The following is a 69,767-nucleotide window of genomic DNA, read 5'->3' as shown; positions in this document are numbered from 1 at the left end:
CCCAATAGTTTCCAGCCTTCTGATCTTATAGTAAAGTTCTGGATCCGTCCCTCTCTTATCTGACCCACTACAAGAAAACAAAAGATTTACGAGGGTGTTTTTCCTCGTGAATTCGTTGTAAAAGCAAGTTTACGAGGAATTACCGAGGAAACCCGTTTCGTTGTGTACCGTTCAGTATTTGCTTACGAGCCACCCACATTGACTTTGGTTCACACAAAATGAGATATATAAACTTGACTTTGAAAGTTACGTTCTTACTTGCAACAATGGAACATGTTCAAGTTGTGATTAATGTCTTCTATGTTTATGGTTAGTCCAGGTAGATGGTGTTTTGAAGGATGAGTTAGTGTTGTGCGGTTGTGTTGGGAAACTGAGTCCGGTTCCATCAGGCGTTTTGCTTTCATACTCAGCTTTTCAGGTGTTTATGCGTGGATCCTTAAAACCTGAGTATGAAAGAAACTTTTTGGGAAGGTTTAGAAACTAGAGCAAATTGGTGGCAGCATCATTGGTGGTACTTTTAAGGCAATTCAGGAGAGGAAAAACGCTTCAAAGGCAGATAAGACCCGTGAGTAACTTAACCCTTTCAGTTGCTTTAAGACTTTTGTCTCTTGGTGATATATATTCGTAAACCAAATTCAACCCGCTACTTCAAGAAGGGACTTAGAATTTTGCCATAAGCAATATCTGCAAGGTATCCACTACTTGTTTCTTTCTATTTGGAGAAGAAAAGGGTAAAAAGAAAAAGATCAAGTATTTCCTGAGGTCTTTTGCTATTGACAGGTTAGGTATCAAAGTTGAGTTGTCTTGCACGCTTTCAGGTATTACTAAGCTGGACAACGGAGGAATCATTTTTAGGCAGGTGTAGAAGGCACATATGAAACGGCGACTGAGGTTAACAACTTCTTGTCACGGTACGCTTTAAAAAAAACATTTATATCTCTCACTCTCAGCTTAAGGAGTTTTATTGTTATGATTTTAAACTTCAGTTTCATTGGTACATGGATTGTATTAGTTTATAGAAAAACTAAAAGAGAGTTGCAATGATAGTCTTCTAGGAGAAGGGCCTCTGGTTCTCGCAGTCTAAGAAAGGTCCTGTGTTGACATTAAACAGCTTAGCGTATCTTTGGAAATACCCGACCCGGTCATTGACTCGTCCATCTCCTGGAATCCCGCATTCTAACCCGCCGTTTATGATGTTGGTGGTTAAACCGAAACCACTTGTCCGGTTTGCTGCTATATCTGCTTTGGTCGGTCTGTACCGGTTCACCATGACGTCATGGCAAGACGGTTTAGGAGTCTGTTCGGTCATCCAAAACCAAAGAGCTGTCTTGAAAGCTAAAACGGAGTTGTTGGCTACACTTTCCGGGTTACGTAAACCGTCAAAACCCAATGCTCGACCCGCCTGACCGTAATTGTAATTCCTATAAAATAGAGTATAATAAACCCAAATCTAAGACTAATATACGGATAACAAAATTGTAAGAAAGCAAAATACGGAAAACATAAATTTTGCTAGAAAGGTTATAACTGGTAATTTTCAAATGATAGGACCTGTAACATGTTCTACCAGTTGCGTGGACTTTCATCAATTGCATTTTTACAAAATTAGAAACTTATTTTTTTATTCTGCAAGATTAATAATGTAAAAGGATTTTGTGGTGTTTAGATCCAAAATTTGTTTCAGAAAAGACCTCTAAATTTAACTAAAAGATGTGAAATAATAAAAAAAAAATATATATATATATAAACTAATTCAGAGTATCAATGACTGGGTAACACACATGGGTTTTCAGAATCATTTGATTAATTACTTCATAGGTTGAGTACCTACCAGAACTATACTATTTAAAATTATTTCACAAAATCATATAATTTGTACAAGTCGTTGCGTATTATGCGTCAACAATCTTACTGAAATAATAAATTATAATGTTTATTGGTTAGTAATTAATATTTTAGACGTACCAAGAAAGTTGAATGGGACCTCTTCCTTTATAAGATTTGCCAGGGAAGCAAGGCCACTCCGTATTTGAAGCATCACAATAATTACTCTGTGGACTCACTTCCTCTTTAAAACACAGCCCCCACGCGTACGGTCCATCCGGTGCCGTGGCCCAACCACCTGTTGTCTCGTGAGATATCTGCGCCAAAAACGCAGCCACTTCACGACGCCTTGTCGTAATGCCTCCTACGCTCCCGAACCTCGGGAACCACCTTGTAGCCTCCAAGAATGCTTCGTAAGGGTAGAAACCTTTTGCAGGGCATGCGTTGTTTTCCTTGTGGATGAAGATTGAGTCGTAGAGAGATCTTGAGACTAGCCTCGTGATCGGTGCACGTCTATAGGAGTATTTCCGAGCTTCAGTTTCTTGGAGAAAAGATGATATTGAGAGGATGAAGAGGAAGAGACATAGCGATAGAGAAATTTGTTTCTCCATGTTTGTTCTTTATGTATGTGTGAGAAGAGAAGGTTTGGTTTTGCTGTGATATATAGTCATAGAGATCATGTAGTGGAAGAAGACTTGGTTACATGTTTGCGTGGGTCAACGTTTTGACACTTTTAGTGGAGTTTATTGTTTTTATTTCATTATAGTCTTACTTATTCTTGGGTCTACTTTATTTTTCAATGTTAGAAGACCCATTCTTGATTTGGAAAATTTAGTTTTTGTAGAGATATATTTCTTCGTTAAATTTAGTTTAAACCTTATAGTTCAGCCCTTTCAGTCTGAATTGTTTTTTTCTCTAAAAGAACTAAAACAAAATTCGTGCCTAAACTTAGAAATTTAAAATACAATTGAATCTAAATCTAAATATATACACATATATAATTGCTGTGAACTTCTGTTCCATTTTCATTATTATTCCATATAACAAAAAAGTATGTTGAAGCTCTTATTGAAGTCTTGGTTGGTTTATAAAACTATCAAAGAATCTTTACGAAATAAAAAAAAATACAGAGTTCTAGATCGGTGGCTAACTAACACCAAATGCGCCGAGCAACTTGTGAATTGACTTTGGACCAAGTCGTGACAATTTTTAATAAGAAGATACAGTCCAATTGTTTGATTATAGGAAAAACACCACACCGTCACACATATGTCAAAAATCAAAACTAACGATCTGAATTCACAGTTCTACAAATTGTTAGAAAGTATAGCTGTTTACTTGCTTTTTATGATGAAACATTTGGGTTAATTTTTTACTAATTAACGTTCTGTTTATTCGTGCGGCTGTTATTTTATATTCTGATTAATTGCTAAAATGCTTAAACCATTAATTCGACCACGTGATTGCACAAAAGAGAAGTGAAAATTCCACCACCACATTGGTGCGATGTGAAGCGATTCACATTGCTTTAGTTTAAATGTCCATTTGCCTATAATAAAACGTTATTTATGTTTTTATATATTATTATCAAGTTGTCTTATATTAAATTTGGTCAATTGATAGTTTTTTTCTTTGAAAAAGGCTTGCAAAAATAAAAGGTCAATTGATAGTTGAGAAACTATATCCATCCGCATAATTCGAAACTATATCCATTCGCATAATTCAATTGATACATAATAAATTAATAAGAAAAAGACTAACAGTATCATACGTACAAGAACCTTTATAGGAGAATGCATAATACAAAATTGGAGATATGGTAAAGCAGTCGTGTGTTTTTACATCATACTTTTCATTTTATTATTTACTAAAGCTATGGTAGTTAATCTAACAGACACATAAAATATATACGCATTACCAGAAATTCATTGAACTTTTTATAAAAACAATACAATACTCAACAAATATATTATAAGGAAATACTGTTGATTTATATGTAAGTATTAAATTTGGTTAGATCAAAATATATAATTTACTGGTGTGTACTAGTGTTCTTATTTTGTTGCCATCCAAATATAAACCAACATAATGCATACTGTTTGAAAAAAATCATTTAAACTATCCGTAATCATCAGCGAAAAGGTTTTCATAATTTTTACAAAAATTCTTCGTCTTTACAAACATATTACGATTCGGCCTTGGGCTGCACTGAAGTGGCCATTTTATAAACCAAATCAGTGGCTATACTTGGGCCAACATAAGGCCGATGATGTAATATCAACCATTGTTATTACGTCTACATACTTGGAATGGCACACGTACGTACTCTAGGTCATTTTGTTGTTACTCATTGATTTAGACAACCCTCTTTAGGTTTGTAAAATTTGTCGGATAAACCAGGATGATTTCATCAAATTTCAAAGAACGGTAAATAAAAAGCCATACATTTTGCGAAATTAAAGCAAAGAAAACCGAATTTCTTTTTACCTTTTACGGACCTTTTTGACCTAAATGATTACATTTGAAACTTTCGTACGAGGCCAAATGAGTGCTTGAGTAGTATAGTAACTAACGGGATCTCCAAAAGAGAGTTATTTTCACATGAAAAATAAAACTGGAGGACGCAGATAAATTTAAAATTTAAAATTTTAGTTTTTAATACCGATCTGTATTAAAATATAATTCAAACAACTAGTCAAAAATACATTTACAAATAATTTTGACAATAATAAATATTACATAGTTTTTTCAGTTATAAACTACTGTGAAAATTTTACATTTTATAGTTATCTTATTAGTTTAATATTTTTATTAATGGTGATACATACAAGTTATTGTTATCTATTAAATTTTTTTACCAAAAATATACAATTTCAAAAACGAAATTTGACATATCATAATAATAACTGAGATATGTCATAATTTCAGTAAGGGGTGTGTAAACTGAAAGTTTTAGGTGATTTGTGTCAAAATAAAAAATGAGTAAATTAGCTCAATATACAAAAAGAAGTGGGATACCATAGAGTTGAGGGAAAATGGTGATGATGGGGGGAAAAAAATTGGGGGGAAATAGGGTATGGAGTGCAAATAGGGTATATGTTGTGTGTAGGGAGTACAAATTCTCATAAAAAATCCACGGTTATTGAAACATGAATTTTAAAAATTCATTTAAAACATAGTGTTATAAAATACTATGAAATCTACTGTTATTGAAAATATTTTAAGTTGTGGAATTTTAAAGTTTTCAAGTGATTTTAGAGTGTTTGGGTAGAATTTCTTAGTTAAAAAAATTAAAACTCTAATCACATGGTTTTAAGTGATATTCTAGAATGGTTTAACAAAAATCATTTTATTCTTTGCAATTTCTTAAAATCATCTAAAACATCATTAAAAATCAAATCACCTCAAATTTTAGATCGAATACACCTCCCTAAGTGTTGTCTTTTCTTTTAAAATGAATATGTAATCACATATAAGCAATTTAAAAAAAATATTTAAAAAATGTCTAGGAAATAGTTAATTCGTCTGTATTGTTAAAGATAAATTAAGTGTAGTATGAATTCATTAAACAATTAACTTGATTGTGAGAACGAACCTTTTCCTACAGGTCATACACTTATACATGTCGAATTAAATTATGAATGATGGCCATGAATTCTGATCACAAAAAACAAAGTCTTTGTAACAGTATATTAATCAGCGAATTCCTAGCTAACCCTAGTTAGCTACATAAATATTCACTATTTTTATTTATTTTATTGGGTAAAGAAAGTCGATCAATTAATCAGTGACTTAGTAATTGTTAATGCTTTCGTTTTCGCTCACCAAACCCTAATCGTCAAGGATTTGATCATTTGAAAAGTATTTAATCTTGATGGTAGACCATATACTATACTTATTCTGTATATCGTCGAGATAAATATCTCTGTCACTTATATTCATTTATGCTCTAGCTTTTTGGTACACACTGGCAAAAATTCTAAGGCGTTGAATAGTGGTAACGATTCATTCATATATAGATGTGTTGAACCTTCCAATTTTAAAAGTAATTAGACTGTTGACCTAGGCTTGCTGCAAGCCCGCGATATATTACTCATCAGAAAAAATAAAAAACCCGCGATATATAAAACGTCCAGACCATATTCTATAATCTATAAGTGCGGTATTTGGTCCTAAAACTATATTATTTCTTAAAATATTATTTAGATCAATATTTTGAAAATTTTGAAACTACTATTGATTATTAATTTTTTTCTCTGAGATTTTACATCATATATTTAAAACTGGTTGTTTAATCTTTCCGAGTATTTCCGCAGGTGATAAAACTCTATTACACTATTTTCCACCAGCCAGATCATATAAATTATATGAACTAAATTCTTAATAGACAAATGTTCCACTTACATAGAATAATCTTATTCCAAACTATAGCAAATTCACGTCTTTGGCACCAAAGTTGTTCATACTAGGTTCTAAAATTTGACCATCTTTAACCGAGAGGTATTGGCCTACTAGTAAACGGGTTCCAGCTAGAGTTTTCGTCTTGGGTTCGATTTTTTTTGGTCACATATAAACGCTTTAAGTGGTATTTCTATGGGCCTTTTGGTGATTAGTCATTAGAGCATATTTATCCCTAAAATCTCATTTGGAGTTATTATTATTATTATTTTTTTTTATGATTTAAAAAAACAAAAAAAAAATAAAATCGAACCAATTGTGGACCGCCACGTGTCAGTGGTTCCAAGATCCACACCGACTTTTTGTTAAAAACCTTCCCTAAAAATCCTTTATAAAAATGCTCTTAGGTTTAAAAAGCTTTTGAGATCACATCAAAATTATGTAAAAAAAAAAAATTGACCATCAAACACTTACAGAACTTTAACGGAAAGATATTTCTGTGATGACAACGCTAGAAGTCAACGTCAGGTTCATCAAACAAGCGTGACCTATGTATACATTTAATGAAAACTAAAAATCCATCTACAAACTGGCCAAAAGATGGTAACAGAAATCTTTGTTAATTTAAACTCCGCTTTTTGTATAAATTTAAACGTTAAATTAAGGCTTGTTCTTTCTCTCAAGACAGCTTTTTTTTTTTTTTTTTTTTGAAACACCCTCTCTCAAGACAGCTATAATTACTTTTAGATGAAAAAAGGAGAGCATGCTGTGGGAAATGGTACATGTGCATTTATGTACTAAATAAATGAAGCAGCTTATAAAAAAGTATATCACGAAGAGTGGTTAACTGAGAGATTAATTTTTTAGCTGCTTATATTAAAACGTAAAGTATTTTTTTCTTAAAGTTTGGTTCTAGAAGAAAAGGAAGTTGGATCCGGAAAATTAAGTACACTAACCACGATGGTTGGAAGCTCAAACCAGAACGAAATAGTTTACAAAAATGAAAATTTAACATTTTTACCAATGTGTAGAAAAAGTATAGTAATTACAACTTACGAGTCAAAAAGTCGGCTTAAAAATTAAACTCTATTTTGAGATGTAAGAAATCCTACAAGTGCGTCGTGTGAGCTGGTCAATGAGAGAGAGTTGTTATCATTGTCACCAACTCTAAGCAATTTCTCTAAAAGGCGATACGATTCTTACGACAGTATTCCATCAACGAAATATATTCCAAATGAATGTTTCAAACTTTTTTTTTTTGAACAATCCATTATTCAAACTCTAAATAAATGAGTAAAAGGCTTCGTTGTTGGTATTTATCTCCTTACAATCAACACTCCATTATTCTGCAAACGATTCCACCTAAACCTTATGCAACTCAAAGTTCTTCCGGAGTACTCATCGATCATATGACAAGTGATGCCCTTTAACTCATGTATAGGTATATATTAGATTACTTTCAAGCAAGTTATGGCGCTGGCTGAGCGTTTTGCGAGGCTAGTTCCTTACTTCTGACATCATTTCAATTTTTATTACCATTCTATTTTCTTATGTAGGACGCCTGTATGGATGAGCGGTAGAACAAATCTAAATTCACAGAGGACAGAAAGAATAAATTATAAGAATCCAAGAGGTCTATTTCCGTAATATATGATTAAACATAATATATGCCAATGATAATTAGATGGATCCTGGTGTTCATAAAAAAAAATTAGATGGATCCTTTGACTTTCTTAGACCATGTGGGACGGATACACACACATACATGCATGTATATCAATATCTTTTCTCCTATTTCTCCTTTAACTGGACGTGTATATCGGTAGCTATTTAGTTAAATAGAGGACGACAAATAAACTATAATATTCGCTCACAATTCACAAAAAAACGTAAGACTCTTGTTAGGAAGAAGAAAACTAATAAGATATTATATACGTTAATGCATCTACAAGCGATTTGATTACAAAAAAAGAGAAAGAACGGTGGTGCGTTGCTAAGTCTATATAATGTGCGTGCTTGAAAACGAGCAGATATGCGCAGGGCCGGATAACCCTGTAAAATATTGGCTTTGTTTCCCAACATTTTTGGAGGTTTTTTTTATAGTTATAGGTTCCCAAATATTTTTTTAAATTTCATTTACAAAAATTCTTAAAAATGTTTCATACCCCTAAAATTTCAGATCCGACTCTGGATATGCATCGTGATGTGCACAATCAACCCAAATAATAATGATAAAAACAAAGATAAATCAACCAAATATTTTATTCGGGAGTGAGTGTGAACGAATTACGGATGTGAATTTAAAGAGGTCGCACCCTTTTCAAAGTTGCCAAGGAAAAGATTGGCAATTTGATGGATGATCCCCCTACACGTTGGTCCCATTTAGTTTTGGACCTCATTGCTTTTACATAATTTTGAGAATAAATACAAAAATATGTATCCATATACTTTTTTTGGGGTGTAAATGTATGCATATACTTCAAGAATCCAATCCGTATTCTATACATTATATCACAATTGTTTGGCTTCGTTATATCCACAACTTTAACGCTTAATATATCGCGACAATTTTAAATTTTAAGTTATAATGAGTATTAAGAATACTTTATACTATATTTAAAATTCAGAACTTTATATAGTTATTAGAGTTATGCAACTACATTATAAAAAGGTATATGAACTTTTCATTGAAATTGTAAGACACTATATATGTTTAATAGATGGATCGATTTGTTTTTTTTTTTTACTAAAATAATATAGTGACATTGGTGTTAAGTAATAGACAGTCTTTTTAAAAAATATTAATATATATATATATATATATAAGTTGATAAAAAAAAAAAAATATATATATATATATATATAAATATTCATTAATCTTCCCTAATCAGGTGTCGGAGTCTTACATCGCCTGTTAACCGGAAACGACCATTCTAGGTTACAGTTGCAGAAACAACTAAGAATCTACCACAGATATACACTAGTTTAATTAAACGATGCAAAATTTTGTAAACTTAAAGGTACATCCATATATCTTCGGTGGTATTGGTGCTATACTGCTATCACGCTCTCTCAATATATATGGTAGATGGTTACTTAAAATCAGTTGAGCCAGATCATAATTCACACTGGTAATCTAGTTTTCTGGAGAGAATTAATACTACTGTATATTTGCATGTGAGGAGAGTAGATATAAGTAGCTAGGAGGTCAAACTTAATTAATAAATCTAGCTAGAGTTTCACGATCCCTCCTAGTTAACAACTACGAGAAGATAGCAGCTGGGCCATATTGCACGAGAAAATCCTCTAATAATTAATACTGTATATTTGCATGTGAAGATAGTAGATTTACATAACACACATATTCATATAATCGTATATTTTACGTTATACATTGCAAAAGTAAAATAATGAATTGCACCAAAAAAAAAAAGTAAAATAATGAAAAGGAATGAAGAAAAAATTGGACCATTTTTGGCCTCTTGAATTCCCTTTTCCCAAACGTGTGGGCGAAGTGTGGGACTATTTTGTACCTTTGTAGACTTTTTATTCTATGCTTCTTTATTGCTTGTTTTGGCTTTACCTAAACGCCGTTTTTGTTTACTCGATTTCTACCATATTTCCAGTTTTAGTTGATTTTTTGGTTTGTAAGATAGTAGTAGTAAATATTTGTGAAAACATCATTTTGGAATAATTATTTATATATAATATAGAATTAACATAGATATTGAAAACATGTATCAGACAACAAAAACAAAATAAACAAATATTCGTTTAAAAACCCAAAAAAAAAACTCTAGATCTTTGGCATATATGCAATTCTTTCAGTTTTTGAAGTTGAAATATAAAGAGAGAGTTTAGATGGTAAAAACTCTGTAAAGTATTAAAATCTTCGTTATGATTAAAATTATAAATTCATTGGTGATCCGCACTTCAAACAGAATTTTGTATACGTATCCAATCATCTAATATTCTACAACTAAACACCACGTAATCCAAAAATTGTCTGAGAAGATTTCCTTCGTTTGTGTGTTGTCTTTAAGATTATCTTGAACATTGTCTTTAAGATTGTCTTTTGCCTCAAAGTCGAATCACTCATCTATGAGTTCGTTGAAATCAAGTACACTTTTGTTTTTTAAGTAAACTTCTTTTGTTCTAACGAACACAACCCACATAAACTAACCGTCCGATAGATCCAAATTCATCCTAAGAAACAATCAAATTAATAATTTTTTTGCTTCAAACTAATTAATATTGAGTTACATTATTTTTAGTAGATATTTTTTTCTCAGATATGTAGTTAGGAAAATATCGGGCCTAAATGCATATACATCAAGCCATCATTTAAACTAGTAGTCGCTTTCGTTAATATCGTCTAGAGGATTTTACTAGTTAGTTAATGTATTCATGTTAGAGATTCAAAAGACTCATAACTTAATTTTTCGGAAATCTATACTATACTAAAAGGGGCATATAAGCCATGGAGAGGGTGTCCACATAGGATAGAAAAATCAACCAATCAGAGAATCCAAAATTGCCATGTCATCTCATTTATTTTTCGTAAAAAATAAAAAAACAATGCGAATGTGAGAATCGAACCCGGGTTAGTATGATATATATATAGGACAGTTACCACTAAGCCATTGAAACTTTCTTGGACACATATACAAGAACCACTAAGTATATAATCACAAACTCTTATGTACATTTACAATAATATGAATTCAACTTTCAAGACTCCGATACTTTGTTTTTAAAAAAAATATAAGTAAGTGACTAAGCTAATATATTCTTAGAAAGTGTGAGAACGTTGACAAATATGAAAAAGCATAGATTTTTGTTTTCGTGACAAAGTTAAGAATTTTGTAAAATTAAGTTTAACATATAAATTTTTGTGACAAATATGAAAAAACATAGATTTTTGTAAAATTTTGACAAAACAACTCATAACATACTTCTCTAATGTCTTAATAAAATATTATTTAAGGGTGCAATAATTAAATATATTAATTCAATAAATTTTGTAATTTATAGACAAAACAATAACACAACAAATTTTGAAACATTTGTTTAACCTATCGATTTTTTTTCATGAGAATCCAACTAAACAAGATAAAAAAATAATTAGATTTACAAATATTTAATTACCATTTTATTCAATTTTGATTAATTTTAAATTATCATAATGTATCTTTTTGAAGTTACAAATATGAAAAAACATAGATTTTTGTACAATTTGACAAAACAACTCAAAACATATTTTTCTAATGTCTTAATAAAATATTATTTAAGGATGCAATAATTAAATATATTAATTCAATAAATTTTATAATTTATAGACAAAACAATACCACAACAAATTTTGAAACATTTGTTTAACCAATCGATTTTTTTTCATGAGAATCCAACTAAACAATTAGATTTACAAATATTTAATTATCATTTTATTCAATTTTGATTCATTTTAAATTGTAATAATGTATCTTTTTGAATTTACAAAAAATAATGTTCTTTATTTATTACACTAGCATTATATATAGATTCTATATACACAAAATAAATATAATATAACAACATAAGCTTGCTTTCCCCGATTCATATGAAAACTTTTTATGTTATCCAGCAAAGCAAATTAATTAAATCAATGAAATTGTTAAAATACAGCAAATTAGTATATAATTTTATTTTAAATTAAATTATTTAAAAAGTGTATTTTCGTTAAAACAAAATAATAAATAAGTAAAACTGATTTGATGGTAATTTTTATGATATATATATATATATATCAATTCTGTGAAAGAAATAGAAGCTTAATATGGAAAAAAATCTTAAATACAAAAACCTCTAAAAATTAACAAAAAAACTAATAAATTAAACTATGATATCACTTAAAAGCTTCTTAGACCATATTAATAAAATATTTAGGCGATAATTAGACAAATTTGATTTTTTTCCAGCAAAAAGTTTATTATTAATTAGCATCAGTTATTTCAAGATGTTTAAGAAATGGTGGACAAAATAATAGGATGGACATTAGTGATATATGAACTATGAATAGTACTTTGTGAAGCAGACTTAGATAACATATCTGCACATCCATTTTCAGTCCTTTTTGATGCTTAAATTCAATTTCTTCAGAGTAGTTATTCCACAAATAGATCATATGAGATATTGTTTTGATATGTAGATTTGTTTTTTCAATGTTAAGAAGATTGATAACTGTAAAAATGTCTCCTTCGTATATGATATGTCTATAACCGATTCTCCAACATGAGACAAGTCTGTTTAAAAAGTAAATAATTTTATTTTTCTTATATTATATAATCAATATATATTATTTACTGATAATAAAAATATAGTTATTCATCTATCACAAATATCTATGCAAATATGTGAATCAAGTACAACAATCAAACAACATAATGATTTCCACAAAGAAAATTTAAAAAATATATTTATGTTATGTAGTCATATTTTATATATTTTTAAATAATGTAATACAATATTATACATTATTTTTTAGAATTGAGAAATACATATATCAGTTAGACAAATTAAGCGATAATTAGACAAATTTGATTTTTATTTTGTGAGCAAAAAGTTTATTATTAATTAGCATTACTTATTTCAAGATGTTTAAGAAATGATGGACAAAAAAATAGGATGGACATAAATGATATATGAACTATAAATAGTTTTTTGTAAAGCTCACTTAGATAACACATATGCACATCCATTTGCAGTCCTTTTTGATGCATAAATTCAATTTCTTCAGAGCAGTTATTCCACAAAGAGATCGTATGAGATATTGTTTTGATATTCAGATTTGTTTCTTATTGTTAAGAAGATTGATAAGTGTAAAAATGTTTCATTCGAATATGATATGTCTATAACCGAGTCCCCAACATGAGACAAGTTTGTTAAAAAGTAAATAATTTCATTTTTCTTATATTATATAATAAATATATATTATTTACTGATAATAAAAATATAGTTATTCATCTATCACAAATATCTATGCAAATATGTGAATTAAGTACAACAATCAAACAACATAATGATTTCTACAAAGAAAATATAAAAAATATATTTATGTTATGTAGTCTTATTTTCTATTTTTTAAATAATATAATATAATATTATACATTATTTTTTAGAATTGAGAAATATATATAATATCTTATCCGCGCGTAGCGCGGTTAAAAAATCTAGTATTAGATAAACAAGCTTGATATTTTCTTATTAGTTAACTCTTTTAATAAATGAATACAAAAAAGATGTTCATATTGAATTTTAATAGATACATCACAAAGATATTACTTTAATAAATTTACATTATAAATTTAAACGAATTATTGTAAAATTCAAAAGTAAACTGACATTATATCATAATTTGAAGCTATGAGTTGAATGATATATTATTATAACTAGTATAAAAAGAGAAAATTCTACTTTATATATTTATAGTTTATACATTTAAATTTATAAGTTATGAAATGTGGTTTCTCGTTTTCTTGGATTTAATAGTCTAAGTAAAATTATTTTCATATATAAATAAATATAACCCTAAGGAAAAGGACCTTCCAGCTGTCGGTTTCAGAGTCAACTGGAAACATGGCATCTTCTACTACTTCATTGACCAAAGTTCTTTCCACATCTTCATTAAATTATTTCTGCTTATATTTTGATAGACAGAGTCGACACTGAAATTAAGAAACCTCATAAGAAAATTATTTTCTAATCACAAGAAATATGTAACGAAATGTTGACAAAAAAAAAGTGTAACGAATGACAACAGCCGGTTAGATGTAATTTTTGAAAATTAAATACAGTTGTAAGATGTTTCAAAAAAAAACAAGAAAAAACTTAATTAGGATGATGATTTTGAAGAAAAAAAATTGTGGGAATAATTAACAAGAAATGATTATATAAGGTGTAAGATATTTCCTTCATTTTGATAATTTTATGCATAGTACTAAAGGAACAATTAAATTTAAAAGAATAAAAAATATATACAAAACAAATAACAATGGTGGAAACTCCTTATTCCACTGTTCTAGTTAAGAGTTAATTAATTATTTTGTGCCAGAAGAAGATATTTAAGTTTCATCTGTTCTTTGAATTATAATACTGTAGATAAGAGTTTTATGAACATTTACAATATACACAGAAGTTATGAAGAAAACATCAATGCGTGCGTGTAATACGTAATTCATTTACTCAATATTAGTATATACATTTTATGTAATAATGTCACGTAATAACATTTAAAGAATATAATTGGATTGGTACAATTACCTGAATTGTGAAACTCTGTATATACTAAAAAAATAGAAACGAATCAATACAGTTATACAGATATCAAATCTGAATCTCAATTAATTTACCAAATCGTAATGTACATATAAATATAATAACCTAATGACCTTGCACGACGGTCTTCTCTGAGCTCGTTGACGATGACAGATATTAAAAAACTGAATTGTATTTGATTATTATCATATTCCTATAATAAAACTATGCATTAAAATGTAAATTAGTATAAAAAAGAAGAAGGAAAAAGGCAAAATAAATGACGGGTTTAGACTTGGTAGTTAGCTCCGGCTTCAATGAATGGTCAAGTGGGATTAGGTTCTTTTTCTTCGGGGTCCCACTCCTCTTTATCGTTTCCTCACCGTCCGATAGTGCCACCGTTATGCCGTGCCGTCAACACCGTTGACTTCAAAGACAACGCTTCTCGTCTTTTACTGAGACTCACGTCGTCCTTCTCCGTCAACTTTCTCCTAACGGCTACTTAACGGATATCCGTCCACTGTTACGATTAATCTACGCTCTAGATGTTTATCTCCACGTCACTGACTCGATCCTACCCCTTTATCTTATGACACGTGTCTCATCTGGCGTCAGCGGTGGATGCATTTTCTTAATTACATTTTATTTTACACGGTTTTTAGGCTGCATCTAAATTTGTTTATTTATTAATCTAGGAGTATCCTGGTTCAGACTAATTTCCAAAAAAATGTGTCAATCTATGAATTGACTCTTTTTCCAATATGCAAATGAATTGTTAAGCAGAGAGGTTCATATCTGTATAAACAGGGGCGGAGGGAGTGTATGGGGAGTGGGGTCAGCTGACCCCACTATTTTTTAATTTTTTTTTGTTTTTGTTAAAGAAAAATTATTTTGACCCCATTTAATAATAAATTTTGACCCCATAAAATTATTTTAACTCCAGTGTAAATTGATCCTGGCTCCGCCACTGTGTATAAATGTCTAATTTTCAATATGTCATATAAACATAAATACACTTTGAAAATATGGAAAAACAAACATAACTACAGTTTAATTGAAAATATTGTCAATTTTTGGAAAAGCCATTAAATAAAGAAATCAACTGCAATGATTTTACCTTTTTAATATCATGTTACGTGATTAGTATAAACTAAATCATTATGCAAATTCCGAAAATAAAATATCAACTATAAAATTAAACCCAATAGTTGCTTGGTCATTTCAGAAAAAATAATTATATCGGTGGAAGTTATAACATTTGACAAAAGAGTGATCCCTCGTTGAAAATAGAAACCTTTAGCTAAGACTTTACACAACTTAATTAACCTTATATCTTTTGTCTTTATATATACTCTCTCTTATTTATTTTTTCTCTACCTCTATCTCCCATTGTCTGCAAATGGAAGAACACTCTCAAGATGGCCGTGAAATTGCGTTCTTACACTCTGGTGACTTTCTCCAGAGAGATTCCACCTCAAAGGATCACCAACCAAACGAGTCTTCGGTGGAACATCATCACAAGCCGTCCATCAAAGAAGTTGATTTCTTCGCCGTCAAAAGTCAGCCGTACGATCTTGGCCATATGAGAACTACGATCGTTGGATCTTCCAGTTTCAACGTAAGGTTTATACATACAAAATATACATACATATAATTTTGAACGTTGTTCATCACATATACTTTACGTCATATAGAGTGAATTAGCTCCGGTGAATTCATGTCTTCGAACATCAAGTGATGATGATGGCAATGACAAAACCAAAGCCCAAGTAAGTATTTCTGAATAGTTTATTTCCATTCAATAGAATTTCATTTGGATCTATTGAGAATAATTCAATTCTAAACTCAAGCACAAACTATTTTGAAAAGAAATCAGAAAGTAAACATTATTTTACACTCACTTATTTGATCATTTCGCCTTTTAATTCCATATAAATTATGGTTGATTCTTGTGAGCTCAAAATTTTTTGTTTGATTTATGCTTTTACAGTTGATCTTATAATTAAAAAAAAAATTGCAGATTAGTAGGCTGAGATTGGAGCTAGAGAGGCTTCACGAGGAGAATCACAAGTTGAAGCATTTATTAGATGAGATAAGTGAGAGATACAACGACCTCCAAAGTAGAGTTTTGTTGGCGAGACCGACACAAGTTGAAGGTCTTCAACAACATGAGGTACTTAATTGCTTAAATCATAAAAATGATCATGTCATTAATAATAATTCGATTTAAAAAACAGTATATATTGTCTTTTAAAGAATTTATTTACTGAGATAATTTATTGGTCTTATGTTGCATCGGGATTGATGGCACTGGACTTAATTATCGGGGGTTTTATATTGAATACATGATTAATATGCGCACCTAATGGATGTAGTTCATTTTATATTCAATATTCACATATCCAACCAAAATGTCAAAATTCTAAAAACCATAACCGAATAAATAATTTTACCATTCATTTAGCAAAATATTAAAAAGGAAAAAGTAAATAATTACTCGTCCAAGACAAATTTATTTCATTGTTTGTCTAAAGTTTTTCAAATTAAACATAAAACAATACAAAATATGGATTTTTCCCATAAGTTTGATAAACACTACAACAAGAAAAAGGAAGAGAAACAAATCCTTAGAGGAAATTTTAACAATGAAGCTTAGAAAACAAGAAAGGAAAAAATCATAACTAGTGATTGCGGTTTCCACGATCACGACGACCATAAATGCTTCTTCTAATAATTGTAGTCAATTTCATATGTTTGGGTTAATTAGTCTTTCTACTCTAGTTAAGAGATAACTAGAAGTCTTTATAATTTCATCAAAATCCGCCTCTAATATAATGGACAAAATTGTTTCTTACAACTAAGATTTAATGGAGAACAAAGTTTGTAATTTCTGAGATATTTCAAACTAAAAAAATTGTTAAATAAAATTCTTGATTCTGTATATGCATCATTTGAGTCTTTGCCTAAATTTTCTTCATATTTTTATTAATGTGTTAATTTGCACATTTGGTAGGTTATCCAATGTGTGTATATATGCATGTGTGCGTTTATATTTATACCAACACTATGCTATATTTTTTTTGTTTTCTGCCGTACGTAAAATCAGTCTTTTTATTTCAATTTTCCTAGGAAACTAATCTTTCTAATTTTTGTTTGTACCTTAAAAAGGACATACCTCAAGCTGTTTCTTCACAAGCTCTAGAGGATAGAAAACCAATGGATATGAACAATGATATTCCGGCCACCACCTTAAAACGGCGGTCTCCGGATGACGTGGATGATCGTGATCACCGAGATTCACCAAAAGCTCCAAGATTATACCAAAACAAGAGCACTAATCATGAAGAACAACAAAACCCTCATGACCAATTACCATTTAGAAAAGCTAGGGTTTCCGTACGAGCGAGATCTGATGCCACCACGGTAACTTTCTATCAAGTTACTACGTACTATTCTTTTATTGTGGTTACATATGATTTATTGGGAAAATGATTCAATGTGATTATTTGATAGGTAAACGATGGATGTCAATGGAGAAAATACGGTCAAAAAATGGCCAAGGGGAATCCATGCCCTCGCGCTTACTATCGTTGCACCATGGCCGTTGGATGTCCTGTCCGTAAACAGGTTAGTAATACATCATAACTATATAGTTATACCATATAAAATAATGTATATTCCATATAAAATAATGTTTAATCTAACAAAAGTTTTGATTTATTAACAAAAATAAGTTTGAACTGTACATAAATAATGATAATTTTGATGATGCGTTATTTTCAAACGAAAGTACCATGTAATAAAAATGAGTACATACAATGCTTACTTGAATTCACATCTATAGGTCCAAAGATGCGCCGAGGATACGACCATCTTGACCACTACGTACGAAGGAAACCATAACCATCCTCTTCCACCGTCAGCCACCGCAATGGCCGCAACCACCTCCGCCGCAGCCGCCATGCTCTTATCAGGCTCCAACACCAGCAACTTCCACCAAACCCTCTCTACCCCCTCCGCCATGTCGTCATCATCATCTTCCTTATACCAGAACTTCCCATACACTTCCACAATCGCCACACTCTCAGCTACCGCCCCTTTCCCCACCATAACTCTAGACCTCACCAACCCGCCTAGACCGTTACAGCCGCCGCCTCCGCCACATTTTATGAGCCAGTATGGTCCCGGAGCGTATTTAACAAACGCTAATCAAACTAGGTCTATCAATGATAATTACCAGCAGTTATTATTACCTAACTTATCGGGCCCACAAGTACCACGTGACATGGTCGATACAGTTAGAGCTGCGATCGCAACGGATCCGAATTTCACGGCGGCGCTTGCGGCGGCGATCTCAAACATCATAGGTGGAGGTAACAACAATAATAATGCTAATACTAATGATAATAATAATAATAAAGTTGATGCAAAAAGTGGAGGGAGTAGTAACGGAGATTCGCCACCGCTTCCACAGTCTTGCACCACTTTCTCCACCACCTAAATTAGTATCCAAGTACTATATTATCATGTGTTTATCTTATCATTACTACTACGAACACACACACACATATATTTACATCGCATCTTCAGTTTTCTTGTGTATATTACATATGTAAACATATACATATGAATGATATGGAGATGGTTGAGAGCTTAAAGGGTTTTGTTTTTGACCGGACTCGATTTTGGCTATTGTTTGTTTGTTCTTTTTTTCTTCTGTATTATAATTTTCGTAGCAACGATATGTATATACTTAAATATTTAATGCTAAAAGAACATGCTGTTGATATGTAATATAGTTATGTCTTTCTTATATACATCTACTAAATATGGTGCTTGCACTAGCCTATTCATTGTCGCATCCTTACCTCAGTTGCTACTCGATCACTGATTGTGGGATCATATTTTCGTCGTACCAATGATATGTACATATCTTAAATATTCACGGTCTGGTCGACCACTAGCGGTTTGATTTTTGGGGACACGAAAAATCTAGACTGGTCAAATACATTATCAGTTGTAATCTCAAATTCCCATTCCAAGTTGAAGTATATTTTCTTCTGGTGTGTTTCCAAAAAAAATGATATACCACATTTGGTGAGAGAGAAACTGGCGGAAAGATGGACGTGTGTGGACTCGATCAGTTTATCCTAGATCCTTAATTGGAAAGGATCTAATTACTATATATTTAATCCAATTATCACCAATTGGTTTTATGCTGAAAACTCATATGGCTTAACATCTATGGACACTTTCATTGTCCGGATTAAAGTTTAAACTATCATTATCCGGTTGAAGTATAATAGTGTACACAAGCTGGAGAGTCTACCCCAGAAATGTCTATGGTCTAATTTCCACCAAAAAAAATTGAAACCTAACTTGCCAAATTTTTAGAATATGATTTTTATAGCTATTTACCAAAAAGGTCCACAAAATGGATTAACGGATAAAAGTGAAGTTAGTATAAAAATCAAACCTAACTTGCCAAATTCTTAGAATAAGATCATTCAGTAAGATCTATTAGGGAAGTTCTCAGGCCCTTCTTCTTCGTCCACCATCCCTAAAGCAAAAGTACAAGAGTAACTTTGACTTGAAGCTAACGGAAGTCTCTAAGGAGCTCAAAAGTTACATCTCAAAACAGGTTTTGTGTTCTTCAATAAAAACAAGATGGAAGTGAAGATAACATGTCACCAAGATAACATGATACTTTGGCCTCATCTTGTTCAAGAGTTATAGAGTGTATATATATATATATACATACATATATATATGTTAATTAATAAAGAATCATAGATCAGTACTGTAGAAACAAATGGCTTATCATCAAACAAATGAGAGAGTAGCTTAAGAAACAAATGGTTTATCAATAAAATGAGTTCAGACATTGGCTCAATTTCTTACATTATTCAGGAAAGCAAGCTATATGGAATAGGTATTTTTTCAAACTCTTGCGCCAAATCGGCAACACAAAAGTCATCCGGCAAGTTAGCCATCTCTGGATCCATCTCTTGAAAAGTATCATCTCCAAGAAAATCTTGAAACAACTCATTGCCAGTAGGAGGATCTGTGGCTTGTTCTTCCATGGTTTGATCTATCAAGGGAACATCGTCTTGTGCCTCAAGATGTAGCTGACCAGCTGAGTTTCTGACGATATTGTCCTCTTGTGGTTGAGTCTTCAAAGAAACCGTTGGGAGCTCATTGTTCTGTTGTTGTTGCTGAGTCTTCATAGAAACTGTTGGGAGCTCCTTGTTCTGTGGTTGTTGAGTCTCCATAGGAACCCTTGGGAGCTCATTGGTCTGTTCCTTATACTGATCATATGGCTGAGCCGAGCATGGGACATTAAGAGTGGCTTGTCCAGGAATCATGTTTTGCTGTTGAGTAAGAGGCAAGTTACTCAAATGTTTTTGCTGAGCAGCTAAGAGATCATTGTTCTGTCTCATATACTGATCATTTTGAGCCATACTCAGAGCAGAAGAGCCAAATATTTGATGACCCATCATGCGTTGAACATAGGGTTGAACTGAGTATAGACCCGAATATTCATTACATTGCTGCTTCTCCTCCATGGCTTGAGCCGAGTGTGAAGTACCCGTCTCTTGTCCCCAAAAATAGTTATGGCACGGCTGTGTCTGAACCTCCATAAGTGATGTTGCTTGTCTTCCACGTATACAATGTTGCTGCTGACCTGAAGATTCTCCCAAGAACTTACCACAAGAACTTAAGCTTTGATGTTGCTCCTTGCTTCCATTCATTGAGAAGAATTGATGTTGAGAAGGCAAGTGACCCCAATACTCATTCCACCGTTGCTTTTCATTCAAGCCTTGCTGAGGATCCATCGTCTCTTGTCCTAAATATTCACTCCATTGCTGCTTCTCCTCCATGGCTTGAGCCGAGTGTGAAGTACCCGTCTCTTGCCCCCAAAAATAGTTATGGCACTGCTGCTGGACCTCCATAAGTGAGAGATATGTTTCTTGTCTTCCACGTATATGGTGTTGCTTCTGACCTGAAGATTCTCCCAAAAACCCACCACAAGAACCCATGATTTGATGTTGCTCCTTGCTTCCATTCAATGAGAAATGTTGATGCTGAGAAGGCAAGTGACCAGAATACTCATTCCACCATTGCTTCTTATTCAAAGCTCGATTCTCCATCATTGGAACCTTGTTAGGATCCATTGTCTCTTGTCCTAAATATTGGTTTTGGTACTCAACCCTATCGCCAGAACCTTGACCATATTGCTTCATGTGTCCAAGAATAGGGTTTTTCTGCTGACCGTAAGACCTAAAGTCTTGATGCTTCTTCATGCCTCCATAAAATATTGGATAGTTTAGGTCGTGACCCATAATATTTTGATGTTGAAGAGCCAAGTTTGAGATAGCCTCACCAGAACAAGATCCAATCCACTGCTCCATGCCCTGAGCTTGATGAGTCTCCACAGGAGCAGCAACACCATGATGAACGCTGGTCATATGGTTTTGAGAGTTATGCTCTACCAACTTTGAACCATCTCCCCGTTCAAGTCCAATCACTATAGGTGTGAGTCTTGGAGCATATTGAGCATTGTCTTTACGTTTACGAAACCGGATTCTACAGAGAGCCAATTCTTGAAATCCCGGTTTATCCAAAACAAACTCATGCATCACCCAACCGGTCGTGACCCCATCTTTCTCCGTTTCGCTATTGGCTTTATAGCTTATAGTCTTCAAAGAACCAACCCTAACTCCATCTTTATTCTCTATATAATTCAAAAGGCCAGTCGTCTTCCATATACCTGACTTAGCAACCTTCCTGCTCGGTCTATTCGAGTCAATTTTTTTAATCGCTGGATGTTGTTTCCTCGTGACGAAGTAAAACCACAAGTTGTCATCGAAGCTAACGTGCCTTACGTGCTGGAGAAGCCAGGGTTCTTCCTCGTATAGATCATGCATGTCGGTTATGAAACTAGGTCGTTTGTTTTTTTCGATTCTTTGGCGAAGGATGTTGGTGAGATCAATGTTTGTGGGACCTTGAATTTGAGAGCCTCGAGTCATCTTCATGGGGTTAAGATCGTTTCTCAAGGAGGGTATACAAATAATGAGAGAGTAGCCAAGAGGGTATATATAGTAACAGTGTCAGACCTTGATAAGATATCCATTATTGTATTGTATTTGGTTTACATAGGTAACATGGAAAAAATAACGTGTGAAAAAAGAAACTAACGTGCGGATTTGATATAATGATATCTAGAAAATATGCTGATTCAAAGAATAATTTACAAACGCGTAGTAAAATTTATTTAGACACCTATTTTAATTAATTAACGATATGAATTTTTGAAGAGTAAAAATAAATAGACCCAAAAAATACTTTTGACAATTTGTTGCGAAAATAAACTGGCAATGTGGTGAAGCAATATCCCAAAACATAAGCTCTTAGCTCTATAATCTAGTGTTGATGCACCACTAACTACTTTTGACTAGCAAACCAAATTTCAAACAAAAGGAGTTTTTACACAAACCAATTTTTATGACATAAACCAAAAATTAAGTTAACAAGACGCTTGGATAAATTCTGGAATGCAGAGCAAATTCAGAGAGAGAAAGACTTTTCCTAAATATTATACTTCTAAGAATCTCTTAAATATTGTTCTTACATATTCTTTTTTACTTGTTAATCTTCTGTAAGGAGAAGGGAGTTTATTAGATTTGTTGTGTTCCTTTTTCAGTGTGGTATATTATACATTATAAATGAGATTGATAACAAACTAAGCCACTCCAATTTTAATCCACCCAAAAAAGATTTGCTACTGTTTACCACTTTTAGGCACTGGCAAGTGGCAATTGAGGAAGCTGTAAATGAGATCCAAGGGCGGTGCTTTAGCAAAATACATTAACACTATGTTTCTCAACGCATATTTTGTTTCTTAATCTCTATGATTACGCAGTGGAAGTATGAATGTATCCCTTAACCAATGTATCACTAGACTAGACTTTTATTTTGTTGTTATAATAACAAAAGTATAATTCAATTCAAGAACACATGAGACAGTTTAAAAGAGATACCCTAAAAACAAAAGACTCAGTACAGTAGTAGTACCCAAAATAGCAAAAGAGAAGCGATCGACAAAAGCAAGAGAATATTGAAAGCTCTCTCTCTCTCTTTAAAGTTTTCTACCTGGGCTCAGGAGGCACTACTTTCAAACTCCTCATCCACTCGCAGAAACTCTCTTCATCAAACTCTATAAAACTACTTTTTAGTTTCCTTCTTTGATCCGCCGTCAACCTTCTCACCTGTGGAAATCTTGCTTCCTGCAACATATATACACATTCAGAGGAAGACAAAGCAATCAACCAATCAAGATTTCGATGGCTTACCTGCTCATAAGGAGGATCTTTATGCGCTGGTATAAGCCGGCAAACAAAGTATCTAGCCTGTGAACTTCCTTCCTGTTATACACACCACAATGTCCACAAGATATTAGCTTCGTTCCTATGTAGATACCGAAACGATGAGAAAGTACCTTGAATGCGAGAATGCGCGGTGCTGGAAACCGAAACTCGGTTAGCTCTTCAGCCAACGTTCTGCAAGCTGCTAAAACCGCAGCGCTCTTCACCTCATCAGCAGACAGTTCCGCTCCCTAAACCAACAAAGATTAACAAAAACGCTTCTGACAAATATATATTATTGCATGAACCTTATGAAGACAAGAGAAACTTACCAACCAAATAAATACATCTGTGCCATGGTCAAGAATAACAGCCTTATCTGATTGCATCGAGAGATCATACGCTGGTAGCTCCTCGAACGTGCCTCCTTCTTGGTGCATCAAGCAACGTGGAGCTACCATTCGCAGAGACAGATCGAAAGATGCGTTCAGAAACAAGTTCCTTAGCACAGATCTTTCATCTTCAGAACCAATGATGTTTCCTAACAGAGGACCTCTCCTAAGATGGAAGAGAAGCTCCGGGAGAGAAGATAGTTCCTTGGGGAAGCTATAAAGCTTTGATTTCGGCACTTGTGATCCGAATTTCAAAGCAATGTCTTTGATTCTCTCGTCTACTGTAGAACGCATATCGACTGCGTCCTTCTGAGTTTTCGCTATTAGAAGAGTTCTCTTGGAGATGAGAACCGCAGCAGCTTCGTCTACAACACTCTGAAGATACGCTGAGACGCTATCAACGGTTGGCAACTTGAACGTAATCACCCGAGACACATCTGCTTGATAAACATCTGAATAATGAAAAGCAAACTGGAAAAAGACGTGATCGCCTTGGATGTCTCTCTTATTCTCCATCGAGATAGAGAAGCTTTGTGTCTCTTCGACACTTAGCATCTGAATACAAACAGCTGGATCACTCTTAAACGTCTCGTGAGTTTCTGAATGTGCCTCTTCGCCAGGTCCAATCACCTGAGTTATACGAATATCATCTGAACATCGAACTTCAAGCAGACCGTGTGAACCAGCTGCTCTAGTGGCCGCTCTTTGCAAGTCCACGCCAAAGGCTTCACCAAAATCATCGTGAAGAACCAACACACCACCTGAGGTTTTTGCGAGTGGCTGCAGGACAGGAACTCTGAGAGGGCAAGTCCCAGCGCACAATATGTCCACGACCGTGTTGTGTCTGTGAGCTTCACGCCCTAAAGTCTCCATCCATTTTATAGCTGTCTTTTCCATGTAAGGATAATTCGGATGACTCATCGAATGAGGCACTGATCCTGGACCATATGTTATGGGTCCACCGGCACAAACGATGATTCTACTGTTACCACCTGCTCTTCTGACCACTCCCCGAAACATTTCTGCGGATGGTCCTTGGATTATGGCCAGAGCAACCTCAACAGCAGTTCCAAGGCACCTGTCCCTAGACGCTTCAGGAACATTCAACGTGTATGGTCTTAAGGACGAGAAGATCTCATGTGCTACCTTCAGTGATGCATGCATTGGTGACAAGTATACACCGGTCCCATAAATCAGCGATTTCATCGATTCTGCAGATGGTGATTTAGCACCAGAGATAACATCGGCTGAAGCTACGGATTCTTCAGAGAAATCATATATCGAAACAGTACGGCCATACACTACAATCCCAAGCCTGGTAGTTTGTGGAAGAGAGTCTACAAATGCATGCAAAGAGCTCTGCAAGTGCTGAAGGTGTGGTTCATCTAAACACTCGTCGATAACAAGAACGACTGGTGCAGATGTCCGAGAGTCAGAGGCAGGAACAAACCCAGGTCTCCTGTTTCCAGTCTGAACATAATCAACCAGAGGCAACGAGAGTTCTGGATAGTTACGCAATTCATCCTTGCTCATTGCCACATATTCACCTTTACTTCCATTCATTTTCTCGCAGATGACGCACTGCCATTGCCCTGAACCAATTAATATGGAGGTATACGGATTAGAATACGCTCCACAGTGTAGACAGCGATGTGGATCACGTTGGATGATCTGAGGACCCGGACTAATCTCCCTCCCCGCAGAAACTATAGCTCCAAACCCCAAACTAGCAACATTTGCTAGCTTCTTCTGCTTTAAAACCTAGATAACAAAACAAACAAACACAACTTAGCAAGTGAAACTGGGAGATTATGAACGAACTAAAAAGGAAAAGAAGTAAACCTTATTAGCAGTAAACAAAACGTAAGGAGAGTCTGCAGCTATAGGTTCCTCCATTCTAACAACATCAGGAAGATCACGCTGAGATCCAGTAGAAGACCCGTTCGAGTAATAAGAAGGCGTAGACACTGGCAGAGAAGAAGCAGTGGCTGAAGAGTACCCCATAGGCTGAGGAGTAGCTGGCGAGGTGCGGAAAGGCACAGCGGCTGGTTTAACCGGAGTATTAAAGACCGGAGGCCCAGGGGGAGTACTCATACGTGGAATAGGGCTCCCGGTTCTGATACCATTCGAAGGCGACAACAGGTTTGGTGAATGCATGTGATCAGGCCTGAAGCTTGGTGGTGCTTGAGGATACCTAGGAGGTGTAGGCGAAGGTACTACCGAAGGAGAATGAGAGAGAGGCTGTGGTGAAGGTCTATCTGGTTCTAAAGGAGTGAGAGTCCCCGGGTGGTTAACCGATCGATGCGGTACGTTAGCCATCTGATTCCAAGTTTCACTACTTACGAAATAGGTTCTAGGACTGTGCTGAGATCGAATCCAGATCAAGAATCTGCAGAGAGTTTCAACAATTCGAGCTCAACAAGATCAGAAAACAAAATCCACAAGCTGAACGTCTAGAACTGTATCCAGATCACGAATCTACAGAGAATCTGAGCTCAAAAGATCAAAATACATAGGAAGACTGCGAAAGTTTCTCTACTTACGAACAAAGTAAGATCACAATCCTAGAAGTGTACTCAGATCGAATCCAGATCAAGAAACTACAGAGAATCTAAACAATTCGAGCTCAACAAGATCAGAAAACAAAAAAAAAATCGAGAAAATTCAAAATCACTAGTTCGTTTCCTTGAACTGTATCCAGATCACGAATCTGCAGAGAATCTGAGCTCAAAAACTCGAATCCACAATACGATTGCGAGACCTATCCTTCTAACCAAAATCACAAGTTCGTTTCGTTACTTACCAGTCCCGATTCGTATCACCGACGATCTGGCGAAGTGTATATCAACCTCGCCGCGAAAGGCTGATCGGGTAATCAGGCGGAGATCGAGAACTGAGAACCCCTAATCGCGAGATTCGTAAGACGAATTTTTGACTCGCATTGAATTTGTTTCTAGCTTTGCAATCTCGCGAGACTCCATTTTCACCTTTTCGATTTCGTCTCTTGTGTGTGTGGGGGGCAGTATCGTAAATATCAGCAGACTCTGGTCATTCTACTCACCGCTCTTTGCCTTGCTGGCATAACCGTGAGATTCGATTGGTTTAAAAATATAACGCCAGCGCATTGCTTGACGTGGCAATAAACGACGTCGGTTTGGGATCTCTTTAAAAGGCAGTGAAAACAAGTAACGCAACGGTTAAAGACTGATACTGACATACTGGTGTGTACCTTAGGGAACAAGAAAAGCTTAAATCAAACTCCACTATAAGTTGATGTGGGATATATAACTTAAGAAAGAAACAATGAAGAAAAATATTTTATTATTATATAAGTTATAACCTCACTGTTAATTTGTGAGATTACTATCTGTTAACAGTTTATAATTAAAAAGATCTTTAAAAGAGATGTTGGTCCTCAGTTAAAGTTTATGAAAGTATTGTTTAGATGCTCGATAATATTGCAAATTTAGAGGATATCAATCTCACAATTATAAGCTTAATGCAAGAATATGGTTTCTCCTCTCTTGATCCATTTTGAAGAAGTGTATTGGACTGTTAAAATATGATAGTACAATATGCTAATTAAGCATTTCACACCTGTTTCTAATGTTTTCCTAAGATATGTAAGGCCTAATGTTTTTCTAATGTACCGTACTTCATATCAATACAACAAGCATATTCACATCATTGACTTTGATTTTTAACAGTCCAATTTATTTCAATATCAAACAACAAGCATATTCACACCATTGACTTTGATTTTTCAAATTAAAATAAACTATACTATCACGTCTTTTGCTTTGATTCATTGCCTCTCCATAAACCAAACTTTTCCAGATCCCATACAGCGCAATCAAGTCTTAAGAATACCTTTCTGGATGTTGTATCCCATCCTATCACCAAATTAGGATGAAGGATATTAGGTATTATGAAGAATCTCATAATCCTACATGGAGGTAAGATTGGATGACAATGTATATCAAACTCCATTGTAAGTTGATGTGGGGTTTATAATTTAAGAAAGAAAAAATGAGGAAAACTATTTTTTTATCACATAACCTCAGTGTTAACTAGTGAGATTATTATCTGTTAACAATTAAAAAAAAAACAATTTCTAAAAAATGTTGGTTGTGGTTTAAAGTTTATGAAATTATTGTTTATACGCTAAATAAATTTATAAAATTAGAATCATAAGTATAATCTTAAAGCAAGAAGGGTTTCACCTCCCTTAATTAGACCCATTTTGAAGAAGTCTATTGGACTGTTAAGATATGATAGTATATTCTAAGCATATCAGACCTATATTCTAAGGTATGAGACCTAATCTATGTATAAATATATCTGGTTAGAGTGTAAAGTACTTCAATATCAGTACAAAAAGTATATTCACATCATTGACTTTATTTTTCAACTTAAAATAAACTATGCTAGCACGTTGATTTTTGCTCTGGTTCATTGCCTCTCCATAAACCAAACCTTTCCAGATCCCATATATATCCAACCCCTTCACTAAACTAGGATGGTGAATATTACTATATTAGGCATTAAGAAGAATCAGAGCAACCCTTCATTGAGGTATATTGGACAATACCAGATGATGATAATAGACCCACCACGAAAAACGAAATTAGGAAATCACAAGGTATACATTAGTGTGTAAAGGCCAAACCCATGGCAAATATCCAATTGTAGAAAATAGTGATTTATGACTTTTTCATGTGTTAATACTCCTATGTCACAACGTATACATAATTGTGTTAAGGCCAAACCCATGGCCAATATCATAACATTGATCACCATGTGATGTTGATTTGTATAAAATAGTGATTTATATGACGTCTCATGTTCAATACTCCTCATGCAACCAAAAGAAAAATGTTTTAGAAATTGCATTCTAAACTTTATATTTAAGTTTATTAATTAACAGTGTTTGACAAAAAAAATAACAATAGTTAACAGTGAAATATTTTATTAAATTTTTATTAAAAAAAATATTAGCTATAGAAAATAGTGGATTTATAAGTTCCACTTGTATTTTTAATATGGTGAAAAGCCGGGGAAAAAAAATTAATTTGAAATGGATAGGTAGGGTAGTACTAACTATCCAAGTGTACATTCACCCAAGGAATCAATAATTGATAAAGAGAAGTGGGAAAAGAAAAGAGAGATAATTAGTCACCTTCACTAATTATACAAAATAAACTTTCATTCGGATCAATAGTTGTATTATATCGTGTTTGAATCTTGTAAAATACTTATGATATCAATATATATTCTGATTTTGTCGAAAAAATAAACTTTCATCAATCAATCATCATATGTATGCATTAGATAGCATATAAATTGCATGTGGTCCAGAATATCGATTATCATTTTCCATACGTGGCATAGTAGACCCCACGCTAACAAAAGCCTATAAGTTATTACACACCCCACCACCAAACACCAATCACACTTGTTCTTGTCCATTTTTTCAAAACTCAAAAACTTTTTTTTTTCTCTCGTTTTAGAATTTTACGTTAAATAAAAGATTAAATTTTTTTCTAATTTGTTGTTTTGGAGATTCCTCCTTTCTTGGGAAATGGAGAACCAACCTTTAATCAGTCCTCAATCACGTTACCCCCTCCACCCCATCCCGGAAAACCCCTCCTCCTCCTTCTCCGCCGTCTCCGCCGCCGCCACCGCCGTCACAATCCCTCACTCAATCTCAACCACATCTTTCTTCCAAGAAAACATCCCCCACGACCTCGAAAAATCCGAACTCGACGACTCCTACTTCAACAACCCTCGTCCACTCCACCGATGCCGCACGGCACCAGCCATGGTCATCATCAAAGACCTCACACCCAACAAATCCTCCTCCTCAGAGCCCAAGAAGCCTTCCCCAATCTCCAAATCAATCATCAAACAAGCCATCTTCCTCCTCGTCGTCTACCTAACCTTAGGCGTCTCAATCTACTCCTTCAACAGAGACCACTACTCCGGCGTCGAGACCCACCCCGTCGTCGACGCGCTCTACTTCTGCATCGTCACCATGTGCACGATCGGCTACGGAGACATCGCCCCGTTGACTCCCTGGACCAAGATCTTCGCCGTAGTCTTCGTCTTGTTCGGGTTCGGTTTCTTGGATATTTTATTAAGCGGTGTCGTCAACTATGTTCTTGATCTCCAAGAGAGTATGATCCTCACCGGAATCCAAATGGGCTCCTCGAGAGGGCAGCACCATAGATTCTCTGCTAAAGACTATATAATTGATTTCGAGAAAGGGAGGATGAGGATAAGGATGAAAGTGTTTTTAGCGCTGTGCGTCGTCGTTTTGTGTATCGGAGTTGGCGCGCTGGTTTTGCATTTCGTCGAGGGGCTTGATTTAGTTGATTCGGTATACTTGTCGGTTATGTCGGTCACCACGGTCGGGTACGGTGACAGGGCGTTTAAGACGCTTGAAGGGCGGCTTTTCGCGGCGGCGTGGCTGTTAGTGTCGACGCTCGCGGTGGCGCGTGCTTTTATTTATCTGGCGGAGGCGAGGATTGATCGTAGGCATCGGAGGGCTGTGAAATTCGCGTTGAATAGAGAGATTACTGTCGAGGATTTGCTAGCTGCTGATACTTATCAACATGGTTTCATCAGGTACACAAACTTTATGTTTTTTCTCCGACAAGAAGTCTCTCTGGTTTGGTCTGAATTTTTTAAAAGTTTTGATTTTTTTTGGTTAGTCTTGGATGATTAGGTTATACTTAAGAGTGATCTTGAGCTGTTTATGCAATCCTTAGGAACTAATCTTTAAGCTGCAAATAACTTAAGAGTTAGTGTGTTTATGTTGTAGGTCAAAGAGATTAATCAGACTAATCATATGTCATCTTAGAGTTTTCCTTACAAGCAACAATTAACTATCAAAGTGTTGTTACATTTTTAATTTTTTAGTCTTATCCAATGAGTTGAAGACAACATTGACTGAGTATAAGTGATTAATCTCCTGACCTTTTTAAGTTTTCCTATTGGTCTGTCTCAGTAAATCAGAGTATATTGTGTTGAAGCTTAAGGAAATGGGGAAGGTCAGTGATAAAGACATTAACCAAGTTGTGAATCAGTTTGATAAACTTGATCCTAATAACTTGGGGAAAATCACATTACCTGATCTTTTGGGAGGTCCTTTGTGATATAAAACATACTTTGTTTTTCCTTCTTGTACAATTATATTTTTCATTTTTTTTAAAGAAGAACTGGACATATGTAGCAGCACTGATTCATACAAAGAGTTATGTCTCAGTTCATTAGAGATAATGTAAATGTGTATTTTTTTATGCTTTGTACAAATAGATAGTTCTCCCAAAAAAACAATATATATTTCAAATAATTAGCCTGTTCTTTTGGATGACATTCACCATGAGTTTGGTACTTTGGTACGATATAAAACAGATGTATCAAGGGGTCTCATATATATCAATAATAAAAAGGAGTCTTATGGTTATGGAGATCTTAATCTTTGTCACTGGTGAGATCATTGGGTGGAAAAGGAAGCTCCAAAGTTGCGGCTTTTTGTCTCTTGATTAAGTAGAAAGGTTGGTTGACCAAGTCTCACATCCTAATTCATGCACAAAAACTTTAGCACAAAAATAGTTATTAAACAATAACATTTAATTTATAATATTTTCATAATTCCAGTCTTATCCTCTTTTTTAAAAATCAAACATACTATCAATTTATCATTCAAATGAAAAAAAAAGCAAGTTGAGAGTTGTTAAATGACACTAGTCCCTTACAATGACTATAGATAAAACACAATATGTTATCTGTATTATTGATAGGTATGGGTTAAGTTTCTAGGATATATAGTAGATTATGACTTAATGTATGATGAATTAAAAAATTAAGTATATTTGGGTGATATTAAACAAAAATGATTTTCCCTCAGAAAAATTAGAACTTTGGGTCCGATTAGTAATGTCTGTAACTTTAAAAAATTTGATATAGAAAAAAATATGTAGATTTTTTGTTGTGATTTTAGATTTTGTGGCTTTAGAATTTTATGGAAAGTTTTAAAAAATTGCTTTGGATTTTTAGCTTTACAGAGCACTTGTACAACTGTAGGTTATTTCAAGAGCTGTGATTTTGAAATTTTTATTAAAACTTGATTGATGTGAATTTAGTGCTGTAAAAATAAATGAAGCTGTGGAAAACACCTACAGCAATTATCAATCACCCAAATTAACTTGAAAAAATAGAATCTGAATACAAAATTGGTGTTAGTCACACAGGCGCATGAAAATAATAATTAATAAATATTTTATTCACAATTAAGTGTTATAATCACAATTAACAACCTAAATGTGTTTTTAATTAGCTTACCAGTGATTGATTGCTCTAGCTTTGAATAAATAGATAAACACGACTATTACTTTTTCGTTTCGATCATAGATTTCATGTTGGAGACAATATTTCTGTTTTCGTACGTCTCGTATCATCGTATGGACCGACAATAAAGAATCACATAAAGTTATAGCAAAAGGGTAATGTAAATGGGATCCACATCTATGTATCCATTTACTTTGAATGGATCAAACGTATGATCTTTTTGTTTTTTCAAATCATTTAGTTAGCACTGTCGTTGTTTGTTGAGGATTGCTTGTAGTTTCGTGTTGTACTAACTAGAGAATACGTGTATTGCCGTATCTGTGACAAGAATATACGTGTAGTGCCGAATTTGTGACATGTAAATAGATCTCTGTTTTCAATTGATTTACACTTATTACAAGTCAACCATTACATAATAAAATAGATTTTATAGTACTATCTGTTGTCTATTTCTAAGTTTTTAAATGTTATATATCTAACTGGAAATTTTGATAGATGGAATCTATAATAGTTGATGCGTTCAATCAACCGCTGCTTACTCACTACTCGTCATTGTTCTTAAAAAAAAAATGGCGATGATAACATGGACCGATATAACCAAAGAAAAGAAGTTCACATTTATCAAATCTGGTAATAGGATATCAAAGCTGCTAACACATTATCAAATACTATTATATGCTAATTGATGTCAATTATCAAATCCCCTCTAGTGCCGGTAGAGAAAAGCCAACATCAGTCCACAAAACTTTCCTCAAGACCAACAACTATTCGACAATCTACAACTTGCTTCAAATCTTTGAATTTTGGAGTCTAAAGGAACAAAGTCGCAGATACTAACCAAGGAGGAGTTGGCCTATTGGTTTAAAACTGTTGGATCATCTAACAGAAGTCTAAGAGGTCGTAGATTCTTCCTAGTAAAAAAAAAAGAGTTACTCAAGAACACATGTACCAGTCACACATAGCTAGAGGCAGAGCATCATGGTTGCAGACAGAACCAACTATTATTGGATGCCTCTCATGTTTGAGCTTCTTCGCTCTTTTAGCTTGAAGTTTCACACTATTAGTGAAACTAAACTTAGTCAAATTGACTAGAGTAGAATGCTTATCTTAGTTATTGTAGAATCAGAACAACAAAACTACATAAACTAAAATCCAAACGAAGTAGTAATGCAAGCATCTCCATGTTCAGGATCTTAACAACATTTTAATGTCATCATTAATAGAACAATAGTAAACAAACCAGTAAAAAAAAAACAAAACAGAAACAGAGGGATTAATTATTGCTCACGGTAGATTTTTAAAAAGTGAAAAAGATAGAGAAACAAGCATAAGCAAAATGATATTAAATCATTACTTAAGCTTGAGGTTTGTCCCACTTGAGTGGCTTCACGACCTCCCAGGTGAAGTCAGGGTCGTCCCTTCCGAAATGTCCATACGCCGCCGTTTTCAAAAACCTCCCGTTGCCTCCTCTCTTCAAGTCCAAGTTGATCGTCATCATCCCCGGTCTGAAATCGAAGCTCTCCTTCACGATCTTCAGTATCTCCTTGTCGGGAATCAGCCCTGTTCCGTAAGTGTCCACGAACACAGACAACGGCTCGGGCACTCCAATGGCGTAGGAGACCTGAACAAGAGCCCTACGAGCCATCCCGTTAGCGACAACGCTCTTGGCGGCTTGCCTCACGATGTAGGCCCCGCTTCTGTCGACCTTGGTCGGGTCCTTCCCTGAGAAAGCACCTCCTCCGTGAGCTCCCCACCCTCCGTAAGTGTCGATGATGATCTTACGTCCGGTTAAACCGGCGTCACCGTGCGGTCCACCGATCACGAACCGGCCTGATGGGTTGAGGTGGAAGATGGTTTTGTCGTCAAGGTACTTCTCCGGGATGATGGGCTTGATCACGTGCTCCTTGAGGTCACGTGCGATCTCGTCGTTGGTCACGGTCTCATCGTGCTGGGTTGAGATGAGGACGGTGTGGACACGGACCGGAACCATCGCGCCGTTGTCGTTGTAGTACTCAACAGTGACTTGGGTCTTCCCGTCTGGTCTTAACCAACGGCAAGTCCCGTTCTTTCTGACCTCAGTAAGCTTAGCACCGATCTTGGTGGCAAGGACATGACTCAAAGGCATGAGCTCAGGGGTCTCATCAGTAGCGTACCCAAACATGTGACCCTGGTCACCAGCTCCAATATCTTCAGGCCTCTTGGTGAAGTGACCGTGAACACCTTGAGCAATGTCGGGGCTCTGCTGCTCGATGTTGACGAGGACTTTGCACTTGTCGGCGTCGAGACCGACGTCGTCAGAGATGAATCCGATGGAGCGGCAAGTGTCGCGGACGATCTTCTCGTAGTCGACGGTGGCTTTGGTGGTGATCTCGCCGAAGACCATGACCATGTTGGTCTTGGTGCACGTCTCGCAGGCGACTTTGCTGTCGGGGTCTTGCTCGAGGCAGGCGTCGAGGACTGCGTCGGAGATCTGGTCGCAGAGCTTGTCTGGGTGGCCTTCGTTGACAGACTCAGATGTGAATAGGAAAGTCTCCATTTTTTTCTCAAAACTACATAAGAGAGATTGAATCAGCAAAACCTCATACACAATACCACAAGTAGAAACTTTAAAAAAAAAATAAAAAATAATTAATTTATTCTACACACAAGTGGTGACATAAAGCTAGGGAGATTCCAAAACAATGCATCTTATCTTAAAAGATTCTCTTCTTCTAAATCCTCATAGATTCCCCAAAATGGGTTGAGCACTAAAATGAAACTTAAAAGCTTAACAGTTATTAACTAGGAATAATCATTTATAGCTCAGACTTAATACAGATCAACTTTGACTAAAATAGTAAAAATAGCCAAATTCAAATCATACACATACACACACACAAGCTCAATCAGAAAAAATCCAAATCTGATACTCATCATCAAGATCCGCTATAATAGAGTACCAACGAACTCGAAAACTAACAGATCCAGATCGGAGCTAAACCTAATCCCTAGATCTGTGACATCACAAACGAAAACATTCATAGATTCGCCAATAGAAACATTCATAGATTCATAACAGTATCGCAGATCGTAGATCCGGCGTAAACAGTTAGAAAGTTTTTCAAATCTAGGTCGAAAAACCTCATTTCATCGCAGATTCAACACACCGTCAAATCGATAGAGGAGGAAGAAGGAGAAGGAGAGCGATATACCTTTGGGGGATAGAGAAATGGGATAGAGGGGCGATACAGATCTGAGTATCTCTATGCCTCTCAAAGCCAAAATCTTATAAACACCGAAGGGAAACGACTCGGGGACGATTTGTGAATGTAAACGGCGTTGCTATTTATAGAGATTTAACTGCTAACTGTTGACTGGCTACCGAACCTGTAGGTTAACTCTGCTGCTCTTTTTGCTTTTGGACTCTTTTGAACTTCATCATGTATTATGTATACTTACTTCTTCGGCTTATTCGGCTAATTAAATTTTTTTTTTTTTAAGTTTAGGAAGAAAAATTAAAATTAAAATTAATATGAATTTATTTTTCTAAGTACTATATGTGACTATTTATAAAATGTCATCGTGGATCTTAAGTGTTTTCACACTATCACCTAAGGAATTAAACTGTTTTCACACACTCACCAATATGGTAACTCCTGATATGCACCTATATTTTTAGGTAATAATTGATCAACCAGATCTAATAATTGAAACACAATAAAGATATATATTTAAATCTTGTGTACATGAGTTTGAGTAATAGGCAGTAAATGGCCATTTATTTGACTTTCCATATCTTGATCTAGCATACATAAAATAACCTTAAATTAAAATGATAGTTTTCAATCAATATCAACTGTAAATACTTTTATGAAACAATTACAGATCAATTAATATGTATATGAGTTGATACAATAAGAATTTTTTTCTATATTTCAGTTTATTTTAATTATTTGAGCCTAATAAGATTTTTGATACTGCGATTTTTCAGTCAATATATATTTTAATATAATTTATGATCTTTGCTCATCAGTATTAAGTACAACAACAACAAAAAAAACTTATTTCACACAACTATAAAAATAATTTTAAGTCATTTCATGCCTATTATATTAAGGATAAAAAAGACAGAACTACAAGAATAAAGGAGGACAGGAACTCTCATGAATCATGACTTAGTTTAGGAGTAGGTGAAATTGTAATAAATTGTGTCATTGTTGAGAAAAAATGATGACCATTAGATCTCTCATTAAACGGTTGGATTTAGATGGATGTTTAGTGACATATTTGACCTACTTCACTTACAATCATGCTATTTTTTATTAATTATTTCATTTTCGAGCTTATTTTATACTCTATTTTCTTACATCTTTTAATTTTTAAAAGTACTGGACAATAAAAAATCATTTACAGAAGAAAATGAAATATTTGTTAATTTTCGAACTAATAAATAAAATTTAATAGCTTAAAATTAAAATAAGTTTGACTTCTTTTAGTAACTATAGATAAGTTTTTTTGTTATAAATTTTAACCAAGTTATCCGGAATATGTATACTGTATAGGAATATTATGAGTAATAGTAATATTTTAGTCTGTAATCGATCTAATTTCTCAATTAACTAATGTAGCTGGACAAAAAGAATTGAAAAATGTAACAATGGGGAGGTGTCGGTAGCCCAACCAATGCTACAGCCTACAGGTTTCGGAAGTTTCGAAACAGCTCGGCTCGGCTTATCAGCTGAATTCGTGTGGGTAGCTAAGTTTCCACACATATCTGTAGTGTGGTTGGTGATGTACCTACCCATTTTTTAATTTAGTATTTTAGGAGAAAATGATATTTGCTCAAGGCATGATAAACCTGTTAACGAAAACAAAAAAAAAACATTGGAGACGGTATTAAGTTTTGATCTAATCATGATTTAAACGTGGTTGTGGAAATGATTTATTTCGTAAATCGTTTAAAGAGTGAATTTATGAGCCAAGATTTATAATCTTACATGCTAACTAATCCAAGCATAGATTCGAATTCAGATTAGTGATATATAAGATATTACGCAGGTTTTTAGGTAGTAATGTGTAAGCTGAAATAGAGATGAGTAAGACTCGTTTTGATTCTAAATGCTAAAATATCAACGAGTTAGAAATTATATCGGTGTAAATATGTATAAAAAAATATATGATTTTGATTAAATTGTTTATTGTTCTTTGTGGCAAATGCATGCACGTCAACACTAATCCATAGTAATACTAAAAGCTTGGTATAAACCAATTTTTATATCAGAATTTCATTTAAGAGGACAACAAAACGTGCTTAAATTACTATCTACTTGACGATGTGAATCATGTGATATACTTTTTTACCGCTGGAACTTACATTATATTTAAAAGCAACAAAACGTGCTTATAATGTAAGATTGCTCCATTAGTTGATGATGTGATATATTTTTTACCGCTGGAACCTGGAAGCCAAATTTTCTATGTTTTTGGTTAATGCTAAGCTTGTTTTAGAAATCATTGAACTAATTTAGAGGGTCAACTTTGAGTGCTAATAGATAGATACATGACCAAAAAATCGTAGAAAATTCTAAGTCGTATAAGTGAACTACGTTGAGAAAAGTAGTTGGTAGATTGTATTTTGCTGCATGCTAAACTCATGCACACAGAAAGGTTTGACCAGTGTTGAAATGTCGTCTCCGTTCGGATAAAAACAATCAACATATATAAGTTAATTTGGCGTCCAGGATGCATTATTCTATAATCTAAACTAACATCAAGTTCAAGTTGTGAGTTTAATAAGTTCTTTCACCAATTTAAAGATTGTATTTTTTGAAATTCCCAATGTTTTTGTTGTTTTAGTTTAAGGGTTTTTAATATAATTAGGAACCGACAGCTTAGTTAACCGCAATAGTACCATATAGTACTACATCCACTAGTATGAATCATAAACATACCATACAGTCGACCGTTAGTAAATTTTAAAATAAGATCAGCATTGAGTTGCATTGTTATTTGTTAATACAAATTTAAATTCAACTAACGAGTTATTGAGCTATAATCACAATACTAAAAGCAGCATATGCTGAAAATCTGTGCTGTCACGTCACTTAAAATAATCCTCCAACCAAAACTTTTTTTTTTGCCACGTCAGATCCGTTGTGTTATGTTACGTTTGGACCTTCGTTTCTTAATTTTATTTTTGTATGGGCTTCGTTTGTTTTAGTCCAGGGCTTCTATCTATTGTTGTCGACAAACGTAAAAAAAAAAAAGCTACAGAGCACGGAGATCGCGATGCAGACGGAGGTCTCGAAGAACTACGCCTCTGCCTCTTCCTCTTCTCCGATTCAAAGCGTAAAGAGCTCTGATCGATCAACTTCTCCACAAACGAAACTCCAATTTACTTCTTCAATTAATTTTGTCTTAATGTTTTCGTTTCATCTCCTCATGTTCTTTCTTCTTTATATACCGATTCTCTTTTCTCCGATTCTCTTTTCTCTTTACAAACACAAACCCTACCAGCTTCTCAGATCTCAACCATGGCGACGAAACCGAATGGGAAGTCTCCCGTCTCATCCGCCTCTGATGAAAAAGTCATGTTCTTCCGAGATGTCTCGCTGGGTCCACACGAAACTCAGCTGCGGTTTCGTCTGATCCACTTCTGGGAAGCTTGGAATCCGATTAAGAAGACGCTAATCGGCCTTGAGATGCTTCTCATCGACGAACAGGTTACGTCATTTTCTGATTTTAAAACCGTAATTGTAGGATAAATAACGGTTTATAATTATCGCTTTGTTATAAAACGAAAATCTCGGGATGAATTTGTAGGCTAAGCTGTTTTACTATAAACCCCATTAAAAGATCATCACGTAATTTTCAAATTGTTTCGGTTTATAATAACTGTTTTCATTTTATAATTGTGCCTTTGTTATTACATGAAATTCTAGGACCCCTAAGTAAATTGTGATTTTGTTCTGTTATTTATTTCGTTTTTGTCTAATGTTTTTCTTCACAGGGAACGGTGATTCAAGGTTTCATTTCGCCATCGCGTATTGAAAAGTATTTGGGTAAAATGGAGCGAGGAAAAGTTTACAAGCTCGACAACTTCTATGGATCGAGTAACAAGTCGGTTTATCGGGTTTCTGATCATGCCGTTACCGTGTCGTTTTCGTGGAACTCTGAACTGTCGGAGCTTCAGAACATCACCACCCCTTTTGATGAAGACAGATTCCGGTTTCATTCGTACGAGGTTTTTGAAGCAAACTGTGACCTCAAAGGAGACCTCTACGGTAAACTCACTAATCTATCATAGAATCTTTGATTGGATGTATTTAAAAGTTATACTGTGATATTGGTTTCTCTAGATCATTGTCTCAAATAATATTTGAAAGTCGAACATGTAGATGAAATTTATTCGGTTATTAGGTTTGTAGCGTTAGGTAGCACAACTTATTAACCCTCACTCTTGGATTTTGGTGATCATCATAGCATATGTTAGTATAAATGAATTCGTTGATTATATACAGATAAGTTGTGTTTGATTTCCATGTTTTGATTAAATATTTAGCTTTTTATTTTGGAGTCATCTAACTTATAAATTTTCTGAACAATGTAACAGATGTTGTTGGCCACATGAAGTTGGTAAATGGCCATACTCTCACTGAGAGTCCCGTCCTTGACGAAGTGCAAATAGCAGCTGCGAGGCATCTTCTGGTTCATGTGCAATTACATGGGTATGTGTTATTTTTTTCTTATAAAACACCATTTTACTGTACTTCTCTTAACATTCAGTGTGTTTCTTTTTTGTTTGCAGTGGACCTGTGATTAAGCTTTACCTTTGGGACCAGGTCGCAACGGAGTTCTGCAGAAAATTCAAGTCTTGCGAAACCACTCCCACCGTGTTGCTGGTCACGACCGTTAACACAAAGCGTCTAGGAGGTTTCTATTTCCCTCTTTATATTGCTTATTGACATTTATACATGCACAGTTTGAGTTTTTAAAATGGGATTTCCGTAATAACACAGGAACTCTAGCCCTCACCTCAATGTCCTCCTCACGGGTTTTTATGGACTATGATGTCCAGCCTACTATAGATTACTTCGGCTGGTAAGTATTCATGTGATATGCATTTGCAAATTGCCTAAATGACGTTACCCCGTTACCTCATTGCAGTGAGTGACTAAATTAATGATTTCTACTCTGTCTCAGGTTGAGCTCAAATCCAGCTATTGCTGAGCAGGTTGATGCAGAGGTGGTAACTAAACGTGAGACAATGACTATAGGGGAGTTATTCTCCTACATTAAGCAGAAGTCTGCAAAGGTAAAACTCAAATTAAATATCTCCAATCACTTAGGAAAGCTTATATGGTTATACACTCTCGCAGGAAGCATTTTTTGAGTGCACGGCTACGATCGATGACGTCGTGCATGGCTATGCTTGGTACTATATTTCGTGCAGTGGGTGCCATAGTAAGGTTACCAAAGGCCCAACCTCATTGATTTGTACAAACAACAAGTGTGGGAAGGTTAACGTAGATGGTGTTCCGCAGTAAGAACTCTGAACAGAATTTTCAATTACGTTTTATTCGTATTAGTTTCTGATTTGTTAATAACAGGTACATGGCAAGGCTATCTGTTTATGACAACAGTGAACAGGCCGTTTTTGTACTACTTGGTGATGCTGGGCGTGCGCTTACTGGAAAGCATGCGTCGGAATTAGTTAGCAACTACTTTGAGGTAACTAATAATCAGTCTATAAACTTACATGAATTGAACTCACACTGTTATGATGAATGTCAGGCTAATGCTAACGAAGGTGTTGACCAAGAGGTGCCTGTCCCGGAAGCTCTAATCAACACCATCGGACAAAGTCACAAGTTTTGTGTGAAGGTGACAAAGCACAACCTATCAGGCAAGACCCGAGCTTTGACTGTGACCAAGATCCTCCCTCTAGACACTCCAACCGAAACAGAAACCTCGGCAGGAACCAACATTAGTGCAACGTCGAATGAAACATCTCAGACTGGAAATGATGTGTGTGAATCTTCCAAAAGCCGTGTAGGTGCTGCAGATGCGGGGAGTAAGAGGTCGTGTGACAATGCTAAGGTGGAGAAAGCTAAACGCCCAAAGTCTGGGAAGTAGAGGTTGCAAGCTCCAGCGCACTCAAAGTCTTTGTTTTTAGTTTACTTATTGACTCATGCTTTTCTTTTAAGTTTGAATTTTACAGAGCTTTTCACTTCGCAAACATTTTGTCTCATTTGCATGAATATTAGCTAATAATCATGCTCATGTTGCTCTATCTGGTTATGAATTAAGGCGAGTGATTTTCTTTCTAAGCTTTTTATTACATGTTACCAGGTATTAGCTTACTTTTCAAAAGATATAGTCAAAGTAATTGTTACGTATGAAACATGTTTAGGGTAGTCAAGATTCGAATTCTACATTGTCAGAATTAGTTTTATAAAGTTACATTATATTTCTAACAATTTTCAAACGTGATTGACCCCATAATTAGCAACAAGTCGGTTACAAGGTAATCATATATTATCCTTTCCAAAAACGTAAGAGGATCTAGCAATTAATAATCAAATCAATCCATGATTTCCAATCTCCTTCCTTAATGTTCATACGTTTGACTCAGAAAAAAAACTTCATAGTTCCCATTGTGAAAACTCCAAAAGCCTACGTAAGTGTGCAAAATTCGTTTACTAATTCATCAAAATTCAAACCTATATCCACATCTCTAACTTGCAATCAGATTGTTTCTAAAGGATCAAGACTTCAAAAGAATGGATATCCCACCTCCTACACCCCCTCTGGAGACTACAGGTACGCACAATTCTTACTTCTTTAGCTCCACGACATGATGTTTACATAATGTTAAACTCAGTAAATTATATAAAAGGTATCAGCTTCTCAAGAATTTCTTCACAATCTAAATAATAATATACCAAATTTTAATAATTTTACTGATAATAGTTAATACATTTATTAACAATTGAAAAGCCATTGGAATAAATAATTTTTATTTACATTAAGTATTTAATAATTAACTAAATATTAGTTTCTAATATATGATAAACCTTTTTATTAACTGTATTTTCGTATTTTTAGAATTAACTATATATAAGAAAAGATGTAGTTCTCATATATTACTTTCCCTATTCAATAAGAGTTGGTGTTAATAAGGAAAAACTCTTTCCATAAGAACCTGGTAAGAAAAGGGAAAATATTTATCTATATAGTCACTGATAGTAAACTTATATTAAATTCAACCTGTATAAAATCACTGGCAAAAAAAGAAATATATAGATGCAAACCATAATTAGGAATATTTTAGCTTTTCCCTTTTGTTAACATATACTTTTAAAACGAAACATTAATCTAATATCATGTATTCAACATTTTTATGTTATTATCAATTTTTCTGACTTATTATTTAATTATAAAGATTTATAAAAACACACAAAAAAAACTTTCTACAAACTTTTTAGGTATGTGTTGGTTTTTGCAGGAAAAAAACCTTCGCTTTATCATAATCATTATTAAACTTAGTGTATTAACTTCGGCAAAATTATTCTCATTTCCTAACTAATTATTCTACACATATAATAATGTCTAGATTAGTGCTACAATACCAATCATGGTATTTGAAGTTAAAAATACTTTTTTTTTTCAAACCAAACCCGGTTAAAAAAAACGTTAATGGCAAATTCATATAGCTTTAAAACAGAACACATGCAAAATAATAAAATTTCAATATTTATATTCTTTTATATCGCAAATTGTTTTTATATTAATATGGAGACAACAGGTATTAAAGTTTTATATTCTTTTATAACGCGAATTGTTTTTATTAAATAATAAACATTTCCATCTTTATTTCAAAAGGTAGGCTAATAACTCTGTCCTCTCGCAAAAGTTTCACGTGTCTCTCAATATACTAAGCTAAATATACTAATATGAAAACAACAGGTATTTATAATCTTGGGTTTTTAAAGCATCTATTTGTTCCAACTATATAAAAAACTAATATATAAGTTGAGAAAATTACAGATATTACTCATAGTATATTTTAATATTACGCTTTTAATTTAAAACTTCTAATGATGTATTTTTAAAAAAAACTTTGGGGAAAAAAGATAAAAAAATAAAAACATTTCGTATTTGAAAACATATTATCCAAAAAATTATAAGAAAAATTTATGTTTTTTATTCCATCAACCTCTTCGTCAAAATTCTACCATCTTATTTATGTTTTTTTCTTCTATGTTTTCAGACTTTAACATTTCCTCTTAATAATGATAAGGACAACTTAGCTTCTACACATAATTTATAACATACATAAATTTTAAAAAGATTAAAGTTATTTTTTTAAGATTTTCAAAACATTATATTATTCAAACATTCTAATGTGTGAATTGATTATTTTCTACAATTTAACATAGACTGTTTCATCAAATTGATATGTCACTAATAATTTTCATACAAAAAAACCCGGGCGTAGCCCGGGATCGCCTCTAGTATATGTAACAATGCATTGTTTTGCTAATGCCATAGAGATTTCTAGCATCAAAACTACACTAGTTTAAAATCACATACTTGAGTTATACCAAACTTTTAAGAGTATATTTCACTTGCTTCGGCCAACAGATTTGGAAGAATATGCGAACATTTTCATACCTAATAGACTCCCAACGAACTATTGAATAAATTAATAAAAATGATCACAGATTTGGTCACCAACCACAAAATTAGCAAATGAATGGACATAAGCAAAACATGATGATTACATGACAGACCTCATTTGAGATAATTTTGAGTTAAGTTTTAAACATTTGAAACATCGAATATGTTTTCTTTATTTGTGAAATATCAAAGTTGAGAACATTCCATTGTAGATGTTCTAAGAATATTACAAAAAGAATATAAAATACAAGCTAAATACAATTAGAAAATTTTAAAGCGTTTATGTGTACAAAATCTATATATTGAGATCTGGACGGGATGTAAAGGTCGAAAAAGCCACACACAAGTATCACAAAACTACTATTTATTAATTTATAAAGAATCAAATATGTGACGAATATAATTTATTAATGAATCGTACTTAATTGATTAGTAACATGAATAAGGTCATGTGTAACGTTGATATTTCGTCCACAAAGGTCCCACCCACATGGGGCACAACTCCATATTACCGATCTTTGAGCAATAATGTAACTATCAAATTGGGTTCAGATCCATGATCCCACAATTTAATAGACCACCGACCGACAAAAAACACATCTCTTATCAAACTTTAAACCAGAAAGCAACCCCGGTTTACTCTTAACCAGCAATCAAAATTGGGTTGGTACAAATTACAGTTCTTTGACACGAACCGAGCTGTTAACCGGAGAATTCAACCATTTGGATTCCGCGTCCAGCCACAGCGATTTGGTATCTGTTTCTGCACAGACAGTCGATATAACATGTTTGGTATGTGAGCAACATGGCTATAGATAATAAGGTGAAGGGTGTTAATGCATTTTACTTACTCATCAATGGCTTTAGCATCAAGCGCCTCTGGCTCTGGTACACTGATGATTATATGAGCGTGCTCGACCAGTTTACCATCTTTGTCTAGATACCAACATCTCACACGTTGATCAAGACCTGTTGAGAATATCCACTTCACGTCCATCCACACACCTTCATCGTATCAAAAATCAAGAATCAGTATTTTCGTTAGGGAACTGGTGAAAGATAACCTTGTTAGTACCTTTTATGGCAGAGCTATGAGCTGATGCAACACCACCACGGTCTGTAAGCCTGATACTGTAACTTGGGGTTTGTTCAGATTTGTTGGCAGGACTACTGCTAAGGATGTTGAAGCTAAGACAATGAAGGGCTTGATCATCACCCCCGCTAATCACATTGAACATCAAACCATTGCCGTGACTTGGAGAGCTGCTCGAGCGGGAAACATGAAGGCAGTTGACGCCAGATTGATGAGCATTCTTAACGACATGTGAAGGCTTTATCTCGCTTGTATCAGGAAGAGAATCTGCACTTTCGTTGTTACCGTTTTCCTGAGGAATAACACCATTTGCTGGATCTTCTTCTGCAGATTCACTAACCAAGGTACTGCTACTGTCTTGTGTTCTCTTCGCGCCTAACAGTTTCCATTTCCTACCACCTTGGCTTCCTCTTCCAGTTCGTGGTCGTTTCTGACAATCAATGAACTTCTCGATATGGAGGCTCGATACTTGCTTCACAAAAGCTTCTACACTTGTAGTTACATCCCAAAAGGCTATGCTTCCATCTGTGGCTCCACTGATGAGAAGATAAGCATCACTAGATGATGTATTATTATTCTCACCTGTCATGTAAAGTTGCCGAAAAATGTTACACGAGTGAAGAAGGTTTCGAGAAAAGTATTAATGTAAATGGCTTAACCTTCATTTGGAGGATGCAGAGGCACAATGGCGTGTTGTAGTGACAGAACTGGAGATTTCAGAGGAACCAAAGACGCAACATCAAACCTGAAATTAGAAGCAGAGTAAATCAAAATGAAACACATAGGTAAATATAAAAGTCATCAAACAAGTAAACACTTGATTACCACAATCTATGCGGCAAGACCAGCGCTCGTAGTGTAAGGGTGGCATCAGAGCAAGCCACAGCGATAAAACAGATAGTTAACCTGAAAAGATGAAAACACAAGATTTCAACATCGTCTATCATTGATGGGTTCAATCAAAGTAAGTGAAGGCTCTCCCTCTGACCTGGAACCAACACATTTGACTAGAAAAGCAGTCGTAGCCATGTATCTCCAGTCATCTTCATAATTTTCTCGCCCCTGGTAGGAATTGGATCTTGATTCTGTGACGTTAACGCTAGTATCTTCTTCTACAACATCCAGTTTCGGAGATTTCTCAATCTTTTTACTTTTGGTGGGCATGTCAGTAGCAAGCCATTGGAACGTCACTGAAGAGACATCCGATGAAGCTCTATCGTCTCCGTTATCACTAACTAAAGATTCTCCCTTCTTATTTTGTCTACCATTCCTTAGGAGCCAAGAGGTTAGAACACGCTTGGCTCCAACAGATATCAGTAAGCAAGGGCTTTCACTATCATCCATCACAGAGTCTTCTCCGCCAATGTCTGGTATGTCTGAAGCAATTATGTGCATGTTTGATACACAGCAAACTGATCTCACTGCTGATCCTCCAACATGTTCTCCTAATAGCTCTGATGTTGACCAATTTCCAAACTCAGATGCATACCTAGATGAACCCCGAACACTTTGAAACAGTTAGACAAAAGTATTTATATCATCAAGCATCACGTAATTAAAATTTATTATGACTACTACCCACCTAGTTAATCTCACGGATCCATCTTCACAACCTGTTGCAATCCAACTAGACCGATCAGATATTTTGCGTTCTTCAGATTCAAATCCAGCTTTTGTATCCGCAGAGATGAAACATAAGGAATGTAATTCTCTTCCATGAAATTGTGTATGCAAATTTAGAGGAAAGACTTTGGTCTTTTCTCCTCCAACCCAGTGTCTATGAATATGAATGACATCATCCTAGGAAAGAGACAGGTTTATAATCAGTCAAAGACACAAACATTACCATACAAGTTTCATTGAGAGACAGAAGATGTACCTTCACATAAGCAAAACAGTTTTGCATCTCAGGGATGTCCCCGAGATAGAAAGAGTGGGGACGACGCCATCCACCGCATGAGATCTGTGCAACCTGTTGTCATAAGAAGTTCAGAGTATTATTACAGCTAGGATCTAAAAAGGTCAATATAAATTGAGAAGCCAGAGGAGCACCTTTGTTTCAGTTGTTAAGTTCCACAAAATAAAATCAGTTGATGAAAATCCAGCGGCATATTCATTGTTCGGATGGTCTTTGGAAAAGTGCATGCCTTGGCAAACAGATTGGACTAAGCTCAACTCTTTCAGTTGTTTCAAACCCATAAACTCTAAAGCCTGCCTCTCTCTGTCATATTCAAAATAGCATATGCAACCGTCTGCTCCAGTCTGAAAATGAGATTTAGAAAAAGGAAGAATCAAAAACAAGAAAATGAAAGAAAATATTTCATAAATTTATTTCTCCTGATAAACCAAGCAAGCACCAAGAGCAGAAGATAACAAGTTAAATAAACTAATCATACCGAGTATATCTCAGCTTTGTTGGAAGTTAATCTGACCACTGAAAGACTGGAAACAGTTGAAATCCCATGGGCAGCTTTGAAATAGTTAGATGAAGGTATCTTCAATTCTGGAGAAACAGAAACCCCGTCCAGCATATCCTTTGACAGGGGAAAAAGTGTAATATTGCCACGTAAATCTCCACACACAAGCACCTGCAAGCAACAATCATGTCAGTACAGATTACAAAATTCACAATCACAAGGCTAAAACACAACACAACACAACTCTTGGATGCAATCTAATAGACTACATATCTAAAAAATATTCTCTTTAGTATTTTGCCATAACCAAGAGTTGTGTTCGTAGCTCTTCATTTAGCTGATATGGTGTAGAGAGGAAAAGGAAAGCAATATAACACAGAAACATGGCAATAACTGCAACGAGTATCACCTCATCTTCAGCTGATGCATCTACACACATTATTCGCATTCCAAAAGAAGAGGAGAATTCGGCCACAAGGGAGATATCATAAGCGCTAGAAGCAGCAGAAGCTAAAGGATCAGATAGTCTCCACAGCTTCAACAGTCCTCTAGGATTGCAAGAACAAACAAACCTGGAAGCCAGAGACTGGAAACTGTAATCTCATAATATTTCTCACCAAATGATTCATTATATAGGTCCAGTATCATTTTAATCAACGAGATATTTACCTATATCCTAATGATTTGCACCAGAAGGTCCCCAGAAGTTGTCTCTCTGGGCTAGCCTTCCAAGTTTGATTGGATCCCGCAAGTGGGTTACACATATCACCAATAACTCGAACTATTGTCATATTTCCTTTGCCATCTCCAAGAGCAACCCAATCATCTAATGCACAAGACTCGTGTACCTTTCCTCCAGGCAAAACATCCATGGTAATAATAGGCCCTTCTTCAGGTATGCGAACTAGCTCAGTCCACTTTACATTTCCAGATGGTAACAATCTTGCATGGTACAAGCAACCATGGTTTGTGGCCACGTACATGGTATCCTCCTGCGTAAACTGCAAACAGCGTACATACTCACTCTTGCTGCAAGGGGAAAACAATCATATTTACAAATTATACACAAGAAAATCCAGACATTCATTTACAGTTTTAAACCGCCCTCTTCCTTAGTTACATAAATAGCTATATTAACAGGAACATGAATCCAAATTAACATATTCACTTAACCTCAACATTTCTAAACATTACTTTGATTTACTACCAAAGTACCATTCATGTTCAAAGTCACCGGTCTCTAAAATCTTGTCATGGCATATGTATTACCTGTCCATGCGACCAGTATGCTGCACTGAATTTGGGAGACGGGTTGAAAAAGATTCCACTTTATCTTGTGAATCATGCATTCCTACAGTATCCAACAAGATTTCAGACCCACAATTATGCAATTGATGCACTTTGATTGCGGAGTCAAATCCAGCAGTAACAAGAAGGGATGAGTTCGGATCATACAAACATCTCCATATGCCTCTTCCGCTGTATAATAAACAATGGCTCTTCATCAGTAATAACATAAACGCAAAGAGTAAAAAGTGCGATCGACCAAACACCATGTCACCACTTACGTATGTTCCTTTATCACTTCCAGCTGCGTACCATCCATGCCCCAGATACGGCATGTACAATCCTCACCAGCAGTAACAATCAACTGAAACAGAAAAACATCCAAATTCAATAACCTAATGTGCTCATCCATCGGTTATCATGATGAACAGATTTATACCTACAATAAAAAACCTATGCTCTAAAGTTAAACGGTGACCGTTCCTCTATTCATCAAAATTTTGGGCTGATAGGTTTTCTAACCGCAGAGGCACTGACATTCACATTCTATGATTTGATCTCTTAGCCTAATACTCAAATGAATGCAGAAAGTTCAAACAAAGTTACAAAACTATATAGTAAGTCAAAGAAATTTGAGGTACATACAGAGTCTGAGATGCAGCAGTCCCAAACCCTCACACTGTGACCAAACAGCACAGGGCCAATGACCTCCTGCGAATCAATTTCCCATATCCTAGCACTGTAAAAGACAAAATAAATACGCCGTTAGACACATGAACAAAAGTACTCATGAAAAGGTGAGGTGTTTATTAAAACACAAAACAAATGTTCACCTACGATCATCAGAGACAGAGACTAGTTTAGATCCATCCGAAGACCAAACGATGCGAAATATTGAACCCTCATGACCAATGAGTCTAAGCATATGGGACGCACAATATTTCCCATTGCCTAAGTTGTCACCATCAAGACCAGAAGCCCTCCAAACAATGATCTGCCAACAACAAGTCGATTCCACTTACTAAAACCATCTCAGACACCAAAAAAACAGAATCGAGAAATGGCAGCAAGACTAAGTAAAGAGCCAGCGGTGAAAAAAAACAAGAAAAGCTAGCATACCTCATTGAAAATAGTCCCAGACGCAATGCGTAGAGTCGAAATACTATTGCCCCATAATCGCATAGTATAAAGTAGACATCTTTCTGCAAAACCAAACAAGTACTTCAACATAAAACAGCTCTAACTCGATTCTTCAAAACCCTTAAACCCAAGTAACAGTAACACTAACCTGGTGAATGAATCTCAAAAGCCATACGTGACTCTTTAACATCCCAAACACACACAGAGTTATCACTACACCCAATAGCTAGAAGCTTATCTTCTTCCTCCTCATCCTATCATCACAACAACAAACCCCACTCTCATCAGGAAACAATTCACACTACAAAAAATCAACCAAACACCAACAGAGAAGAAGAGAGTCTCATTCCAACCTTCAAGAAACAAACGTCGAAGACCCAATTGCTAAGCCTCGGCAAAGACTCAACCACTTCCAAACCCACAGAGACTTCACCACCACTCGAACCTAACTCAACAACCAACGCAAAGATCTTCACTTTCTTCTCCCCAAACACAACAAGCTTATACTTATACTTATCACCAGAACGAACAAAGCTCCCGCTACAAACAGTTCCATGTACGCGAACTCCCTCAAACACTTGGAACGAGCGAATCAGCTCCCCAGAGCTCAATTCGTAAAGCAGAATCTCCGAACCGGATCCTAATTTTCAAATTAATGAAATCCCTAATTACATCGAAAACTAATTGAAATTTGAATTTAGAGAACAAGTGTTTAGCACTCACCGGCGAGAAGATAAGGAATGGGGGAAACGTGTTGCGGGAGGTTGAGGAAAGCTAAGGAGGAGACTTCTCCGAGATATGGACCGGCACGAGGGTTCCACGTGCGGCGGGTGTTGTCTTTCGCCATGGCTTTGTTGCTTCACCAGTTCGGGGGCGGCTCCGACTAGAGTTCAAAGTTTTTAAGAGGTAACTGAAAGAAACTATAGTCAAACTTTCCAAAATGAGTCAACTAAACATTTGGGCTTAGGAACTGTTTGAGAGTGAATGGTCCAATGGGCCTCAAATAGAAAATTACAATTAGGGAGTGAAGGGCCCAAAAGGCAGAAAATAAAAAAATAAGATGCGGTGAGCGTGGATCGAACACGCGACCTTCAGATCTTCAGTCTGACGCTCTCCCAACTGAGCTATCCCCGCTTTTGTTTATTATTTTATTTGTATTATATATATACTATAAACGTATTTATTTTTGTTAGTTTTTGAATGTGTGTGAAATGAACAAAATGATCGTGACCGAAAAGGATCTTTATTAATGTTGGCCCATTAATGTTTTCTATTAAGCCCATCTTTATTTACCGAACATATTTCAACCTGTTGAAGCAAGACACGTGGCATAACCAAACACAAGAAGCAAACTACTTCTCCTCCTTTCATACTCCAACGACACGTTCTTTCCATTTCTCTCGCCGTTAAAACATAAACCACACAGAAAACACGACGACGAACCAACAAAAGATGTCTGCGACGACGGCGATTTTCTCTCTAACGAACTCTAATGCCGTCTCCACGGGATTCAAAAATCGAAAGCTTCATTGCAACAACGGCGCCGTAGCTAAAACCACTTCGAGATATTCACCTTCTTCTCTGATGAAGCCTTGGCCTCTTGCCTCTAGATTCTCCCCTTTGATTTCACCAACTGTTAAATCTTCGGTGTTCAGGAGATTCGACACTCTCATGGAGTGGCAAGAATGCAAGTAAGCGATTCATCATCTTCCCCCACATCCAAAGGATTTGGATTTAAACCAAAGTTTCGAACCTTTTTGTGTCTGAGTTTCAGAGTGAGGAAGAAGGTGGAAGTGCCTGTATCTGTTGCTTACGGACTCTACTCCGAGCGAGAGTCGATTCCTAGATGGATGACTTTCATTTCATCCGTAAAGGTCATATGCCTGTTCTTGTTTGTTATTGAACATTTTGAAACGCCGTCGTTTTGGTGTGTTGATGTTGTGATTTAGTTCTGCAGGTACTCAAGGACAAATCTGATTTGTCTCGATGGACATTGAAGTATTCGGCTTTTGGTCAGAATCTAGAGTACTCTTGGCTTGCTAAGAACTTGCAGGCAAGTATAGCTTCAACACTCTTTGTTATAGTGTTTTTTTTTTTTTGAACAAGTTATATGCCTTGGTCTCTCTACATAACACGTTAGGCGGCTTTAATGATTTTTTTTAATTTCTGTTTTTATGCAGCCTCTCCCGAACCAGAAAATACATTGGATTTCTCTAGAAGGCCTTCCCAACAGGTAAACTGAATTGTAGTGAATCTAAAACTTCTTGTCTTGAATCAAGCTTGATGTGAAGGTCTTGTCTTTTTTTAAAACAGGGGTACTGTTCGGTTTTTCCCGCAAGGACCTTCATCATGTGAAGTGGAAGTGAGTTCTTCTTTTGCTTCTGCGACATTCTCTCTCATTAATCATTCATCTTTTCTGAGCTCTTGTTTTGCTTTGCTTGCAGCTAACCTTTGCGTACGAAGTTCCGCTGCTACTTGTACCATTTGCAACAGTAAGCATTCTTTATTCTATTGTATCAATATTCGATGATTTAGAGAGTGAATCAACACAACTGAATGTTGTCTAAAATCTTTGGTCTTTTGTTTTTGGTCAGGCGCTTCAACCGCTAATGCAAGGAATGATTAAGGATAGTTTGGAGCTATTTGCAGAGATTGCAAAAACCACAAAGACCACTTAGTTATACAAAAAACACAACACCGAAACTTATCCACAATACACATCACTGCATTGTTCTTACAAGGAATTTGCACAGAGAATCATTGTTGTGACGACAGAGTTACCATATTTAATTTTTTATAAAGAATTGTTCATGTCAAGAAATGACTTATATATATATATATAGTCCACTTAATTATACAAACACACAACAGCAAGATTATCCACAATACATATATTCTCATTGTTCTTACAAGGAATTTGCACAGAGAATCATTGTTATGATGACAGAGTTACCATATTTATTTTTTTATAAAGAATTGTTCATGTCAAGAAATGACTTTTATATATACATATAGTCCACTTAGTTATACAAACACACAACAGCGAAATTATCCACAATACATATATTCTCATTGTTACAAGGAATTTGCGTAGAGAATCATTGTCATGACGACAGAGTTACCATATTTATGTTCTTAGAGAGAACTGTTCATGTCAAGAAATGACTACATTTTAATTTCGGAGGACTAGAGACTCTGGATTTGTCTGAACAAAAAAAAAATGTAATTGTTGACCAATGAGTGACACTTAGGCTTCGAATGGATGATGCAGATCAAAAAATGCAGATCAAACAGAAATGCAGATCAAGCAGAACAAATGCAGATCACGCAGATCAAGCAGAACAAATGCAGATCAAATTAAATTGACAAATTATAATTTTTAAATGAATTAAAAAAATTAAAAAAAATTGAATAAAAATTAAATATCTAAAAATACAACTTATTATAAATAAGTAAAAATATCATGTTGAAAAAATAAAAAATAAATACCATCATTTAATACTGAAATTTATATTTATATGAAAATTCAGTACAGTTACAAAAATTATAAAGAGTATTCTTGTTTTTCTCTTATTTTTTGTATCTTTATTAAATTTTTGGTTCATTCTTACCCTTTGGCTCAACTATAGAACTAATACTATTGATTTTACATATATTATATTGTATAAACAAAATCTTAATTTAACAATTTAACGTAATGTGTATAATATGTTTTGCATACAATTATATAAAATTTTGAGTATCTAAATTGAGTATATACAGTAAAACATTTATGCATTAATAGTCGATAAATTATTTCAGTCTCGGACTGGACCAGTTCACAATATAACACAAATCCGTAAAATAATAATTTTTAAGCAATTTTTATATAAATACATGGTCCCATTAAATTTATAAATTAATAATATATATTTTTTTATATTCAAATGATATTATCTCTATTTCTCTTAACAATTTAATATATTTTGATTATATTTAATAAAATTATATCTAAGAAATAATATAATAAAAATAATATGAAAGTGGAATTTCAAAAACTTAATTAATGTATATATAGTAAAATTAATCATTTTCATTTTATATAAAAATATACTCTATAATTAGAAAACCTAAAAAATAATTTTTTTTTGTAACTTAATCTCTTTAAATTAATAAAATTTTACAGTCCCATCATTATTAATTTATAAAATGTTCACGTATGTGTTTATGAAATTGTATAAAATTTAATATATATATATATGTATAGAATATATCATTTTATATAGTTGTATAAAAATCATCTTAAAATTCTTTATAAGACAAAAAAGACTTACTTTTAAAGAAGAGTTTTTGCTGTGAAAAATTAAATAAACTAGTATTTAATACTTATTTATAAGTAAAGAAAAAGACAAAAAAACAGTTATTCAAAAAATGATAATTAAAAGGAAGCATGCATTGATTGGGCATCTGCATTTGATCCACCCGTTTTTTCCTTGTTCATGCAGGACAATATTTTATCACATTGGTTTGTTCTGCATGCAGTTTTATTTAATTTTTATTATTATTATTTCTCCAGCACTTTTATGGTGATTGGAAGCTAAATACAGAACAATCTGCATATCTTTTTCTCGTGTGTTTTTTCTGCATTTCTCCTGTCACACATTCAGACCCTTAGTTGATAATATAAAATTTATGTGAATCGATAATATAAGTGTGTGAATAAAGCTGTGTGTGAATAATAATAATAATTAGTGTCACCAATGCAAATAGTAATAATATCATTTATGACTTTATTATTATAAGAACAATAATAATATTTCTTCTTTTGTTAAAGATTTGATTGGGCCTCAATAAACGTAATTTATTTTCTTCTCGAAACTAACGTTATATTGACCCGTTATATATGTTTACTTATTTAAAAATAGGACCGTTGTAAATTACAACTTGTAATTGACCCGTTAGTGTAAAGACTGAAAAAAACATCGAACGAACACAAATTACTTTTAAAATAAGACCGTTGTAATTAACCCGTTACGTAAAATATTGAATATACATCGAAGGAATACAAATAACTTAAAAAATAAGACCGTTGTAAATGAAAATGAGCCGTTGGGCGCTCCTCTATATAAGAAGAGCTCCTCTTGCCTTCTTTCACCATCAACTTTGTCCTCCTCTCAATTCTTACAAACAAAGAGACAAGCAAAATAAAAGACCAACAAGAGTTAAAGACTCTGTCGGAGAAAGAAGACTCGGTCGGAGAACGAAGACTCTGTAGGAGAAAGACATAATGGCGACAAGATTCAAACAAACATGCCTGATCAAGTCGGAGGTATCTATCTCTTCTTCGCTGTCTTTCTTTTTATTTATTTTATGTCTTTTCGTCAATATTTTGTGGCATGATCTCGAACAGATCGTGATGGTATATTTATTTTTTTGTGATGATATATTTATGTAGTATGTTCTTTTGGAATCTCTGTAACAGGTGGCGGATGATGTGAAGAATAGTCGTGCGCTCGGTGACATCGGAGAGAGGAAGCCAAAACCCAACCGACTCCAACGGTCAGATCTGTCTTTTATTTATTTTTATGTGTGTTTTTTTTCATCAACATTGTCGTGTATGAATCTAAAACAAATCGTGATGATATGAAACAGGAGGTCGCGCTTATGGTTTAAAGATGCTGCACATGTGAAGAATCGCCGGAGCTGATCAGAACCGAGAGAGAGAGGAAGCCAAATCCCACACTGCCCATACGGTCAAACATTCCATCCACCGACTCCTGTTGTCATTTTTGACCGATGATGACGCAATCACCAACCTCCTTCCTTCTTCAGGTGAAAATCTCTTATCCTCTTTCTTTTCTTCTTTTTATTTAGATAAAAGTTTTTTAATGATTGATTATGAAAGTATAAATGACATAATGTGGAACTAATCTAGAACATGATAGTCCTGTGGTCATTTTTGATATAACATAGTAGAGAGTCTTCATATTATGTGTTCATTTATCTTTCTGATTAATTTCCAAATTTTTAAAAATCTTTTTTATTTCTTTAAGTTTTTGATAAAAGACATTTTTCTTACGTTTTTGAATGATTTGATTACGGAAGCTAAATGCATAATGTGGGTATTTTCGAACATGATGTCTTGTCAATTTTTATGGTCGTTAGAGATATGATGGTTGTTTATCCTTCACATTATATTCATTTAATTTTCTAATTAATCTTCATTTTTTTTACAAGTATTTTTCTTTTAGTAGCTTTTTTTTTTGATAAAATACATTTTAAGGTATTTGAATGATTGATCACGGTCGCTAACTGCATAATGTAAAACTAATCGAACATGTTGCTTATGCAAAGATCATGTTCAAGCTAATCTGAATTAATTTATGTTTTCATGGTTGTTAGTGTGCCTAAAATATATATATAATCCCTAAAGACTAAACGCGAATATCTTAAACCCCAAATGTCTAAATCTGGAAATGGTTTAAGATTACTTAAGTTGTCAACAATACTCAAGTCTCATAAATAGTTAATATAGTAAGAGATCATATAGTAACTGTGTGTCACTGCACAGCTTGGGGTAACGAAAATTCAGAACTAACGAATCTCAGAATATATTCGCAAAACATACATCTTAGAAAGTCAGAAATTCTCAATTGCGTGTATTTGTGTGTTCATATCATTTTATCTTTCCTCTCAAAACATACGCTTAGAACCAATGTGTAGAACGGCTTTCTTCACCTTCTTAGGAACAGACATAGCTCGAAGTTCTGCTAATAATAAATGAATGGAGAGTCTTGTGTTTTAGTTTCTTGTTGAATCGATCTAGATGTGTGTGTTTTAGCAGTACATGAATTATGCAGAAACATCCGAAACTCTGTTCTTGAAAAGAAAAACATCAAGTCCTTTTTGTCCTGAAACCATTAAGCTTAGTTACATGGTTTGAGTTTGATCCGCAAAACATGTTTATCTAATCCGAATTGATATTTTAATAAGTGCATATGTCTTGAATGTGGTGTGGATCAACAAAGTCTATAGCATCTAAGCAAAGTTCAAGCTGCGTCTACTGAATCAGAAAAACACTAACCATGTCGAGAAAACATGTAAGAGATAGATTAATTTTGATATGGAAATATATAAGAAAACCAGGACCGTAGACTACAGTTTGGCAGTTTTATGCCAGAGAGAGTGGAGATAGTTATGGGAAAGCTGAGTTGATATCACTGGAGGAGCTAAAAGATGAATCAAAGGGGATATACCTTGTGAAAGACACCATTGTCCTTGAAGCTGTTATGCTTTGTTTCTCAGAGACTAAGTTGGTCGACTCCACTATCTAGATACTTTTCTTCTCTGTGTGTCTCATGTGTTGTTTGATTATGGATCAACTAGTATCTTAGTAAATTTCTTTTAGTCTAAGAAATGTTGTTAGATATTAGTATATTTTTTATGTCATATTGTCCATATGATGACGAAAATAACATGTCTTTGGTAATTTTGTACACATAGCTAATCTTAAAATTTCACCATGTTTTTACAGTCCATATGGACACGGTGAAGTTGTTGACCAATTTGTGATGTCCATATGGATAGTCGTGAACATATTCTAAAAGTCCATTCTGAAGTCCATATCATCATTTGAAGCTTTTCAAGAATCGATGTCTTCCTGTAATAAGTTTAGCTCATTTGTATGTCATGGTCAAATGAGACATTTAGCTAAAATCAGAGATCAATAATCTTAATATATGTATAAAAATTGGATAACGTTATAAAATCTTATATTTCTTCTTCTTTTTAGTTCTAAAGAAAATTCTGAAGAAAACAACACGAATGAGCCAAAAAATCATATATTGCGAAAATAGTTTCATTTACATATATTATTACCATGAGCACAATTAACTATATAGGATTACACTATAGGAAAAAAAAGATACACTATCAAAACAAAATATAAAAACAGTTAAATATTGATGGGCATATAACTAAGACTATAAAAATTAGCTAGGCATTCATGGAGAAAGTTGGTTGGGGAAAATTGGAGTGGACCCCAATATTTACCATTGCGTTTAGTTGTCCATTGCATATGGAACATATGTTTAAAACCCATCTTCAATAGTACACAAAAATGTATTCTATATTTTACTTTAAAATAGAGTAATTCTATTATAAAATTGAATTAAATTTGCTTTAATGGTTCATTCTATAATAGAATTACTCTATAATAAAGTGAAATACAGAGTAATATTGTTTTTCATTCTATATTTGTAGTAAAAAAATAACATTATTCTATATTTCACTATATTATAGAGTGAACCATTTGGACAAATTCAATTCTATAATGGAGTTATTCTATTTTAGTGTAAAATATGGAGAAAATTTTTGTATCCCATTGAAGATACCCTAAGCTACATGGACAAAATCTGACTGCTCCATATTTTCTTAGTGTTCGTATGAAAACCTCTAGAACTGAAAAATATTTAAAAACACACAATAAACACAAAACATTTTTTCACTGTTTCGGATCTATCGGAATTATTTGTGCCAACTTGTTTCATTTTCGTCGGAACTGTTAACGAAGAGGAGGAGGATCATGGCTTTTGTTCTTCTTTGATACATAGATTTATTCTTATTCTCATTTGATTAACACCATTTTAAAAATTTAAGGTTCTTCCAGAGAGCAAAATCTCAACATCTTTAATCGAAATCAAAACATCTCTTGGGGTACACACATTGGTCTTAATTTAATTTTTATTAGGAGTTAAATTATCGCTGTTTGGCTAGTTTAGATTTGACAATCGATCCAAGTGGTTGATCCAAATGGTTAACACGGTGGGTCGTAATGAATTTATCCATAGGTCTTATTACGTAATTTTCTCTGTAATAAATAAAAACTTATAAATTAATATGACTTGTTGATGCGTCTATACATAAATCAACAGAACTCACATTCAATTTTCTTGATAAGTAACTAAGAGCATGATTAATGCATGTCTCTTATGATAAGGTTCTTAGCTTAATATAAAATATAGTTTATTAGCTTTTAAATAAAAAAACTAATAGATGTCTCTTAAATATGAGATATAAGAATCACTTAGATAACTTTTATTAATAAAATAATTATATAATTAAAATTTATTTTAATAAAATAAAATAAACCATTTACAAAAGGACACGTAATGGGAAAATAAGAGACTAAGCTAAGAGATGTCTTAAATAAGAGACATATCTTATTTATCTCTCATATTTTTTATTAATTTTTTATATTTTAAAAGTAAGAGATCTCGCTAAGAAACTTGCATTAAACATGCTCTAAAAAATGTTTATTAGTTTTTTTTAGTTAAAAATTAAAAGACCTTATCTTATATTATGATAAAAACCATGAAATCCTTAGTCATGCTCTGAGAACCACAAAAAAAGGGAGCTATCCTAGAGATATGCAGTGCTTCATCCAACGTACCCTTTCTTTTTTTCTCCTTTGTCATCTTATTATATAATCCCACTCCCCGCATGTTTCTAAAATATATACACATAACTTGCATAGTACACAAAGTCACATATCGATCAAACTCTCTTAGCGATGTGCACGCCGTCTTCGTTGGACGAGATCAGAAAGGCACAGAGAGCAGATGGCCCTGCAGGTATCTTGGCGATAGGCACGGCCAACCCTGCGAACCATGTGATCCAAGCGGAGTATCCCGACTACTACTTCCGCATCACCAACAGCGAACACATGATCGACCTTAAGGAGAAGTTCAAGCGCATGTGTATGTCTTAACAAACCCTACATTCTATTTCTGCATCTGTATTTTTGGCATTTATATTTGCGCATATTAGTGTACTTGAGCTCAGAGTAAAGAAGTTTGTTATTCACATAAAATGCTCAAGTTAAACTTTACAACTATACACTCTAAAGTATATATACATCCGGTTTAGTGATAGGAAGCTAAACCGATGGTTAGGCAAAAGGAAACTTTAACCAATGTGATTCATATAATCTAATAGCGCATATTTATTTAACAACTAACAGGCGACAAATCGGGGATAAGGAAACGGCACATGCACCTGACGGAAGAGTTTCTGAAGGACAATCCAAACATGTGCGCCTACATGGCTCCTTCTCTCGACGTTCGACAGGACCTAGTGGTGGTTGAAGTCCCTAAGCTAGGCAAAGAGGCGGCAGTGAAGGCCATCAACGAATGGGGTCAGCCCAAGTCCAGGATTACCCACCTTGTCTTCTGTACTACCTCAGGAGTTGACATGCCTGGTGCCGACTACCAGCTCACCAAGCTCCTTGGTCTTTGTCCTTCTGTCAAGCGTCTCATGATGTACCAGCAAGGTTGCTTCGCGGGGGCCACTGTCCTCCGTCTCGCCAAGGACCTCGCCGAGAACAACCGTGGCGCACGTGTTCTCGTCGTCTGCTCCGAGATCATAGCCCTCTTCTTCCGTGGCCCCTCTGACACCCACCTTGATTCCCTCCTCGGACAGGCCCTCTTCAGTGACGGCGCCGCCGCACTCGTTGTCGGTTCGGACCCGGACATCTCTGTGGGAGAGAAACCAATCTTTGAGATGGTGTCTGCCGCGCAGACCATCCTCCCAGACTCGGACGGCGTTATAAATTTACAGTTGAGGGAAGCGGGACTCACCTTCCATCTCCTGAAGCACGTCCCTAGGCTCATCTCGAAGAACATTGAAAAGAGTCTACACGAAGCGTTTAAACCGCTGGGGATAAGCGACTGGAACTCCCTCTTCTGGATAGCCCATCCTGGTGGTCGAGCGATCCTTGATGAGGTTGAGAAAAAGCTAGGACTCAAGGCAGAGAAGCTGAGGGCCACACGTCACGTGTTGAGCGAGTACGGAAACATGACGAGCGCGTGCGTCCTCTTCATATTGGACGAGATGAGGAGGAAGTCCGCCGAAGATGGTGTGGCCACGACAGGAGAAGGGTTGGAGTGGGGTGTCTTGTTTGGTTTCGGACCAGGTCTCACTGTTGAGACACTAGTCTTGCACAGCGTTCCTCTTTGAACAGGAGGCTCCCTTCTTATACCTACCATAATCATTTGTGCCTTATGTTTTTTTTTTTCAAATTAATATATATATTTATGTAATGCAATAACTAAGGAAGAATGGGTCCTTTCAATTTAAATGTCTGTCTTTCTTTCATTGAATACAATATTAAATTAATGGGATCTTGATTGACATCAAAACTCTTTTAACGTCCAGAAGCAAAGCATAGAGACCATTGGGCATTGGCCACGTAAAAGAGTGTTTATAAACACATGCATCTTCTTGGATCCGGTCAAATGATCGCCAAGCCGAAGATAATTCCACTAATTGATCTGACGCATCCAGACTGATATCATGCAAGAGTCGGTGAAGACTAAAGTGGTAGATGAGATACATATAAGGGAACACTGTTCCTCTATCTCTAGAGAAACCTATTAATAATTCGAATAATGTCAAGACATACATCTTCCGAATCTCATTTCTTTACCTCTGTTTTGTATTAGCCATATAACATAACAAGGCATTCAAATTTCACTCTAACTTTCCCAATGGGGACTCAAAAGCATGATCATCAACTAGCCATAGACCAAAGTCGTGAAAGCGTTTCACCTTATTGTCGTAACCGATAATGTAGTTGTGGACTATGACATGCTTCTCCTTTGTCTCTTCAACCCATGTCGCGTTCTGGAAATACAATCCTCCTGTTGGAAATGCTGCCTGTGAAAGCAAGTATAAATCTACCTGTAGAAACAAGATCACAAAGAATGTACTCAATCAACAAGATCACAAAGAGATATGATGGTTGTTTATCTTCACATTATATTCATTTAATTTTCTAATTAATCTTCAATTTTCTTTACAAGTATTTTTCTTTTAATAGTTTTTTTTTTGTTGATAAAATACATTTTTTAAGGTATTTGAATGATTGATCACGGACGCTAACTGCATAATGTAAAACTAATGTGAAACTAATCGAACATGTTGCTTATGCAAAGATCATGTTCAAGCTAATCTGAATTAATTTATGTTTTCATGGTTGTTAGTGTACCTAAAATATATATAATCCCTAAAGACTAAACGCGAATATCTTAAACCCCAAATGTCTAAATCTGGAAATGGTTTAAGATTATGCAAGTTGTCAACAATACTTAAGTCTCATAAATAGTAAATATAGTAACTGTGTGTCACTGCAGACATGTCTCATTTCATGTCGTTAGGCCTCTCATTTGCACAGCTTGGGGTAACGAAAATTCAGAACTAACGAATCTCAGAATATATTCGCAAACCATACATCTCAGAAAGTCAGAAATTCTCAATTGCGTGTATGTATGTGTGTTCATATCATTTTATGTTTCCTCTCAAAACATACGCTTTGAACCAATGTGTAGAACGTCGCTTGCTTTCACCTTCTTAGGAACAGACATAGCTCGAAGTTCTGCTAATAATAAATGAATGGAGAGAGTCTTGTGTTTTAGTTTCTTGTTGAATCGATCTAGATGTGTGTGTTTTAACAGTACATGAATTATGCAGAAACATTCAAAACTCTGTTCTTGAAAAGAAAAACATCAAGTCCTTTTTGTCCTGAAACCATTAAGCTTAGTTGCATGGTTTTTTTTTTTTGCTAACCGAGTATCCTGACCCCACCGAAGTGGTCCAGACTAGAGACCGAAGTGAGCATGGACGCTGCCAGGGCGTCACCATGTGGCTCACCGTGTAACGGATGCTGCAGCCCATATGTAAATTCTGCAGTGGCCAAGGCTCGAACCCAGGGGCGGGCACTCCAGCTGGAGCTCCTATACCACTAGACCAAAGCAACTTGGTTTGGTTTAGTTACATGGTTTGAGTTACTTGGTTTGAGTTTGATCCGCAAAACATGTTTATCTAATCCGAATTGATATTATAATAAGTTTATAGGTCTTGAATGTGGTGTGGATCAACAAAGTCAATAGTATAATAGTAGTTTTCTCTAGCATCTATGCAAAGTTCAAGCTGCGTCTACTGAATCAGAAAAACACTAACCATGTCGAGAAAACATGTAAGAGATAGATTCATTTTGATATGGAAATATATAAGAAAACTAGGACCGTAGACTACAGTTTGGCAGTTTTATGCGAGAGAGAGAGAGAGTGGAGATAGTTATGGGAAAGCTGAGTTGATATCACTAGAGGAGCTAAAAGATGAATCAAACGGATACTTTGTGAAAGACACCATTGTTCTTGAAGCTGTTATGCTTTGTGTCTCTCAGAGACTTAAGTTGGTCGAGTCTACTATCTAGATACTTTTCTTCTCGTCATCTTTTGTGTTCAAGTTGTTTACTTATGTTTCAAAACGTCCTTATTTTTGTGGCTGTGTGTGTCGTGTTGTTTGATTATATGAATAAACTAGTATCTAAGTAAATTTTGTGTTGTGTTCAAAAAAAAAAAGTAAATTTTGTGTGTTTTCATTTCACCATCTTTGTTTCCATGTAATAACAATGGAAAAGTCAACTATTTTCGTAATTTCCATAATAATTAATTGTTTTCCCTTGTTTCAAATAGTCATTATAAATAAATCACTATGAAATTAATGTTCTAGAAGATGATAGGCGCTCGTTATATTATTTATAAATAATATATATGATTTACATGAAATTAGAAGAATATACATATATATATATATATATATATCGTTTTCAAACAGTTGAAAATGATATATAGCTTAACAACATACATAAATAAAAGTTATAAAAAATAATGATTCGAATAATCTCAAGATATACATCTCTTTATTTACCTCTGTTTTCCTCTGTTTTGAATCAGCCATATAACATTCACACATAACAAGGCATTCAAATTTCACTCTAACTTTCCCAAGGGGGACTCAAAAGCATGATCATCAACTAGCCATAGACCAAAGTCGTGGAAGCGTTTCATCTTATTCTCGTAACCGATTATGTAGTTGTTGTGGATTATGACATGTTTCCCCTTTGTCTCTTCAACCCATGTCGCGTTCTGGAAATACAATCCTCCTGTTGGAAATGCTGCCTGTGAAAGCAAGTATAAATCTACCTGCAGAAACACAAGATCACAAAGAATGTATTCAAACAAGTGAACTAGTACAAAAACTTTCATTAGTTAGATAAAGAGTCAAGAGGCTGAGTCTTATGATATTATACGCATTAAATTCAAAAATACCTGACTAGCTGTCTTGTTAAGTGCCCAGTTAAAAGCAGGCTGATCATTTCCTTCATATGCTTTAGTTCCATCTTGAAGTTCCTTAATCCATTTCTTCATGAGAAGCTTTGCTCCATTGGTGGGACGCAAGAAAATCATGCAGCTACATATATAAGTCACTCCATTTCGATCCGGAGGTGGTAAATCATGGGACTGATTCAAAGGCTTAATCGGGAACCAAATTAATTTGGAGAATAAAGATTTAATAAAAGAAAAAAAATCTAAAAATGTCAAGGAGATATGTGAATTTAAATGCACTTACTCTAGTCATGTCATCAGTGAAGTATGCGTCGTGGCTTCCTTCTAAGTACTGAAACGGATCTTGCAACCAGACCATATCAACATCGTTGTACATCACATTATAGCCTAGCTCCAAAAGTTGCATGAGATGTCGTGGTCTCCGAGATGTAAACTTGAAGAAACCCTAATTTGTATGTGATAGGATTAGTTTTTTTTTTTTGTAATAAGGCTTGATTGATAAAATTGGTTGAAATACAAGTTTCATCGCAATACAACAACTTCTTTGCGGTGATTATCACATTGATACATCCACAAGTCCACCAGTCTTTTGTTATTGATCATCGGATACGCATATATAGATGTATTAAATATATAGTATAATATTATAATATATTAAACATTATAATGTATAAATAATAAGAATTTTCTTACTAATTTTCTTACAATTTTATAAATAAATAATTATTTATTATTTATTATTTATTATTATAGTGTATCATGACGTGTTTAAAAGGTAGTCATTACGGTTTTTAGGGTCTAATGCGTAGTCAATTCATTCATTACAAAATGCTTATACGATGAAAACTATGTATTCAAAACTCAAAGTCATGCATAAAACCCAATTTTCTGATACATATTTTATGAGAATATCTCAAGGTAAAAGTGAAATTTTGGATTGAAAATATGAAACCATACCTTGGAACCGAACTTATGTGCGGTCTGAGAGTCGAGCGCTGGAGGAATGAGAACGGCATGGCCAGGCCACTTCTCGTTAATCAAGTACAAAATAGCGTAATCCTCAGCGATCACGAGGACTTTGTCTTGATGCTTCTGTCTAGAAACGCTGATCAACCAGTTGTTTAAGAAAGGCAAGAAGGGATAGCTAACGGTGCAGACGATCACAGTCCCATCCTTAGCGACAAACTTGGCTGCTTGAGCGAGGGAATAGTCGCGCCAGTTGGAGGGCAAAGAAGAATAAGAAGAAGAGCTTTTGTTAGGAAAGATGAATAAGGGAGATGCTGACCAGCGTAATGATACACCGAGGAGAAGGAGGAGAGCGACAAGGAGAAGTAGACCGTTGCGGCTCATGAGATAGATATGACGACGGTTTGAGGCTGAAGAATGAGAAAGATGAGAGGAAGAGAAAAGCCGCTGAGCCATTGGTGCAGAGGGAGGGGGAGAGAGAGACTACTTTTGATCGGATTCAAACGTTAGAAAATATAGAACAAAATAGTTATACGCATTCATACCCAAAAGATAGTCAAAGACAAAAGAAAACAATTTTTGGAATGTAAATTAAGGAATGCATTTTTTACTAAATAACAAACATAATAATTATTTCCCGTTGGCTTTTTAACAAGTTTGACCAAGTAAGCATTTCATTTATCATTTTTAAATGGTGAGGAAAAGATAATTAGGGAACATTAATTTGTCAAGGTACATTGACTTGATAATCAGCTTGTGGAGAGGAAAACACTTGCTAATCAACTTGTGGAGAGGAAAGCATTAATTTGTCAATGTTATTATATAATAAAAATATTATTAATAATTTATGCAATTTAGAAAATGAGAGTGTAACTTCATGCCATCTTCACCAATACCAGATTACCAATACCAGTCAAGCTCGTTATGGGTCAAATATGATCTCTCCTACAATTATTTTCTTTCCTCTTAAAAGCTTTGAATAGTACTAATATACTTTTTTTTAGTACTAATATACTTCTAAAAACTTTTCTCCAATCAACAATTTCATAAATGGTCTTTGGAGACACGTATCCTTTTTTTGTATGTGACTTGTACACAATAGTTTCCTGTCCACATGACTTTCTTTCGTGCATATTTTGAATTTGTTTTCCTTGTTCCAAGGATTGTGATACTGCTTTTAAGTTTTATTTTATCTCTGAACTGATTAGATTCCACAAGTTTTGGAAGAAAAAACCCCACGTTAATCACTGACTTTTTTCAATACAGTCCTAAGATTTCGGCCATATTTATATAAAATAAAGCAGAAAATTAGTACTTTTGAAATATTCATTCCGTTTTCTGTTATTTGATGCTACGAATTTATATACATAGATTAATAAATATGTAATTATATATATTTTAAAACAAAAACATTATTAATTATCTAACTAACTATGATTCACTAATTAAAAATAAAAAAGTAAAAAAAATCATTAAACATAAAAATTTAAACAGAAATTTAAAAATATGATGTAACTTGAAACAAAATTTTCTGAACGTCCTTAATAGAAAATGGTGAGCGAGCTATACATCAAGTTCTGTTATAATTTGCTGAAAGTGATGATTTATTTATTTTGATTTTTTATCATAGGTGTGTTTCCCTGTTTAGTATTTCACACATATTAAAAAAAAACACATTAAACTACCATAATAAATGTATCATTTTCTGCAATTTTCAATAACTTTTAACTAATAATAATTCAATAAAGTCAATTAATTTTTTAGAATTTTATAATTTTTTCACAGAAAACACAAAAAAATATATTTTTATGAAACAATTTTTTTTTTAAAGTATATCTTAATGGAACGGAGTAAATATATACATATATATTTTTAGTGAAGTATATGTGTATGTATTTCCCCAACCGTTTACGAAGAACATATTTAATGCCGACGCAAATTATCAATCAAAGTATAAAAGGATTACTTGTTATAGCCCATTAAAAAAGATATAGATGACAAAACCGTAAGTAAGAGATATTTACAGTGTCATTTTAGTAAAATGGTAGATTATGTATAAGTTGCTTGTAAAATATATTAAGAAATAAGTAACGTATTAAAATCATATAATTTGTATTTCTATCCCACTTGAATATCCCAAATATATACACCAATTAACCTTATGATATCATTATTAGCGAACTTTTTTTCACTCCCACAAAAATAAGTTAATTAATATTTCATTTTATAATATATACATCAATTAAATATAACAGAGTAGTGGCATAATATCCATCAAGAAAAAGTTTGGACTAACAGTAAAGATGAATCATTTGAGAAACATATATATTGGTTTATCTAAACATATAATATACTTCTGATTAAACTAACAATAAAACTAATTAGTAGTCTACAAAAATGTATTTTTCATTTTTTTCCTTAAATAAAAGTTATATAACTACCTCATATAATAAAAATATATGTGACAATTTCTGATTTTGGATAATAATGTTGAATTGTTTACTTTGACATTTAGAGCATTGTGCATGTGTTTTAAGATGGACACCATGATGATAGAAATCTCGTCTGGAACGAAGGTATATTCTCCAATGTTTCTAATCGTTGGTTTTACTCCAAAATGCAGTTGTTTATCTTCGCAAAAAAAAAAAACTATATTAAACAGTAAAATGTGAGCAACGTATACTGTCGTAGTGTATTAATTCCTGGTGGTACATTTCCATCAATTATTTTAAAGTTGTTGCTTTTGGTAATAAATTGCCATACTCACAAATAATTAGTTGAGCTGTAGATACTTTTTTATCTTTAACTTTTATCTATAATCTTTAAAATTACTAATAATACTTTAAGTAAATTCTAAACCTACATCCAAAAAATAGCTATAAAACTTCTATTTATTAAAATAATATTTTATGTGATATAAGAAAATATATAGCTACAGAAAATACATATATTATAAAAAATTTGCATACAAAATTTAAAATTACATCCTAACCAATTATCCACTGTCTTATTTTCTTAGTCAAATTAATTCTGGTCGTATCGTCCATTACTTTTTTTACCTTACGCTTTCAATTACTTAGTTTTTACGAAGACTGAAAATAATTATTTTACTATTTTTGGTATAGATTTATTTTTTCCAAAGACTGAAAATAATTACCTTACTACTGTTTAATATAGATTTATTTTCTTATCATGCTGACTTGCTACATTTTCATTAAATGATATACAGTTATATATATCACTATGCCAAACCAAAAGTTCTTCCATATAACAATGAGTGTTGCAGTTCAAAAGAAAAATAAGGTATTTCCCATTAGATCTAGATATAAAAAAAAAGTGAGTTCATCATTTTTCCGTAGTGCATCTAATTCAAAACTTAGAATACATATAATTTGTTTTGGAGGATATCAGAATTAAGGGAGGTTTATTTGTCCTCATATTTTCTATCTAAATCTTGATTCATTGGTGAAATTTATTTTAAGTTTCATAAATATATATTGCTTTTAGTATTGTAAATGTCATCTTAATTTTATCTTAAATTTTATTATTATATTTTAAATTTACATATCACATGAATCATAATTCTTTCGATTTTTTCTATTCTCTTCTTCTTTTTTTTTTTTTGTTAGAGTTTAAAGACTATGTAAAAAAATCGGTTAATTGGTTTGATTCCATGTTAAATTTTGGATTGTAAAAATAATCTTATTCAAGATAAATTTTGTTTCGATTGGATCTATTCATGTTCACAATTTAGTTTTTCATGTCATTTAAACAGATATAAATAAAAACTATGTTATATATAATATGTTATCTAAATACAACATACGGAAAAGGCATAATTAATTGCATAATATATTATTTGGGTCTTAAATATATAATAAAACAAACTTATGATTGGATAAATTAAAATGTTACACATGCTTTACTTTGATATCGTGTTAAACGTAACTTACTTGGGTGTTGGTTCTGATAGTGAGACTCTTTATACCCTCTAATGATTATTTTGTTTTCTTCTTTCCATTAATCTCAGATCATGTGTTCGCATTTCAACCCCACAAACGTTGATCTTGTCAACATGCTTCGCTGGAGAATTGAAAGAGAGCAACCATCTGGTTTCATAACCGACATGCATAATCTGTACGAGAAAGAACCGTGGCTTCTTCAGCACGTAAGACATATCAGCTTTAATGAGAACGATTGGTTTTACTTCACGAGGACAAAAAAAGCTGCAGACTCGAAGAGACCGAGCCGAAAGGTTGGTGAATCAGGTAGATGGAAGACGACTAGTACTTGGACTCAGATAAATAATCAAGATGGAGTTATGGTTGTTCTGTGAAGCATTTCAGCTTCAAAGCCAAGAGCGAGACATTGTACGATGGGATCACTACGGGTTGGGTGATTCATGAGTTTAT

General features: G+C 34.2%; 10 protein-coding genes and 1 non-coding gene across 17 annotated transcripts; 5 read left to right on the top strand and 6 right to left on the bottom strand.

Annotated features, from left to right (window-relative positions):
- Positions 1-887: 887 nt before the first annotated feature.
- Positions 888-4,717, bottom strand: LOC103836803 (chitinase 10). Its single transcript, XM_009113096.3, has 2 exons — positions 1,966-4,717; positions 888-1,421 (listed from the first exon to the last, which is right to left on the bottom strand). The coding sequence occupies exons 1-2, from the start codon at positions 2,433-2,435 to the stop codon at positions 1,052-1,054; spliced, it is 840 nt and encodes a 279-aa protein (XP_009111344.1). The 5' UTR covers positions 2,436-4,717; the 3' UTR covers positions 888-1,051.
- An 11,196-nt stretch (positions 4,718-15,913) lies between these two features.
- WRKY47 (probable WRKY transcription factor 47) lies at positions 15,914-19,015 on the top strand. The gene is made up of 6 exons (NM_001301983.1): positions 15,914-16,132; positions 16,209-16,283; positions 16,535-16,687; positions 17,683-17,937; positions 18,028-18,141; positions 18,359-19,015. Exons 1-6 carry the CDS (start codon positions 15,914-15,916, stop codon positions 19,013-19,015), a joined length of 1,473 nt encoding a protein of 490 aa, NP_001288912.1.
- Positions 19,016-23,451: 4,436 nt separating this feature from the next.
- LOC103836801 (protein transport protein SEC23) lies at positions 23,452-27,311 on the bottom strand. Its single transcript, XM_009113092.3, has 6 exons — positions 27,075-27,311; positions 26,114-26,660; positions 24,212-26,032; positions 24,014-24,130; positions 23,868-23,939; positions 23,452-23,801 (listed from the first exon to the last, which is right to left on the bottom strand). Exons 2-6 carry the CDS (start codon positions 26,588-26,590, stop codon positions 23,664-23,666), a joined length of 2,625 nt encoding a protein of 874 aa, XP_009111340.2. The 5' UTR covers positions 26,591-26,660; positions 27,075-27,311; the 3' UTR covers positions 23,452-23,663.
- A 243-nt stretch (positions 27,312-27,554) lies between these two features.
- On the top strand, positions 27,555-33,877 carry LOC103836800 (two-pore potassium channel 5). The gene is made up of 2 exons (XM_009113091.3): positions 27,555-30,898; positions 31,281-33,877. Exons 1-2 carry the CDS (start codon positions 29,853-29,855, stop codon positions 31,426-31,428), a joined length of 1,194 nt encoding a protein of 397 aa, XP_009111339.1. The 5' UTR covers positions 27,555-29,852; the 3' UTR covers positions 31,429-33,877.
- Positions 33,765-36,054, bottom strand: LOC103836799 (S-adenosylmethionine synthase). Its single transcript, XM_009113090.3, has 2 exons — positions 35,815-36,054; positions 33,765-35,172 (listed from the first exon to the last, which is right to left on the bottom strand). The coding sequence occupies exon 2, from the start codon at positions 35,157-35,159 to the stop codon at positions 33,978-33,980; it is 1,182 nt and encodes a 393-aa protein (XP_009111338.2). The 5' UTR covers positions 35,160-35,172; positions 35,815-36,054; the 3' UTR covers positions 33,765-33,977.
- A 236-nt stretch (positions 36,055-36,290) lies between these two features.
- On the top strand, positions 36,291-43,729 carry LOC108870193. Of its 3 annotated transcripts, XM_033279415.1 has the most exons (6): positions 36,291-39,885; positions 40,215-40,329; positions 40,410-40,702; positions 40,805-40,916; positions 40,981-41,144; positions 41,212-43,729. In XM_033279415.1, the coding sequence occupies exons 3-6, from the start codon at positions 40,641-40,643 to the stop codon at positions 41,735-41,737; spliced, it is 864 nt and encodes a 287-aa protein (XP_033135306.1). In that variant the 5' UTR covers positions 36,291-39,885; positions 40,215-40,329; positions 40,410-40,640; the 3' UTR covers positions 41,738-43,729. The 3 variants fall into 3 exon arrangements, with proteins under 3 accessions (XP_033135306.1, XP_033135305.1, XP_018511030.2); XM_033279414.1 differs by having other exon boundaries at positions 36,291-40,329; XM_018655514.2 differs by having other exon boundaries at positions 36,291-40,702; positions 41,212-41,332; positions 41,396-43,729.
- A 944-nt stretch (positions 43,730-44,673) lies between these two features.
- On the bottom strand, positions 44,674-51,311 carry LOC103836797. Its single transcript, XM_009113089.3, has 20 exons — positions 50,945-51,311; positions 50,575-50,861; positions 50,370-50,475; positions 50,201-50,283; positions 49,915-50,075; positions 49,727-49,820; positions 49,363-49,445; positions 49,064-49,273; positions 48,464-48,823; positions 48,204-48,366; positions 47,774-47,965; positions 47,430-47,639; positions 47,257-47,349; positions 46,960-47,177; positions 46,366-46,866; positions 46,203-46,283; positions 46,037-46,122; positions 45,360-45,959; positions 45,136-45,289; positions 44,674-45,047 (listed from the first exon to the last, which is right to left on the bottom strand). Exons 1-20 carry the CDS (start codon positions 51,066-51,068, stop codon positions 44,987-44,989), a joined length of 3,867 nt encoding a protein of 1,288 aa, XP_009111337.1. The 5' UTR covers positions 51,069-51,311; the 3' UTR covers positions 44,674-44,986.
- Positions 51,283-51,355, bottom strand: TRNAF-GAA. Its single transcript has one exon. It is a non-coding gene; the product is annotated as a tRNA-Phe (tRNA).
- A 150-nt stretch (positions 51,356-51,505) lies between these two features.
- LOC103836796 lies at positions 51,506-53,051 on the top strand. 2 transcript variants are annotated; one of them, XM_009113088.3, is made up of 7 exons: positions 51,551-51,912; positions 51,996-52,095; positions 52,179-52,274; positions 52,402-52,454; positions 52,535-52,583; positions 52,666-52,713; positions 52,816-53,038. In XM_009113088.3, the coding sequence occupies exons 1-7, from the start codon at positions 51,674-51,676 to the stop codon at positions 52,897-52,899; spliced, it is 669 nt and encodes a 222-aa protein (XP_009111336.1). In that variant the 5' UTR covers positions 51,551-51,673; the 3' UTR covers positions 52,900-53,038. The 2 variants fall into 2 exon arrangements, with proteins under 2 accessions (XP_033135308.1, XP_009111336.1); XM_033279417.1 differs by having other exon boundaries at positions 51,506-51,912; positions 52,535-52,713; positions 52,816-53,051.
- A 277-nt stretch (positions 53,052-53,328) lies between these two features.
- On the top strand, positions 53,329-61,380 carry LOC103836793 (chalcone synthase 3). 4 transcript variants are annotated; one of them, XM_033279411.1, is made up of 6 exons: positions 53,329-55,529; positions 55,683-55,759; positions 55,853-56,032; positions 57,229-57,300; positions 57,370-59,958; positions 60,222-61,380. In XM_033279411.1, exons 5-6 carry the CDS (start codon positions 59,772-59,774, stop codon positions 61,214-61,216), a joined length of 1,182 nt encoding a protein of 393 aa, XP_033135302.1. In that variant the 5' UTR covers positions 53,329-55,529; positions 55,683-55,759; positions 55,853-56,032; positions 57,229-57,300; positions 57,370-59,771; the 3' UTR covers positions 61,217-61,380. The 4 variants fall into 4 exon arrangements, with proteins under 4 accessions (XP_033135302.1, XP_033135303.1, XP_033135300.1 ...); XM_033279412.1 differs by having other exon boundaries at positions 57,194-57,300; XM_033279409.1 differs by having other exon boundaries at positions 57,229-59,958.
- A 2,554-nt stretch (positions 61,381-63,934) lies between these two features.
- LOC103836795 (UDP-D-xylose:L-fucose alpha-1,3-D-xylosyltransferase MGP4) lies at positions 63,935-65,869 on the bottom strand. The gene is made up of 4 exons (XM_033279413.1): positions 65,347-65,869; positions 64,673-64,834; positions 64,372-64,575; positions 63,935-64,245 (listed from the first exon to the last, which is right to left on the bottom strand). The coding sequence occupies exons 1-4, from the start codon at positions 65,809-65,811 to the stop codon at positions 64,033-64,035; spliced, it is 1,044 nt and encodes a 347-aa protein (XP_033135304.1). The 5' UTR covers positions 65,812-65,869; the 3' UTR covers positions 63,935-64,032.
- Positions 65,870-69,767: the final 3,898 nt, after the last annotated feature.

Source organism: Brassica rapa, chromosome A09, assembly GCF_000309985.2.
Source record: "Brassica rapa cultivar Chiifu-401-42 chromosome A09, CAAS_Brap_v3.01, whole genome shotgun sequence".
Classification (NCBI taxonomy): Eukaryota; Viridiplantae; Streptophyta; class Magnoliopsida; order Brassicales; family Brassicaceae; genus Brassica; species Brassica rapa.
This window is presented reverse-complemented; position numbering and strand designations above follow the sequence as displayed.

Excerpts from the sequence above, each read along its gene's own strand:
- LOC103836803 (XM_009113096.3), bottom strand. The coding sequence starts at position 2,435 with ATGGAGAAACAAATTTCTCTATCGCTATGTCTCTTCCTCTTCATCCTC. Across the intron at positions 1,422-1,965 it reads GGTCCCATTCAACTTTCTTG|GAATTACAATTACGGTCAGG; the intron begins GTACGTCTAAAA and ends TCTATTTTATAG.
- WRKY47 (NM_001301983.1), top strand. The coding sequence starts at position 15,914 with ATGGAAGAACACTCTCAAGATGGCCGTGAAATTGCGTTCTTACACTCT. Across the intron at positions 16,133-16,208 it reads TTGGATCTTCCAGTTTCAAC|AGTGAATTAGCTCCGGTGAA; the intron begins GTAAGGTTTATA and ends TACGTCATATAG. Across the intron at positions 16,688-17,682 it reads AAGGTCTTCAACAACATGAG|GACATACCTCAAGCTGTTTC; the intron begins GTACTTAATTGC and ends TACCTTAAAAAG.
- LOC103836801 (XM_009113092.3), bottom strand. The coding sequence starts at position 26,590 with ATGGCTAACGTACCGCATCGATCGGTTAACCACCCGGGGACTCTCACT. Across the intron at positions 24,131-24,211 it reads CAGATGTATTTATTTGGTTG|GGAGCGGAACTGTCTGCTGA; the intron begins GTAAGTTTCTCT and ends TTGTTGGTTTAG. Across the intron at positions 23,940-24,013 it reads CGCGCATTCTCGCATTCAAG|GAAGGAAGTTCACAGGCTAG; the intron begins GTACTTTCTCAT and ends TGTGTATAACAG.
- LOC103836800 (XM_009113091.3), top strand. The coding sequence starts at position 29,853 with ATGGAGAACCAACCTTTAATCAGTCCTCAATCACGTTACCCCCTCCAC. Across the intron at positions 30,899-31,280 it reads TATCAACATGGTTTCATCAG|TAAATCAGAGTATATTGTGT; the intron begins GTACACAAACTT and ends GGTCTGTCTCAG.
- LOC103836799 (XM_009113090.3), bottom strand. The coding sequence starts at position 35,159 with ATGGAGACTTTCCTATTCACATCTGAGTCTGTCAACGAAGGCCACCCA.
- LOC108870193 (XM_033279415.1), top strand. The coding sequence starts at position 40,641 with ATGTCCTCCTCACGGGTTTTTATGGACTATGATGTCCAGCCTACTATA. Across the intron at positions 40,703-40,804 it reads ACTATAGATTACTTCGGCTG|GTTGAGCTCAAATCCAGCTA; the intron begins GTAAGTATTCAT and ends ACTCTGTCTCAG. Across the intron at positions 41,145-41,211 it reads AACGTAGATGGTGTTCCGCA|GTACATGGCAAGGCTATCTG; the intron begins GTAAGAACTCTG and ends TGTTAATAACAG.
- LOC103836797 (XM_009113089.3), bottom strand. The coding sequence starts at position 51,068 with ATGGCGAAAGACAACACCCGCCGCACGTGGAACCCTCGTGCCGGTCCA. Across the intron at positions 50,476-50,574 it reads TCGACGTTTGTTTCTTGAAG|GATGAGGAGGAAGAAGATAA; the intron begins GTTGGAATGAGA and ends TTGTGATGATAG. Across the intron at positions 49,446-49,726 it reads ACTGCTGCATCTCAGACTCT|TTGATTGTTACTGCTGGTGA; the intron begins GTATGTACCTCA and ends TTTCTGTTTCAG.
- LOC103836796 (XM_033279417.1), top strand. The coding sequence starts at position 51,674 with ATGTCTGCGACGACGGCGATTTTCTCTCTAACGAACTCTAATGCCGTC. Across the intron at positions 52,275-52,401 it reads GGCTTGCTAAGAACTTGCAG|CCTCTCCCGAACCAGAAAAT; the intron begins GCAAGTATAGCT and ends GTTTTTATGCAG. Across the intron at positions 52,455-52,534 it reads CTAGAAGGCCTTCCCAACAG|GGGTACTGTTCGGTTTTTCC; the intron begins GTAAACTGAATT and ends TTTTTAAAACAG.
- LOC103836793 (XM_033279411.1), top strand. The coding sequence starts at position 59,772 with ATGTGCACGCCGTCTTCGTTGGACGAGATCAGAAAGGCACAGAGAGCA. Across the intron at positions 59,959-60,221 it reads GGAGAAGTTCAAGCGCATGT|GCGACAAATCGGGGATAAGG; the intron begins GTATGTCTTAAC and ends AACAACTAACAG.
- LOC103836795 (XM_033279413.1), bottom strand. The coding sequence starts at position 65,811 with ATGGCTCAGCGGCTTTTCTCTTCCTCTCATCTTTCTCATTCTTCAGCC. Across the intron at positions 64,835-65,346 it reads CACATAAGTTCGGTTCCAAG|GGTTTCTTCAAGTTTACATC; the intron begins GTATGGTTTCAT and ends CATACAAATTAG. Across the intron at positions 64,576-64,672 it reads TCACTGATGACATGACTAGA|CCTTTGAATCAGTCCCATGA; the intron begins GTAAGTGCATTT and ends TTCCCGATTAAG.